This window comes from Pinus tabuliformis, chromosome 1_2 (assembly GCF_031772625.1).
Source record: "Pinus tabuliformis cultivar Carrire ecotype Pingquan chromosome 1_2, CPIR1, whole genome shotgun sequence".
In the NCBI taxonomy this organism is placed as follows: Eukaryota; Viridiplantae; Streptophyta; class Pinopsida; order Pinales; family Pinaceae; genus Pinus; species Pinus tabuliformis.
Window position 1 is genome coordinate 830700274 of NC_142298.1, and position 72089 is coordinate 830772362.

Below are 72089 nucleotides of genomic sequence, written 5' to 3' on the forward strand. Positions count from 1 at the left end.
TTAGGTGAAATTCCTAGAAGTTTTGCTTGTTGGGTTTGTTTTTCATTTTGGTCTTGTAGTAGCTCTGAGCTTAGAAGCTGTAGGAACCTCAGATCACCTTGGATTCTACCAGCCTTCTTATGAGTCTGACCATTTATGAAATCTACCCTTGTTGAGGAATCCGCTTTGTGTTTTCTCTTTACAAAACTTCGAAAAGCTTGTGTTTAAAAGTTTGGATTTTCATTTTTAAAAAGAAAACAAAATTGGTTGTTTTTTACTGATTTGTGATTCTGCATAAATTGGTCCTTAGTTTACATCTAGCTAAGTAAAACATCCTTAAAAAGACATCTTGTAAGCTTTGACTTCAAATAGGTTTTTATAATTTATAGATCTCAAAGTTAGTCATTTCCATAGTTTTGAGTGTTTTATAAAAAATAAAAAATCTCTTTTGGAAAAAGTTTGTTTTTGTAGTGGTTGAGTGCTTTGAAAAGAAAAGGGAAATTTTTGTGAAAATAACTAGTTGTCTCGTTTTGAGTGCATTGGAAAGGACAAAAGCTCTTCTTTTAATTTGTTTGTTAAGAAAGATTTGTGTTTACAAAGTATTTGCATTCTCAAACTCTTTCCTAGCTAGAAGTTCATCGAAGGGAAAAGATTGTTTAATCATCTTAAGTGCATTTTTAGTGATTTTGAGTCGATTCTTCATACCATGAGTTTCATCTCTGCACCTTTTGACTTAAACAAAAACCAATAAAAATAACGCTTAAAGTAAAATTCATCTAGTAATATTTTTATTTCTAGGGCTCTGATACACCAACAGAGCTTAGGCTAGTGTCTTGGAGTAGGAGAGTAATTAACTCTCCAAGACAGTAAAAACAAACAAGTAGCTGTATCTTGTGGTAGGGAAGAAATCCAATTGTTGCATTTATGCTCTGGGAAAGCTCCTATTAAAGGAGAAGCACGAGATCGTGTCCGAACCAGTGTGGGAATCAATCCTTCCTCATTGGGAACGACGCCAAATATTCACGTATTAAAAACGGTAAACCTCGGATTAACCATTGTCGAGGAGCTTGGGGTCACTTGTTGGTAAACCTTGGATTATGTCAAGGAGCCTTCAAGGGGATTGAGCTTGCTACTCTGCCCTTGCGTGCATATCGGATCGTAGACTTTTCCCCCAGGTATATTTATTTCAGTTGGTAACCTTAGTGGCCATATTCTTTAGGATTCTTCCTAAGGTGGCAGTGGTGGGAAGATCCCACTGTACCTGGAGCAGACATTGGCTAGACTCACTTGGATTTTCCGGGGGGTTCTCTTCACTCGAGATGGTTAAGTGGAGGAACTTGTGCCAGTCTATTCATTAAGCAGGTTGCCGGGGTAACTGTTCCAACCGCCATTTCTGTATTGAATTCTGCGACGTTGGATTTCATTACCAAATAGTGTTTTTAGTATGGAAAGTTACTGTTTGTGTGTGTTTGATCTCCTAGATTCTTTAGGTGTATGATTCAAATTTGTTTGGTTCTTTAGAGGCTTTAGGTGGTTTTCATTGAGATTTTACTTTGTTTGCGTGTGAAGTAGTTAAAAATTTTTAACTGTGGCTGAATTACCGAGGAAGTCCCGTAGACTTTGAGGCCAACCTCCTGAGTTTTCACCGAGCCGGCCTGAAGGGTTGCGAGTCCTCGTAACTCCTAGAGACAGTAGAGTTGGGTCACCTGAAGAAGGAGAGTCTTCTTTGGTGGTACATCCTGATTTTCAAGCTTTAGTAGCAGATTATAATCCACAATCAGTGTCTGTTTCTGAAGTTACTGGTAGCTTTTCATCTACTAGTGATATAGGTGAGGAACCTGAAATATCTGAACCTAAAAGTGAATTTGCTGCTACTCCGACATCGGGGTTTGCTTCTCCAACTTCTAGTGGTCCTGGTTCACCTAGAGTAGAAAGAATAATTACCCAAAATCTTCCTTCTGGACTTACAGCTATTGAAGAACTTGCTCCGGAAGAAGAAGTAGGCATCCCTATCCCTGAAAATCAACCTGCTATTGAGCTAAGGGAGCGTGAATCAATTTTTTATAGTCCACCTAGGAGCAGTGCTTGGTATCTTTCTTTGACTAATTTCTTAGAAAACCCAGGGTTAAGTTTTTCACCACCTCGTGTTCCTTATCACCCAACACCTAGAGGTTACTATCCTCCGTTAAATATGTCAAGATAGTGGTCCATGTTTACTCAATCACCCGAATCCTTTTTGTACGGCGGTCCTTCTGTTCCCTCGGGGTATCAGTCACTTCCTGGTACTTTTTCGGGAGCGTCTCCTCAACCCATTGAACAAGGGTTATTAACTGGAAGAAATGGTACTAAGCTATTGAGCGTAGAAGATATTCTCATGATGCCTGGGGGGCAGCCTCAAAATCCTCAATTATCGCCTGGGGGGCAACCTCAAGGTATCCAATTTGCGCCTCGGGGACAACCTCAAGGACAGTACATACCTATGGGACAGTACGTTCCTCAAGGTCAACCCCAGACTCAATATGTACCCCAAGGTCAACCTCAGTATCAATTTATACCTCAAGGTCAACCCCAGTATCAGTACGTGCCTCAAGGGTATCAACCCCAAGGTCAGTACTCGAACCAAGGTTTCCAACCACCCTCCGGTCAATCATATGTTCAAGGAACGGGAAATGTACCTTTGAATTATCAATCCTACCCTCAACCCAGTTATGGTCCTCAATATTCTCAACCTGTTATGGGTCCATACCCCAGAATGAATCTAGTGTGGGATCCATCGCAAACTCAACAGGTGTTGCAGCCAAATGTACAGTTGTCATCTAAAACTGGACAACCCTTAGTTTCTGGTACACCCCAACAACCTGTCCAGTCTTCTATTCAAACTTCTGTACCTTCGGTAGTTTCTCAGCCTGGGCCTAGTACACCTCGTACTCCACCTCAAACGGCTGCTGCAACTGCTGCAACATCTGTTCAATCTACCCCACCTACTTCTGGAGTATCGACAGCTCTGGTTTCTACTGTTCCTGTATCTACTCCTCAGACATCTTTACCTCCGTCTGGATCCACGATTCAAACTTCGGTTCAGATGCCTGTAGGACAACCTGGTTCAAGTACGGTTGTCACAAGTCAACCACAATTTACTTATCAACCGTACCAGGGACAGTGCCAATTCGGTCCTCCTGTGCAGGATCCAATCTATCAGTATCAACCGTACCCTGGGTACACATATCAACAATCTCAACAACCCTAGTACAGTCCGGTTAATCCTGGTTTTCCAGGAGGATACAATATCCCAAATTCAATCCCTATTCCTAGTTATCTTAGATATCCTCCTCTTAGGGTTGGTCTCATGACCCATAGTTTTAGGGACCCTAATCGTCAGTTACCGTTTATCGCAACTTTTCACTTGCCTGACTTGTCGCGCCTAACGAACGATCCCATTAATTATCTTCCGTTTTGGCCGCCAATGCCGAATAAGTTGCCTAGTGATATTCCTAAGTTCAAAGGCAAATCAGGAGAGGACCCATCGAACCATGTGATGACTTATCACCTCTGGTGTGCGTGTAACTCCATTTCAGATGATTCAATCCGTCTAAGGCTTTTCCAATGCACTCTAATTGGTCTCGCAGCCAAGTGGTACATTGAGTTACCACAAGGCACTTTTTATAATTTTAGTCAGTTAGCTACCTCGTTTTTAACTCATTTTCAGTTGCCAGTCAGATATGAGAATGGCACAGAGTTACTAACTTCATTAAAGCAATCGACGTCCACTTATATTTCAGATCATATTCATGAATGGAGACGTCGACGGCGTTTAGTGAAGGTTTTTATTCCGGATCAGATCTTGGCTGAATGGTTTGTAAAATATTTGTTGCCAAAGATCACTGAAGATGTAGCTAAGGCCGGAGTTGTTACTGAGGAGAAAGTAATTGCTCAAGCACAGTACCTTGACTTGGTTTATCTCAGTCAGGTACGTTACACGAGAAAATCCTCGATCTTCCCAAGCAAAATCAAATCCCTGCAGCTCCTTCGGGATCTCATGCCGCCGATGGTATGATTGGTACGGTTAACACTAAAAGTAAGAAGAAGTCTTCCAAGAATTCTTCTCCTATCATAACCTTGCCTGATTCCCCGACAGGAGATTCTTCCGTGGAGATTTCCGCCGATATTCATGTTGTAGAGTCATCTACAGCCAAATCAAAATCCGGTGGCAAGAAGAAAGGGAAGAAGAAAAATAAAACGGACAAAAATTCAAAAGAGAAACCTGAAAAAGTGGAATCCAATGATGAAAAGCACAAACCTCATTATCCTTATCTCATTTGTGATGAAGAACATTTTACAAGAGACTGCCCTCATCATGCAGAGGTTGCGAAGATTGTCAAAGGTTCCCAAACACCTGCTATTTTGAAGGATCCTTTTCCAAGTCAAGACAGTAAGATGATAGGTTCTTCCTCGAGTGCCAATGAAGAACCCATACTGATGATGTCCCATGTTAGGATTGTGACTCGATCGCATGATTATGGTAGTAAAAGTCCCGTTGATGGTAAAGAAGCAGAATCTTCTCATTCTAACCCATCAACCTCAGCTCCCGGTTCCGATCCACTACAGATCGAGAAACCTAATCTAGACTTGGTAATCAAACCACCCACCAAGGGTATACTTCGAAAGTTAGCTTTCAATCCACATGCGAGAGTGGCTCAGAACTATAACATTGTTGAGGATTTAGCTGTTTCACCCTCAGCAATGTCGGCTTTGGAAGTGCTGCAATCATGTCCAGCACAACGTAAATTACTTTTGTCGGCTATAGGAGCTGTTGATGTTCAGGACTCGAACCTAATAATTTTCGATCTAGAAAATAGTACACCGCGCTTACCTCATCAAATGGCTTTCCAGATTCCAGTGATAGTAAAAAACATGCCTATTCATCGGACTGTGATTGATGAGGGAGCCTCAACGTGTATTATGTCGATACAGTGTTGGAGATCGCTTGGTTCTCCTTCGCTAAATCAATCCTCGACGATTCTAAAGGCCTTTGATGGCTGTGGGTTTCATCCTTTTGGCATTCTATAGGACTTGCCTATAGGGGTTGAAGGAAAAACCGTTAATCTAGATGTGGAGGTGGTTGATGCTCCTCTAGATTACAACCTTCTCTTGGGTCGTAGTTGGTCTTACGCTATGACAGCTGTCGTTTCATCGGTCTTTCGGGTTATAAAGTTTCCTCATAATGGAAAGATCGTAACAATAGACCAGCTGGCTTACTTTTCATCCGACCCAGCCTCTTCTGAAAGTATTCAGCATGTCGGTAAAACGACTATCCCATATAAGGATGTTGGAGTAGGACTAGTTAAAGATGCCGGTTTACTGGGAACTTTTCCTTTTCCTCCGATCAACACATCGTCTTCATTTGCAACCATTCATATGATTTCATCAGACACCATTGTTTATGATGATCCTTGGATCGTTCCTTCTGAATCTGAGATAGACTCATTTGGTGATGTCATGCCTTTGAGTCCATATGAAATTGCGTATGAGGCTGTGCAATCATTTACCGACCCATCTTCAACCGAAATTGACTTAATGAATGTGGTCCATGAAGAATCACTTTTCACATCAAGCTCGGATTCAATCACGTTTTCTGAACTTGTTCACTCTGATGAGAAAATTTGTGAAATCCTATGTGTAGATGATTTGCCATGGGAAGATCTCCATCACAGATCTTCGTTTTTACCCGAGAATGATCGTTTTGAAAATGATTTTTCATCAATTTTTACGACTGAATATGTCAAGGAACCTCAGAATCCAATGAAACACCCTGATTTAGAGTTAAATTTGGGAAACATCTCTCGAACTATTCCTATTGACATTTCGGTTAAGCCTGGAATTGTTGAGAACATTCACGTAGGTGCCTCATGTACAGAAAACGAAATTCAAATATATAAGGCCCTATTTCAAGAATTCCGCGACGTGTTTGCCTGGTCCTATGAGGAAATGCCAGGGATTGATCCCACGATTGTTGTTCATGAAATTAAGACTTACTTGGACGCTAAACCCGTCCATCAACGTTTGCGTCAGATTCACCCAAGAAAAACTGCTGCTATTAAAGCAGAAGTTGAAAATTTACTCAAAGTAGGTTTCATTTATCCGATCCCGTTAACGGATTGGGGATCGAATATTGTTCTGGTTAACAAAAAGCAAGGGACAATAAGAATATGTATCGATTATAGGGACATTAATCGAGCTTGTCCAAAGGAAAATTACCCAACTCCCTATATCGATCAAATCATTGATGATTGTGCTAGTAGCGAAATATTCTCCTTCATGGATGGTTTTTTCGGATACAATCAAATCAATATTCTACCTGCCAGTCAACCAAAAATGGCTTTCATTTGTCTATGGGGGACATTTGCTTATTGAAAATTGCCTTTTGGGCTCAAGAATGTGGGAGAAACTTTTCAAAGGGCCATGTCTTATGCGTTTCATGACATCAAGCACATTGTGCAACCCTATCTCGATGACTTGCCTGCTCATTCGTTACATCGAGCTGATCACCTCATCCATTTACGAGAAATATTTATGAGGTGTAGGCATTGTCGGATTCGGTTGAATCCACACAAGTGTGTTTTCTGTATAGAAACGGGTCGATTGCTGGGGTTTGTTGTTTCGAAAGCCGACATTTGCGTCAATCCCTCGAAGGTCGAAGCTATTGTCAAATTGCCTCCTCCTTCGAGTCTTCGCCAACTCCAAAGTTTGCAAGGGAAAGAAAACTTTTTACGATGATTCATTCCTAACTACGCCGAGGTTACAAAGGGTTTTACCCGGTTGTTGAAACAGAATACTCCATTCTATTGGGATGAGATAGCTTAGAAATCTTTTGATGCACTAAAACACGCATTGACCCATGCACCGTTATTGCATCCTCCCAACTACAACCAGGATTACTTCTTGTATCTCGTCACTTCTCATTCCACCATTGGAATGGTCTTAGTTCAGGAAGATGAATTCGGTACTGAACATGTGATATATTACCTTAGTCGAAATTTAAATCCAATTGAGCTAAAATACTCACATGTGGAGAAATTGGCATTGGCAGCTGTTCAAGCTATCCAACGTTTTCGTCACTACATTTTACTACGTAAAACTACAATAATTTCGGATTGCAACCCTATGATCTACATTTTGACCAAGCAATTGCTAGGGGGCAAGTACTCTAAATGGATCGCTATCCTGCAGGAGTTCGACTTGGAATTTGAAAAATCTAAGTCTAAGAAATCTTTAGTTTTTGCGGAGTTGATGTGTGACTTCCCGCGTGCTGACACGGAAACTGTGGCGAAGGAGCCCATTGCGGACGAATCCTTGTTTCTCATCAGCACTTTAGATCCGTGGTATGGGGATATCATCGTTTATCTCCAGACCCAATCCTTTTGGCCAGAAATTTCAACGTCAAAACGTCGGAAAATACGATTCCAGTCCCAACAATTTAGGATTATTGGAGATACTCTTTATCGCCGTGGGGCGGACTCTATTTTTCGACGTTGTTTAACTCACGAGGAAGCTGAAAGGGTTCTCAATGACTGTCACTTTGGAGCGTGTGGCGGTCATATGTCTGGGTATGCCACAGCCCAAAAGATATTGCGCACTGGCTACTTCTGGCCATCTTTGTTTAAAGATTGTATTATCGCGGTCCGAAAATGCCACAACTGCCAAATTTTTGATCAAAAGATGTGCGCTCCTCCTGCTCCTCTCCACCCTATAATTGCCGTTGGTCCTTTTGCCAAATGGGGTATCGATTTTATTACATGTAACCCTCACTCGGCCGAGGGGCATGCGTATATCATCCTTGCGGTAGATTATTTTACCAAGTGGGCCGAGGCGATGCCTACATTTGAGGCAGACGGCAAGATAACTGCAATTTTAATGTTCAATCATATAATTGCTAGGTTTGGTGTCCCACAAGCGATTATCACTGATCATGGGCGTCATTTTCGAAACATTATGATGACCGAACTTACAGGCCAGCTTGGTTTGCGTCATGATAGTTTAACCCCTTATTATCCACAAGCTAATGGTCTGGTTGAATCCATCAACAAAGTTTTAGTCATCATGATCCAACGAATCATTGGGATTCATCGGTCGAATTGGCATAACATGCTATTTTCAGCGCTTTGGGCGTATCGTACCTCAGTAAAAACATCAACAGGGTTCACTCCTTTCCAACTAGTTTATGGTCTGGAAGCTGTGGTACCCATTGAATGCGAAATCCTGTCATTGCAAATGGCCATCGAGTTACTTCCAGCCACTTCTGAAGAGGAAAAACGTTTGTTATACTTGGCTCAATTAGATGAGAATCGATGTGATGCTGCATTGGCAATCGAGACTCACGCAAAACGTATGAAATCTCAGTATGATCGAAATGTGACCCCTCGAAATTTTTCGGAAGGAGATCTAGTCTTAGTTTACGATCAAGCTAATGATAAATTAGGCGCTGGAAAATTCGTTCCTATGTGACATGGTCCATATGTTGTCAAGTGAAAGCTAGCAAAAGGGGCCTATGAATTGGTAGACTTTGACGGGGACTCTTTAGGTAAACCCAGAAATGGTCTTTACCTGAAGAGGTATTATGCTTAAAGAATGGGTATGGAGATTTTTAGTTAGGATAGTTTTTCTTTCTAGCTGGTGTGTTTTAGTTTAAAAAGTGTGCTTAGCTTAGAGAGTGTTTTTCGTCATTATTCCCGCTTATCTTGGTTTTACTCTTGATATTGCAGATGTCGATGCCTCTCCAAACATACATTGGTTTCGCTGATGGTGCTTGTCGTAATACACGGAACATTTCTTCCGCAACTTGGGTTATCTATTCGCCCTCTGACGAGTTGGTATCTATGCATGGGGTAAGCCTCGGTCAAACAATGAACAACATTGCCGAGTATAGTGCAGTGATTGAGTTATTATCTGAATCTATTTCATTTAGGATTCGGAGTTTGATAGTGAGGTTAGATTCTGAACTCGTTGTATTACAGCTTAATAGAGTGTATGCCATTAGAAATCCAGTGTTATTGAGATTATTTTTGAGAGTGCGTCTCTTGGAACATGAATTTGATTATATTGAATATCAGCATATTCCAAGATCTTTAAATACATTAGCAGATGCAATTGCTTCTCGAATGTTAAGTTGACATTTGCAATAATCATACATGTAAATTTAAAACCATTCCATAATATGATTTACAAGATAAGCCGGTAATAATGATATATATATAGAAGTGTGTCAAAAAATACATCGTCCTCGATCATAGGTTGAAAAACACCTTATGATCGGCAAAAATGATAAGTACAAAAATAAAAAATGTCATATGTGCCCACAATAGGCGATCATCCTATCACTGGTGATGATCTCGATAAGAAACCACTGCACGGGCCACCTTGCAAAGGAACCTCCTAAAAGGTTTTGGGATCCCGATCACATAGCGCTGAAGTCGACGAGGAATGTCATCTATGGTGGTCTCCGGAATATCTCCTGTCAAGCGCTCTAGATGACTCTCCAACTCGGCCAAAACCTCTACTGATTCATCCTGTGGGGCTGGCGCGGCTGCAACTGGTTGTTTCCTCTTGTAAGGCCAGAGAGCGGTTGGTCACTGTGGACCCACATCTGCATTTGAAACTTTTACTATCAGTTTTGCGACGATAGAAAAATAATAAAAATTAAAATAGGAAAATGTTGAAAATAATTTTACCTGAGTCATCCCATTGCTCTCCTGGTGGAAGAGCCATGTCTGGGTCACCACGAAAATCTACCCCAGCGTAAGGGAAGTCCTGAATAGAAAAAACTTGGTTTTCCAACCATTGGAAATACTCAGGTTTGAATCGAACAACCTCTGTCCCCTCGTCCGGATGACGGGCCATAACCGTGACCCATCGCATCAGTTTGGGCTCTCGAGGAAGCCCAGCTCCAACAGTAAGGTGTTGCGGGATCAACATGGGAACCCTCTCCAGACCAAAGCTCACAACCAAAGCCCCATAACCAAAGGTCTTTAGTTGTCCGTTCTTGGCTCTGGTTAGTTGGCCTTTTACATTGGCCAACACAGCATCGCACCAGTTGAAGATGGTGCCTCAAAAGCAGTCAACTACCATCCGCATCTGGGATCTGATGGCAATATGTAACGCGACACTCCCGCAAAGCCTGGTGACAGTAAATGTGATCACCATGAGTTTAGGAAGGGATATGGTTTTTATGTCTATCCCTTTGTCTCTAGCTTGGCTGTTGCAGAACTCTAGTCGGAGGCTATCGACAGACTAGCCACTTGGCCTAGTCCCGAATAGAGTCAAGTCTTCGCCTCTCTTAGGCAAACCGGTCAAGAAATATATGTCTGCCGGCTCGATTTCGAGCTGGTGGCCACCAATGAAGAAGCACTGGTCTTGTATGCTCCATCTGTCAACCAGCCACTGTAAGAAATCCACCTGGGCCCTCATGCCAGGTATGGCCCAGAATTTGTACAAGCCGCATGCCTTCAATGCATCGATCGAAGGTTGGTGATTCAACGCGGCTAGATCCACGTCCTCATGCTCTCGTTCATGCCAATCTAGCATGATGTACTCTCTGCATCCAATAAAAAGACAAATTAGAATGCTAGAAATTAATTTGTTTGGGCCAAATTTGAGAATTTTTGGGTTTAAAACCCTTGCTGCGAGGACCGCACCCTCTGAGTTAGACATAGTGCATGGGTCCACACCTTGCCTACATGGAAGGTGTGGACCCCTGACTTTTTCCCCATTGAGAAAAATTCGAGGTCCGCGGGCTGCCAGTGTTACGCCTGCGGGCCCCCGCGCGTGGGTTTTAAGCCTAAAAACCCTCCAAAAAATGAAATAAAAGCCTAAAACAAAAAATGAAATGGTTAAAAATGAAGAGCGGGATGATGTGGATTACCTGGAGAAGACGGCGTTCGATTCTGATGGTTGGATTTTCCGCAATCTTCACGGGAAGTTTTCTGAACAAAAGCACTATTTTCTCACCCAAAACTCAAACGGTAAAAATGAATTGACAAAAGCCCTTTTTATAAGTTTTTTGAGTAAATAAATTGCAAATTTGATTATGTTTCACTTTGGAAAGGTATTTTTGCAGCATTTTTATCCATTTCAAACAGGTATGAGTAATGTTTGCGTTTTTGTTCAGGGTAACAGATTATTCAGGTGAAATCTATCATTTTTGACGAAAAAAAATTTAGAGTCACCTTTAAGCTCTTTTCTGACTCCTAAAACATGAAAAGATCGCCGAGTTTTTCTTTTAAACTTGTTAAAACGGAACTAAAAGACGGTCCACTTATAGCTCTTTCCTAACCGTAAAAACATGAAAAGGTTGCCGGATTTTGGTTGTTTCAAATTCGATATTGGTTATAAAACAACGTATCGTTGATCGCTTTTTTACTTTTTCGGATCAAGGGCACTAATTACGAAAAGTACTCCTTGGTCGTAAAGATCAAGCAGTTCTCTCAAGTATTATTTTATACTTTTTCGGGCTTGGGAGACACAAATTTACGAAAAAGGTCAACCCTGGAGTCTTCTTAAGTTTTTTCAGACTCTCTAAAATTGAAAAACGTCGAGTTTCTCCTATACTAGACTCATTAAAATTTCACAGTAAAGGACCTGTTCAATTACAAACAGGAATGAACCACTCCTTCTTAGGGTTCGAATTTAAACTAAGTTGGACTCATCCGAAGGATGAGCTTATAATCAAGCAAATGTTATCCTCCTCAAGCTTGTCAAAAATAAAGAGGTACTTGCCAAAAATGGTGGGGGAAAAGAGAGAAAAATGAGCCTGTTTGTCATACTTTGTAACCACTCTTGAACACGACACTTTTATTCACCCGGGTTGGGAAATACTTTGCCTAATAGTTGATCAAACCACATTGAAAGTCTTCAGTTGGTTTCTGGGTATTAACTTTGGGTCATTTTTCACCAAACCATCTGTTGTGTCGTTATGTGTTCAAGAGGTCACTGCCAATAAGCCATTCATCTGCAAAATATCTGTCATCCATCTTGACCATCCCTGAGTCAGTCCTTGCAACTAAATTTCTTCAACTTGATCTATGATTTCGTGTTGTGGGCTTGCCTACGACAGATCGCTTTCTATCGACTTCAGCTCATTATCTAGAAAGATGATTTAGAAATCATTAGTACCTTGGGATCTGCATGCCTCAATGGCAGGTTTCTCGCTTTTGACGACAGGTTGCATCATTGACCTTCGATCAAAGGATTCCGTGACATGTTCGACATCAACACATTTATTCACATCTCATGGATTGTACTGGGTACTTTGAGAGCCATTGACATCACTGGTGGTTTCTCTCACACTTGTTAACAGTTTACATCATTGACTGGTAATCAAGTGGTTTCTACCATGCTCGACTTCAACACATTCATTCGCATGGATAGAATCGTACTGTTTCGGGAAGTAGAAATGAAGACCTTGGATCTAGTTTCCACAATCGAGGCTGCGAGGAATTTTGTATTCATTATATAATGGACTATTCATAAACAGATGGTTGCGTCCATACTGTGTCCACATGAGTCTATACTTGTGATGTCTTACAAGATCATTCCTGTATCAGAGTAGTAGTTAGTTTTCTAAGTCAGTTTTGATCTGAGTATGGGAATGCCTACCTCAGCGATGATATGATCTCATATATATATCTTGCATTGAATGTTTTTACAGGTTCCGACCGGGCTCCCCACAAGATGATCCTCGAAATGATAAAGTACTTCACTCTTCCTAAATGATAAATGAAATCCTCATCTATTACAAACTTCGCACTTTAGGGGGCAATCTGTTACACAAAAATATCGTCACCTGGATTATTTGAAGTCAATATGGGTGTATCATCACTTGTACTGTCCTCCTAAGCAAGTCTCGGACCTCAGCTCTTCAAGTCAAGATTTGAAAATGAGAGAAAGACATTGAAATTCAATAAAGCTCTGGTTCCGCACTTTCTCTCACTGTTGCCTGCGGTCCCGCACCTTCTGTTTACAAAAACTGCGGACCTGCCCGCTCTGTCCCTAAAGGTGTGGGTGCGGACCCCTGTGAAAGTCAAAAAGGTGCAAGTTTATTCTAAAAAACTCACTTTGGGTTAATTCTAGATGATTCTAGAAGGAATTTTGACGTGGATTGGTCGCTCTTAGGTGGTTCATGCATCCCAAAAGAAAAGGAGCTAATCCCTTGATGAGAGGATCTATCCCTTTGAAGGAGGGCTTTATCCCTTTGAAGGAGGACCTAGTAACTTCCCTCCATTGCACTATAAATTCAGGCATTGGGCTGGTTGCTGGGGAGGTTAGAAGCTGAACATTTTTAAGGGTAAATGCTGGTGGAATTAAGACTTCCTAGTTAAGCTTGAGAGGAGAGATCACATACCTTTTTGGCTTCATTGGGAAGAGAGTGAAACTTGTCAAAGTAGAGGAGACTTCTTGCTGGACCCTGGGAGGAGCTTGTACAGCGTCAAGGCACAGGTTGTAAAGTTCTTCTTTGATTTGAATTAATACAATCAGATTCATTTTTCTCAACAAATTGTCTCATGTCATTTGTTTCATGAATTCCTTGACTTTCATGTTAAATATGTTTTATAATATTGGCTTTTCAGGTGCTATTTAATTTGTTTGCTTGTTTGTGTTTGCAGATTCGCGACAAGGGAGCTCATTTGGATCAAAGGAGAGAGGCTTCCACAAACTTGCGTTGGACCCAAGGTAGGCCTAAAACACTTGTTTGCCTTTGTTTATAAATGCATATTTAAAGAAAGATAGTTTGTGATTGGTTTGCTTGTCATTAGGTCTTCTTTAGATTCTAGGAAGGTCTATCTTGTCCGCAAGATCGACTCATTCCGTGTGACACCACTGGGCAGGTTGAGGCCACCTAACCACTTGAATTATGATTGTACCCTGTTTTCTTTTAAGAAAATAAATGAACACAGTCCGACCAATCTTATAAACAAACAAAATAATAATAACAAAGAAGTAAAAATAAAGGAAATTTTATTATTATTATTATTATATTAATTGAAAAATTAAATGTGTAATAGTATAATGATATAATTAACTAAGATATATATATATATATATATATATATATATATATATATATATATATATATATATATATATATATATATATATATATATATATATATATATATATATATATATATATCTATATCTGATAATGATCACATTTATACAAATAAAATAATACAAATGTTATATTTAGTATGGTTGTTTAATTAATAAAAAAATTAATATTTAATAGTAAACTTTATAGTTATTATAGAAATTTAATTAATTATTCTCTTCCTTACTGTTATTTTCTTTGGAAAAACTTGTTTAACAATGTCATCATCATTGTCATCACAGGGGGATGGACAAGTTCCCTCCTAGAGCTAACCTCGAGAAACCCTTGGAAGATCTGAGTCATGAATATACTATGTATCTCATTAGAGAATTATATTTTGTATTAAATATAAATAAATAATTAAAATTACTTTAAGTTATTTTTTTCCTAATATTTAATAAATATTAATTTAAATAAAATAAATTTATATTATATTAATTTATAAATTAATTAAAATATGAATCATTAACATAATTAATTTTAATTTTAGTATAACATAATAATTATATAAAAATATTATAAACATTTTAATCTTTACCTTTTATATATTGAAGTGTGTTTTAGATTTACTTACAAGTTTAAGGTGTGAGGTATTCAAATCAAAATTATGTAATCCATAAAGCTTTAAAGTTTCCAAGATAGCTTATTTTAAACTTGAAATGAATTATTGGTTGTTTAAAATAACAATAGCCAAGTGGTGGAAATGTCGTTGTATTTGTATTTTCTGCATGTGCTTCCAAAAAATAGATCTATTCAAAAAAGAAAAGTGGTGACATTACCACTACATGACTCCTGTTAAAATTATTGTTTTATGAAATATGTTTAAATATTTTTAAATTTATTTAAATAAAATTTATTCAAAGTGGAAATATGAAATATATATATATATATATATATATATGTGCAAAAATAAATAATTTGCATAGATTCATATTAATTGTAAGTCTATAAATTATAGGGGATAGATCAAACCTCTAGAGATATAAACATTTGAGTTATTAGGCTTCTAGGACTAGTAACTTAAGCCAAGTTGTTACAAGGCTTCAAGAGTGTTTGTCCAGCCAAGGCTCCAGGAACTAATAACTCAACCCACAACTGTAAGGAACATGAGCACTAATCATAAAAAAAAAATGGAAAGCCCACACTCTATGGCTATTTAGGAAATGGCAAGGCTAGACAAAACCATTGTCAATCTAGGAATTTCCCCATGCCAATGACAAGTCATAATGAAAGAACCAAATGCATACACCATGCATGCCAAAACTAGCAAGGAAATCATACATGTAACTCAGTGCTTGTAGAGAAAACCCACTGCAGTGGTTGATCATGTTGTTCCCCTGCTCTTTCCTAATTTTCCTTTGCCTTCTTGCTCTGAATCCAAGAGTGCTCCAAGAAAACTCTAACTATGCAAGAGTATGAGAGAGAGGTCTCCAAAACTGAACTGACAAAAGTTATGAACTGATCCTCAAAAGCCTTTTTATCATTGAGGCCTCTATTTTCTTCATTTTCCATTATTTTCCTTCATTTTCCTCCTCACATGCAACCTGTGACCTTTCACATTCCTTTTCCGTTATTTTCATAAATAAAATGCCAATTGATGCCACTTTTCCTTTTCCATTGTCTTTGCCAATTTCCATATCCATTAATTAATCATAATTGATTCTCATCACTATGTTTTTTGCCAACATTTAGCTTTGAATACATGTCCCATAAGCTTGGTTATTATTTTTTCCTTTATTAACTTTATTACATGGATTTTTAACCAAGGTTGTTACAGAACCCTTCCTCTTGGGGGAACACTGTCCTTGGTGTTCAATGACACCTATAAACCAACAAATCACATGTTTCCCACTGAGATTTATAACACAATTCGATGTAGAATTTACATCATATCCACCTGATAAAACATAACCAACACATCATGAACACCATACCGCTTATTGGAGCTTTATAACATATCTCGATCCATTATTTACATACATATGCATATATAAACATAACCAAAACACCACACCAAAAACATATACCAAAATACATCCACTCAACTAGTGAATAGAGAAGGATACATTTTTGTATCTGATCATCCATCTCCCATGTAGCTTCATCAGGCCTAAAGTGCTTCCACTGCACTTTAACTTGCTTGATTTCTCAATTCCAGTGCATGAACATCTTTCGCTGCAAAATGCACTGAGGTTCCGGCTGGAAATATCCTTTGGGTACCACCTGCAATACAGACCAAGCAATCACATGATAAACATATTTCACATACTTCTTAAGCAATGATACATGGAAAACATCATGGAATTTCACTTTTGGAGGAAGTACAAGTCGGTAATCCATTGGTCCAATCCTCTCAAGAATATTGAAATTCCTGTAATAGCAAGCTTCGCACATGACCCAATCCTCAAGGATATATTCTTGTGCTTGATACACAATTACACATGTTCCACAACCTAAGACTCCTTAAACATCTTCTATTGATCTTCATAAATCTTTTTCCTCTCCTATGTTGCCTTTAGATTATTCTTGAGAACATGCATTTCTTGTTCCATTTCTGCCAACATGTCTGGTCCTATAAGTACCTTGTTCATTGGATCACTCCAACTGATAGGATTATTACAACTCCGCCCATATAGTGCCTCAAATAGACTCATCCTTAAATATTCCTGATACCAATTGTTGTAAGCAAACTCAACCAATGGTAGCTACTATTCCCACTTCTGCTACTGATACCTAACATACATTCTCAACATGTCCTCTAAAATCTTGTTGACCCTCTATGTCTTTCCATTTGTTTGTGAATGATAAGATGTAATGAAGGCCAACTCTATACCCAAACATGCAAATAAATCTTTCTAGAACCTATAAGTGAACTTAGCATCCCTATCTGATACAATATTCTTTGGTACACCATGCAACCTCACTATATCTCTGATGAAGACATGTGCTAACTCACTAGCTGAATTCATAGACTTTACTAGAATGAATTGAGATAGTTTGGTCAACCTATCAACCACAACCATAATAAAATTGTGTTATCTAGATTCCCTTGGAAAACTTGTAATGAAGTCCATGGAAATGACCTCTCATTCCACTCTGGAATCAAAATCAGCTTTAGTAATCCACCTGGATGCGTACGCTCTAATTTTACCTATTGAAAATCCAATCATCTAGCCACAAACTCTGCCATTTCCTTCTTCAAATTCGGCCAATGGTAGAACTTCTTCACAATTGTCAATGTCATATGATATCCCAGGTAACCTCAATATGACTTAGCATGAGCTTCCCTTAGGATATGCTTCTTGAGTTCATTATTGTCAGGCACATATATCCTATCCCTAAATCTGACTAAACCATCTGTGTGAGATGATAATCCACATTTTTTTCACCTATTAGCTATTGAAACTTGTGACTAAGCTCCCTATACCTGTCATCTTCCTGTCCTACCTACAAGATTCAATCATGTAAGTTTGTCACATATGAGCTCATAGTCACTATTTGATTTAGCTGGACACTTCTACTAAGAGCATCTGCAACCATGTTCTCTTTTCCCTTAATGTACATGATCTCGAGGTCAAACTCACTGATCATCTACAACCATCTAGCTTGCCTCGCATTCATACTAGGTTGGTCAAAAATGTATCGCAATCCACTTTGATCGCTCATCAATACAAACCTACTGCCAAGAAGATAGTGTCTCTACATCTTCAATGTGTGGACCATCGTTGCCAACTCAAGATCATGCATAACATAATTATTATCGTGCTCATTCAACTTCCTTGATTCATAGCATACTACCTATCCTTCCTGCATCATAACCCCACCAAGTCATATCTTGCAAGCATCTGTACACACCGCTAACTCTTTTTCTGGATATGTGATCTTTAGAACTAGATCATTTGTAAGAAATTGTCTCAGCAACTCAAAACATGTTGCACATTCCTCTGTCCACTCAAATTTATTTCCTTTCCTCTGCAATGATGTAATAAGATGGGAAATCCGTGAGAAGTTCCTGATGAAGCTCCTGTAATAACCTGCTAGTCCCGTAAATGATATGACCTCTTCCCCACTCCTATGGGTTGCCCATTCCATGATAGCTCTTATCTTTTCTAGATTCGTTATTATTCCTTCCTTTGAAACAACATGTCCCAAGTAATGTACCTATGTCTGAAAGAAACTGCATTTCCTAAGCTTGGCATACAACTGATGCTCTCTTAGCAATCTCAATATTGTTGGTAAGTGTTTGGCATGCTATATGTCATTCTTAGACTAAAACAATATATCATCAATAAATACAATAAAAAACTTGTCCAGATAAGGAAGCAATACACTATTCATCAAGCACATGAAAGTAGCTAGAGCATTAGTCAAACCAAGAGGAACTACAACAAACTCATAATTCCCATACCTGGTTCGGAAAGTAGTCTTGTAGATGTCCTCTTATTTTATGCATATTTGATGGTAACTTGATCTCAAATCGATCTTTGAGAACACCATTGCGCCCTTCAACTAGTTAAACAAGTCATCAATCCTCAGCAATGAATACCTATTCTTGATGGTCATCTTGTTTAACTGCATGTAATCAATGCATAACCTGAGAGTTCCATCCTTATTCTTCACAAACAATGTCGGTGCACCCCAAGGATATACACTTGGTCTAATGTATCCCTTTTCAAGAATTTCCTTCAATTGTAACTTCAGTTCCACTAACTATGGAGTGCTCATCTTGTACGGCATCTTTGATGCTAGTGCTACCCTTGGTACCAACTCAATAGATATTTCCACTTCCCTATGAGGCGGAAAATATGAAATCTCTTCTGGGAATACATCCTGAAACTGCTGCAAAACTAGATACTTCTTCAAGACATCTGCATCCTCAACTTTCTTACCTTTTTCACTAGAAATATGTAGTGCAAACAATACACGTCCTTTTCTACAAATACACTTGGCCTGCATAGCTATAACCATCCTAACTGATGTTTCTTTCTTCTTACCTTGCAAGATTCTTTGTTCCCCATTGTCCTCCAAGCACTCAATAGACTTGTCATAGAAATATACTTTGGTCCTGTGGATATACAACCAATCCATACCCAAAAGCATACTTTATGATCCCAATTGAAGTACATTCAGATGCGCTAATGTAGGCATACCATTTAAGTCAAATGCACAAGATCTGACCCAGTGATGAACTATTTTCTTAGTACCTATAGCCAATTTCACTAACCAAGACTCTACATGCACTTCTATATTCAAACCAAAATTATCCACCAGGTCAGTATTAATATAACTATAATTAGGTCCAAGTTCAATCAAATAGAAACAAATTGATCACAAAGATTACCCTCCATACCAATAATAGATGCTTGGTGATCCGCCTGCCTATTATCCAATTCTGCATAAATCTGAGGAAATTTCTGTTCAACATCCCCCATGGTCTGTGCATCTTGAGCACTATATATATGCGGTCTGCCATCCTAATGTTGTGAACAGTCTCTCATGCTATGATCTCCACCACAAGTCCAACACTGTAAAGGCTTCCTACCATCACCCTTGTTATGCTCCTAAGATTGAAATCCTTGTCCACTATTAGATGCATTGAACTTCTTAGGTGGTTATGCATTCTCTTTTTTACCTATATCCTGAGGTCTTGTTTGCTTCTTATCCCATTTTCATTTATTCTTATCATTACCTTTCCAATCTTTCTTAGTCTTAGACCTGCACTTTGATTGCTCATAACAATGCTTCAACTTTATGATGGCTTCCTCCAACAATCTAGGCTCATTGAACTCATTCCAGTCTTTGAACAAAAATTGAAACCCAGTAATGAATCTCTGAATCTTTGCTTTCTCCTCCTTAATAGAAGGCACATATCTCAACAACTCCAAGAATCTGCGAGTGTATTCCTCATCAGTCATAGATCCCATATTTAGCTCATATAAATCCTTTACCTTGTCATCATAGTATCTCTCAGATAGATACTTCTTCTTGAAAAGTCTCTCAAACTCACTCCAAGTCAAATCCTCTTCCCGAATGCCTCTGAAATTCTATACATGTTCCCACCAAATGTTTGCTTTCCATTTAAGAATGAACATAACTATTCTAGCATTCATGTTATCTATGTAATCATGCAACCAAAATAAATTATTCATTCCAAGAAACCATGCTTCTTCATCCTATAACTTCTTCATTTCCCCATCAAATGTAGGTGCCTTTTCTTTCTTGAACTCATCTGGAAAATATCCCTTGTCCCTGATCCTATAAGGATGATAACGATTACGACCATGATACCTATCGAAACATGAACTAGAGTAAAGCCCATGACCACTACCTCGTATATCAGGTGTATCCAAGAATCTACCGTCTATGAACGTGTCATCACTATTCGACCTTTCCCTACCATGAGACCTGCTACCATATGTTCCATTAGTCATGTCCTCCTGTTCATGGCTGATGCTAGGTGGTCTCTATCTCTGCATGTCTAAAAAATTTTGTAGGATGACTTCATTGACATCTGATTGTTTCTCATGTGCCCTAGAAAACCTATCTTGTGAATGAATGATCCTGTGATTATCTTCTTTGCAACTTCTTATTTGTACCTTTAGACTTCTCAATGTGTCTTCTATGTGGGGGAGTATTCATCACCATGTTTCTCATATGATCTATAGGGAGAATCTCGAGAACTACAGTCCACCATTTTTCTTGTCATCATTAATCTTCTTCCTGCAAATATACCATGTCAGCTAAACAAAAATATAAACATCATCAAAAAATCTCAATGAAGTTCAGGGGAGGCTATCTCATTTGCAAGATCAATCCATATTAGCATACCATACATATATACTCAATGATATCATCATATTCATCATTTCAATATCAACTTATGCATGGCAACAAAATTGCAACAATGACCTCAAGCCTGACAATCATAGCCATAACCATACGTGAATAACAACCATATAGGAATTGGCATGCATAATGAATCACATATATAACCAACACGTATGCATGACAAAGACATTTGAACAAAAACATCATCAACTTCTCAATGACAACATAAATGTAACAATGACCACCACCATGCATACATGACAAGCACATATACAACCTACATGCATGCAAGACAAACACATTCTACCCATCCAGTCCAAGTGTTGAACTAAGAAGCTTTGATACCACTCTGTAACACCCTCCTCCCACACTTACCCAGGCTTATCGGTCCACTGGCGTAAATATTTAATGAAGACTTAGTATGATTAGACTCAACCTCCCAGATCACCTTAAGGAAGTGGAAATGACAAAGCCAAACCATACTTACTTCCCTTAGGTGCTACATGAACCCCAAGGGCTAAACCACTCTTCTAGGTACCCAAAACCTAAGTTAAGTCTCTTTCTCACTGATATGGACCCTTGGACACTAGCATAGCACTACCTGATTTTGAGTGCAACTCTCCAGTTGCATGCACAAGCCTACAAGGGAGCGATTGCAGTATTTGCGGTATTTTTTACTTAGTTTTGTGCTAGCGACCATGAGATCTAAGCCAATGTTTTAGGGCTAGGATCCATACCTCTACCCAAAACTTCATGAAACTCATGGAAATGATAAATGACACAAGGACAAGGCCTTCCATACAAAACTTGGATAAGAACTTCACCAAACCAGGCCTAACCATGACATACATTCTATCAAACACATGATTAACATGTAATCTACAGGTCATAAATACACATATGAACATAGGAGTCTCATATTTATCTGGGAATCTTCAATAAGTTATGATTCTCTCTCATAATAGCTAAAATATCATCTATTAGGTCATGCATTCATTAACATTTAATTTACTAACTAAAACATGATGAGAGATATAACTCAAGTCTATCATAAACCATGCATATAACCAACATATAACCAGAGAAATATCGATGAAAGAAAAACCATTGAATCCACATAATAGGAATAAAATTTACTCATAAAATACAAGAGGAAAAGATCTCTTATTAACATATGCAAATCCAACCAAGTCGGGGACTTCCACTTACCACCCAACCATACATTGGGTTGAACCAAATCTCTCTTTCAGCCAATCATCGTCACGTCATATTCCGAACATGAATGTGGGATTTCATGAAATAAACAAAGCAAAACCACACCAAGGCTTCCAGAGGCCAAACCACCTCAACCCTCCACTAATTATTCCACCTCATGTTTGGAAATCATTAACCATCACCATATGGGTCTCTACACATGCTGTCTAGGGCTCTAGAGCATTTGTTCCAACCTGGCTTCTAAGACTAGTAGCTTAACCCACAATTGTTGTCGGGCTCTAGAGAATTTTTCCAACCAATACTTCCAAGACTAGTAACTCAACCCACAAAGGGATACATAGCATTTTCCGAACCAAGGCTTCTAGGACTAGTAACTCAACCCAAGCTGTTACAAGGCTTCCAAAGCATTTGTCCCACCAAGGCTCTAGAAACTAATAAATCTATCCACAACCTTAAGGAACATGAGCACCAATCATAAAAGAAAGGGGAACCCACAACACCATGGCTATCTAGGAAATAACAAGGCTAGGAAAAACCAATGTCAATCTAGGTAATTCATGATGTCAATGATAGATCATAACCAAAAATCCACATGCATACAATATGCATGCCAAAACTAGAAAGGAAATCATACATGCAACTCTGTACCTGCAAAGAAAACTTATTGTAGTTGTTTATCACATTGTTCCCTTGTGCTTTCCCGATTTTCCTTTGCCTTCTTGCTCCAAATCTAAGTGTGTACAATGTAACAACTCTAGTGAAAAATCCATGTAATAAAAGTTAAAAACAATAAGCACAGATGAATGGGACACTTATTCCAAGCTGAATGTTGGGTAGGACATCTTAGGGGGTGTTCATTTGGTTATTTATGGCTAAGGAAATTGGCAAAGGCAATGGCTAAGGCTTTGGAAAGGAAAACTGGAATTTTTGGCACATTTATTTATGAAAATAATGGAAATTAGGAGAAAAGGAAGGTGAAAGGTCACAGGGTGCATGTGAGGAGGAAATTGAAAGAAAATAATGGAAAAGGAAGAAAATAAAGGCCTCATTCGTAAAAAGGCTTATGAGGATCAGTTGGTAACCTTTTGTCAGTTTAGATTTGGAGTTATTTCATTATTCTCTCTCTCTCTCATACTCTTGGACACTTAGAGTTTTCTTGGAGCACTTTGGCATTGGAGCAAGAAAGGAAAAGAAGGCAAGAGGAAGAAAAGATCAAGCAGGGAAAGGCAGGATCAAGCAGCTACAACAGGCTTCATTGTAGGTATCGACTTGCATGTGTATTTTCCTTGCTATATTTTGCATGCATGGGATTGCATGTGTTTCTTTTCTACCATGGCATGGGTTTTTCCAGGTGTGACAGTATTTTCAGCCTAGCCTTGTCATTTCCTGATAGCTTTGATGAGATGGGTTCTCTCATTCGGTTTGTGTGGGATGGCCAGATTGGATTCGAAGCTAAGTGGGGTGGATCTCTGAATTGACAAACACATGGTGTAGTGGTCCCTGAATCAGACTGAGGATGCATGAAGACACTATCCTAGTAACCCCTACGCTAGACTATGGGTTGTGGTAAAGCTAGATTGTGTGCCTCGGTGGGCCTAGGAATCCTTACTGGTGAATGGAGGGATATATGGTAAATCCAAGAGGTGGATTTTCTCTCTGTTCGGCCTAGTGATTTCGGGATGGAATGCATGGTAAATAATAGAGATTATATCTCGGTGTAGGGCCTAGTGATCCCTGGATTGGACTGTAGATGCATGGTAAGGCCTAAGAAACTAGGAGGCACTCAAATTCCTCACGGTGTAGGAGGAGAACTCTGATGGAATCCATATTGATTGGTGTTTTTTTAATGTGTTCTATGAGTCCCACATTCATGCTTGGAATATGGAACAGGGGTGATTGCTTGAAGAGAGACTTGGCTCAACCAATCTATGGTTAGGTGGAATGTGGTAGTCCCATCACTGGTTGGTTCATTGCATTGCGTAATGAGAAATTAATTCCATTTATTTTCATGTGTAAATGTACTGATATATATATATTGATTTTGACAGCTGATATGTTCACCGTAATTTTGTTCCTATTATGCTGGTTAGATGTATATTTTGTGACAACAACTATGTATGGTTCTCATCATTTTTTTACTTTTAGTTGAATGAATATGATATCTATGACCTAATAAGTGATAAGACAACAAATGATATGAGGAAACAATGGTTCATGGTGATTCTCATATAAGTATGTGATACCTACACTTAATTCTATTGTTTACACCTGTAGGTTACATGTTGAAAATATGTTTGATGAAATACATGTCATGGCTAGTGGGGGTATGGTTAAGGTCCTGATCAACTATTTACTTTTGCATTATTGTTTCCTTGTACTTTACTTGATCCTGAGCTTTCATTCCATTCTGGGCACTGACCTGGGCTTTAGACCTGAAAAAGTGGCTTAAACCCCGGGGTGGTTGGCACATAACTGGAAACTTTAGTCCACACTCACTGGTAGGCAGGCCCATGAGAGTGACTTTGGGTTTTTGGTCACTCCCTTGCCCATAACATGAGAACGACTGTGGACTCAGAGGTCTAGAACAATAGTGGGAACAAGGGACAGGTTTTCTGAGTGGCTGACTTATCTCCTAGGGAATCTATTGATGATGTTGGATGATTGTGTGTGATGTTTTGCCAATTCCACTTTCTTAAAGTCACCTAAGAGGTCAAATCTAATCATAGTAGCCTCTCATCTCATGTTTCCCCCTGTTGACATGGTTACTTGGGTGGATTAGAAGGATGGTTTTACACAGTGGTATCAGAGCATGGTTCAAATCTCGGAATGGATGGGTTGAATGTGTTAGTCATGCATGCATATTAGTTGCATGTGCATCTCTTACACTTATATACTTGTTGCAATTGAGAATTTGATGTTGATTTCGTGAAGAGTATTTGACATGAGTATGTGATTGAATGTATACAGTTATTTGTCGCTTACATGTTTATTTTATGTCACCTACTTACATCCTTATATGATAGGTTACATTTTGAATATTTTGATTATGTGTATCAGTCTTGTAGGTTGATTTCAAGGACTAATCGATTATGTTTGACTACATGCGTTTATGTGCATTTGCAGTTTGCTTGGCATTGCTTATGCATATTGTCAGTTGCATGTACAAATTTGAATAATGGAGTAATGGTTGTTGTCATGCATGAGGTCATAGCATGCATTGTTGACATGGCCTTACATTGATGATTGGATCCTAGTTAGAGTGATGATTATGTGTTGATATAGTTACTTGCGAATGTCTATATACTATTATGTCTATGCTATACATGTATCACATTATTTGGTGATCTTGCATACAAGGCATCCTCCCCGAGCTATACTGAGGTACATTGATTTATTGTGATTTGGTTTATCTAACATATTATGCATTGCAAAAAGAGAAAGAACAAATGGCTAGCAAGGTGGTAGACTACATATAATCTCCCTATGCGTTAGATGAGAAATGTGGAGTGGGCATACTTTTGATTTATCTGATCCATTGAGAAGCTTGAAGGAAGAGATAAGGAGTTGTAAGGTAGATAATGATCGGATCATGCAGGCACAAGAGAAGCAAGCAGAGGTCAATGCTATATTTCTTCAAAATTTGTCATAACTGCAATGATAAGGGTTGCTTTGGATCATCCATGGACATGAGGATGGGACTAATGGGGCATATGGTAGTAGATCTCCTGGTAAACACAGATCGGATAGATCTGACACGGTGAGAGACAACAGGTGGTTGGACACTCTAGAAAGGAGGGGTGATGAGTAAAGATATTATTCTAGTTCTAGTTTTGATATACATCATGATTGTCATTTCTATCATCCTTATGGGAGGAATGATAGGGGATACTTACCAGATGAATTCAAGAAATAAAAACCACCTACTTTTGATGGATATGTGAAGAAGCCAGAAGATGCAGAGGCTTGGATACTTGGCATCAACACGTTCTTTGAGCTGCATGAGTACACAGATAACATGAAGGCTAGAATAGCTATCTTCAGCTTGAAAGGTAAAGAAAACATCTCGTGGGAAGATGTTAAGTGGGTTAGAGACATTAGGACAGATGACTTAAGTTGGCGAGAATTCAAGAGGCTTTTTAGGAAGAAGTACTTGTCAGAAAGGTACTACGACAATAAGGATAAAGAATTCTATGAGTTAAAGATGGGATCAATGACAGACGAAGAGTACACGACCAAGTTTCTCGAACTATTGAGGTATATACTGTATCTTACTGATGAAAAGGATAAAGTTCAAATATTTTTTAGTGGTTTTCCATTAGTATTTAGAGATCGAATTGAGTATGATGAGCCTCAGTCACTTGAGGGAGTTATTGAGAAATTGAAGCATTGATTTGAGAAATCCAAGCATAAGAATGAATCTTAGCATGGATGGAAAGGAAAGGACAAAGGTAAAGGTAAATGGAAGTCTAAGAGGACAAGGCCTCAACATTCATATGGGAAAGAAAATGTGGCTCTGCAAAAGAGATTTCATGCAGCTAGACAAGGACATGGGTCACAACAACAACAACAACATAGAGGTGAGAGCACTGGTCAATTGGAGTGTTGCATATGTGGTGAGGAACACCTTAGGAGAGATTGTCCGCAGTATCAGGTTGGAAGGCCTAAGATATACAATGCACATGCGGCGCAGAATTTTGGGGATTTTGGTCAGAGTATTCCATGTATCTATGCAGTAGTGGAGAACAGGCAGGCCAGGCATCTATCATTGAGATGGGTGGTAAGCTTTGTTATCAAGTTATTTCTATTTTGATTGACCTTAGATCTAATTATAGCTATGTTAGTCCTGACTTGGTGGAAGTGTGGTTTGAATAAGGAATTACATGCAGCGTCTTGGTTAGTGCAGTTTGCTACAGGTACAAAGAAGCGAGTTCATCATTGGGTAAGATCTTGTGCATTTGATTTAAATGGTATGCCAACAACAACACCTTTGAATGTGTTATCGGTTGGATCATACAATATTTTTTTGGGCATGAATTTTTGTGTCTACATAGAACCAAGGTTGAATACTATGAAAAATCTATTGAGTATGTTGATGAAAATGGAGAACCAAGAGTCTTGCAAGGTAAGAAGAAAGCCAAATCAGTCAGGATGGTGATGTCTATGCAAGCAAAGCGTAGCCGTGGGAAAGGGTGCAAACTATTTCCAGTACACATTTCTAGTGATAAGGGTAAGGAGGTTGAGGATGCAGATGTGTTGAACAAATATCTAGTGTTGTAGTAGTTTCAAGATGTATTCCCTGATGACATTACAAATTTTCCACCTCACAGGGAGGTATACTTTTCTATTGAGTTAGTGCCAAGGGCAGCTCCAACATTGAAAGAACCTTACAGAATAAGCACACCTGATTTGGTTGAGTTAAAGTTGCAGCTGAAGGAAATGTTGGACAAGGGATACATTAGACCAAGTGTATCACCTTGGGGCACAACGGTCTTGTTTGTGAGGAAGAAAGATGGTACTCCCAGATTATGCATTAATTATAGGCAGTTGAACAAAGTGACTATTAGGAACATGTACCCTTTTCCGAGGATTGATTACTTGTTTGATCAGTTGAAGGAAGAAACAATGTTCTCGAAGATTGACTTGAGATCTGGATACCATCAGGTATGAATCAAAGAGGAGGACATTTGCAAGACTCCGTTCGGCACCAGGTATGGGCATTATGAGTTTGTTTTTGTTCCATTTGGCTTAACTAAACCTCCAGCTACATTCATGTGTTTGATGTATAGTGTGTTGCGTCCGTATTTGGATAATTTTTTTATTGTGTTCATTGATGATATATTGGTATATTCCAAAAATGAGGAAGAGTGTTTCGAGCACTTAGCAGTAGTATTGAGGTTGTTGAGAGAGCATCAGTTGTATTCTAAGCTTAGCAATTGTAGCTTGTTTTAAACTAAGGTGCACTACTTGGGACATGTTGTCTCCAAGGAGGGTAGTGCAGTAGATGCAGAGAAGATAAGGGCCATCATGGAGTGGCTAGCTCCTAAGAATGTGGATCATTTGAGATCTTTCATGGCTCTGGCAAGATATTATAGGAGGTTCATCAGGAACTTCTTGCAGATTGCTTATCCTATTACACAATTGCAAAGGAAAGGTAAGAATTTTGAATGGACAAATGAGTGTGAAGGTAGCTTTGAGCAACTTAAGCAGTTGTTGACACATGCATCAGTACTACAGATTGTAAATCTAGACAAAGAGTTTTTGTATGAACAAATTCTTGCAAGAGAGGGCTTGGTGGAATCCTTATGCAATATGTATAGGTGGTATGTTACGAGTCCTAGAAACTGAACAAGCATGAGCAGAACTACCCAACAAATGATCTTGAGTTAGTAGTGATTACACATGCATTGAAGATGTGGAGACACTATCTTCTTGGCAAGAGGGTTGTGCTTATGAGTGATCACGTTGGGTTGAGGTATTTTTTTATCAGACGAATCTAAATGCTAGGCAGGCTAGATTGTTGGCCACAATCAGCAAGCTTGATTTCGAGATCAGGTACATCAAAGGTAAAGAGAATAGGGTGGCAGATGCTCTCAGTAGATGGGTATAGGTACATCACTTGGAATCTATGAGCTCCTATGGGACGGACTTACAGGATAGGATCTTGCAGGCAGGACAACAAGATGTTAGGTATATGGAGATTATGCATAGGTTGTAGCAGGGTGATAGTATAGGTATAGGTATGGGTGTAGGTACAAGTGAAGGTACATGTACATATAGTGGTACAGGTACAGGTGGTGGTATAGGTACAAGTGCAGGTGTAGATGCATAGGGCATGGACTATCGTCTTACAACAGATGGATTGGTCACCTGGGTTATCAGAAGACACTGAAAATGGTGAAGATATTACTATTGGTCGAATTTGAAGAGGGATGTAGCATAGTTTGTGGCTAGATGCTTTGATTGTCAACGAGTGAAGATAGAGTGTAAACATCTAGGTGGACTACTATAGTCGATTGTGATTTCAGAATGGAAATGGGAGCTCATCTCCATGAAAATGGTGAAGATATTACTATTGGTCGAATTTGAAGAGGGATGTAGCATAGTTTGTGGCTAGATGCTTTGATTGTCAACGAGTGAAGATAGAGTGTAAACATCTAGGTGGACTACTATAGTCGATTGTGATTTCAGAATGGAAATGGGAGCTCATCTCCATGGACTTCATCACAGGGTTGCTAAAGATAGTGAAGCAGTATGATTCCATCATGATCATTGTGGACAGGTTGACAAAGGTTGCACACTACATTTCGGTGAATTCTACATGGTCAGTTAGCGATGTGGCACATGTGCTCATAAGAGATGTGGTTAGACTACATGGTGTTCTGAAGAATATTGTGTCAGACAGGGATGCGATGTTCACTTCCAAGTTCTAGAAGGATTTATTTGTAGGTTTGGGCACAGAGTTGACCTTTATCACATCTTATGATTCGCAGAAAGATGGACAGATAGAGAGGGTCAACAAGATATTAGAGGATATGTTGAGGATGTATGTGATGCATCAGTAGAGGAAGTGGGAAGAGTATATTCTACTAGTAGATTTCACATACAACAACAGTTATCAGGATTCACTTAGGATGAATCCTTTTGAGGAATTGTATGGGCAAAGTTGTAACACTCCTATCAGTTGGAGTGATCTAGTTAACAGAGTATTGATTGGACCAGATACGTTAGCAAACATGGAACAGGAAATCCAGCGAAAAATATTAAGGCAACACAGGATAGTAAGAAGAACTATCTTGATAGGAATAGGTTGTCCAAGGAGTTTTAGGTTGGGGAATAGGTGTACTTGCACATCAAACTGAAGAAGATCTCCTTATAGATTGGATCATGTGCCAAGCTGGAACCCCTATTTTGTGGACCCTTCAGTATCATTGAGAGGACTGGGCCAGTATCTTATCGACTTGCACTACCTCTGACAGTGAAAGTCCATGATGTTTTCCATGTCTCATTTCTTAAGAAGTATGCTAAATATGTTGATAATGTAATTGACTGGTCTGTATTGCAGGAAACCAGATGGATAATTCCAGCTGGAGCCTCAGTGTATATTACAGAAAAAGGTTCTCATGCTATGGAACCAAGTAATCAATCAAGTTAAAGTGAAATGAAAACACTTTGGGCCCAATGAAGCTACATGGGAGATGAAGGATCAGATGCAGGCCATGTATCCTTCCTTATTTTCCAGTTGAGGCAAAGAAGCTAAACATGGTGGTTTGGTATTTTCTTATGATGGTTTGGTATTTGGTTATGGTGGTTTGGTATTTTCTTATGGTGGTTTAGTATTTCTTATGGTGGTTTGGTATATGCTTTATGGTGCTTCAATATATGCTTTATGATGGTTTGATAAATGCTATATGATGTTTTGTTATGTGCTTAGATATGATACCTAGTGTATATTTGATATATGTTTTGGTATATGATTTGGCATATGTTTTGGTATCTATATTTATGGTGATGTTTCTTTATGTACCCATGTGTATGGATGTAAATACTGTAACGACTTGTGTTATAAAGCTCCACTATGCGGTATGGGTGTCATGTCATTATGGTTATGTTAAAATTTTATTATGCTATCATGTGGTTATATTATCATGATGTTATGTTGTCATGTGGATTGGCACTAAGCAAGATGATCATTGTAAATATCATAATGAATTGTGTTATAAATCTCCACTATGCGGTATGTTGTCATCCTGTCATGATGCTTTTCTCTTAAGAAGATATTTCATTGTAAATACTTTATCGAGTTGTGTTATAAAGCTCCATGAGAAATATGTCTACTTTTAGCAGGTCGTTGAGGTATATGTGTGATTGAACACCGAGGACGGTGTCCCCCAAGGGGGGAGGGTTCTGTAATAGCCTTCGTGAAAATTCTAGGTAATAAAAGTTAAAAACAATAACCACGGATGAAGGGGACACTTATTCCAAGCTGAATGTTGGGTAGGACATCCTAGGGAGTGTTCATTTGGTTGTTTATGGCTAAGGAAATTGGAAAAGGAAATGACTAAGGCTTTGGGAAGGTAAAATGGCATTTTTGGCATATTTAATTATGAAAATAATGGAAATTAGGAGAAAAGGAAGGTGAAATGTTAGAGGTTTCATGTGAGGAGGAAATTGAAGGAAAATGATGGAAAATGAAGAAAATAGAGGCCTCAATCATAAAAAGGATTATGAGGATCAATTGGTAACCTTTTGTTAGTATAGCTTTGGAGTTCTTTCATTATTCTCTCTCTCTCTCTCTCATACTCTTGGACACTTTGAGTTTTCTTGGAGAACTTTGGCATTGGAGCAAGAAAATAAAAGAAGGCAAGAGGAAGTAAAGATCAAGTAAGGAAAGGTAGGATCAAGTAGCTACAACTGGCTTCATTGCATGTATCGACTTGCATGTGTATTTTCCTTGCTAGATTTGGCATGCATGGGATTGCATGTGTTTCTTTTATACCATGGCATGGGTTTTTCCAGGTGTGACAATATTCTCAGCCTAGTCTTGTCATTTCTTGATAGCTTTGATGAGATGGGTTCTCTCATTCGGTTTGTTTGGGATAACCAGATTGGATTCGAAGCTGAATGGGGTGGATCTCCCAATTGAAAAACACATGGTTTAGTGGTCCATGAACTGGACTGGGGATGAACGAATCCACTGGCCTAGTAACACTAGAACTAGATTTTGGGATGTGGTAAAGCCATATTGTGTGCCTCGGTGGGCCTAGGATTCCTTGCCAATGAATGGCGGGATATACAGTAAAGCTAAGAGGTGGATTTTCTCTCCATTGGCCCTAGTGATTATGGGATGGAATGCATGGTAAAGCCTATAAATTATGTCTTGCTGTAGGGCCTATTGATCCCTGGATCAGATTTCGGATGCATGGTAAAGCCTGAGATACTGGGAGGCACTCAAATTCCTCAAGGTGTAGGTGGAGAACTCTGGTAGCATCCACATTGATTGGTTTTTTTTGATGTGTTCTATGAGTCCCACATTCATGCTTGGAATATGGCACGGGGGTGATTCGCTGAAGAGAGACTTGGCTTAGCCAATCTATGGTCGAGTGGAGCATGGTAGTCCCATCACCGGTTGGTTCATTGCATTGATTAATGAGAAATTCATTTCATAAATTTTCATGTGTAAATGTATTGATATATATATATATATATATATATATATATATATATATATATATATATATATAGATATATATATATATGGATTTTGATGGCTGATATGTTCATTGTAATTATGTTCCTATTATGTTGGTTAGATGTATATTTTGTGACAGCAACTATGTATGGATCTCAACATGTTTTTACTTGTATTTGAATGGATATGGTATCTATGACCTAATAAGTGATAAGGCAGCAAATGACATGAGGAAACAATCATTCATGGCAATTCTCAGATAAGTATGAGATCCATACACTTAATTATGTTGATTACACCTATAGATTACATGTTGAAAATATGTTTGATGAAATGCCTGTCATGGCTAGTAGGGGTTTGGTTAAGGTCTTGATCAAATATTTACTTTTGCATCATTGTTTCTCTGTACTTTACTTAATTCTGAGCCTTCATTCCATTCTACGCAGTGGCCTGGGCTCTGAACTTGAAAAAGTGGCTTAAATCCTCGGGTCACTGGCACAGAACTGACAAATTTAGTCCACAGTCACTGGAAGGCAAGCCTATGAGAGCGAGTTTGGGTTTCTAGTGGTTCCCTTTCCCATAACATGAGAGATATTATGGCCTCAGAGGTCCAGAACAACAGTGGGACCGAGGAACAGGTTGTCTAAGTGGATGCCTTGTCTCTCTTGAGCATTATGTTGATGATGTTGGATGATTGTGTGTGATGTTCTGTCGATTCCCCTTCCTTAAGCTCACCTAGAAGGTCTAATCTAATAATAGTATCCTCTCATCTCATGTTTACCCCGGTTGGCATGGTTACTTGGGTGGATGTGGGAGGAGGGTGTTACACACAAAATCCTCCAAGAGTGCTCCAAGAAAACTATACGTGTGCAAGAGTATGAGAGAGAGAGAGAGAGCTCCAAAACTAAAATAACAAAAGCTACGAATTGATCCTCATAAGATTTTTTATCATTGAGGCATTTATTTTCTTCATTTTCCATTATTTTCCTTCATTTTCTTCTTCACATGCAACCTATGACCTTTCACCTTCCTTTTATCTTATTTTCCATTATTTTCATAAATAAAATGCTAATTGATGCCACTTTCCTTTGCCATTGCCTTTGCCAATTTCCATAGTCATTAACTAATCGCAAGTGATTCCAATCACTATGTTTTTGCACAACATTAAGCTTGGAATACATGTCCCATGACCTTGATTATTATTTTTTCCTTTATTAACTTTATTACATGGATTTTTAACAAGGGTTGTTACACTTCTCGATGCCTGAGTTACGTGGTGCTCTTCCTGATTTTCTAAAGCCTTGCTTCTTTTCCATCTCTTTCTCGGACCTTCTTTATCCTTTGACTCCCCTTCCACCTCATCAACAAGCTCAAGTTCGCAGAGGCACTCGATACTACCAAGAGTGGATCCACAAGGGTAGTACACATATGCATCATCATTTGGAGGAAGCCACCTCCCGGTCTCATGACTTCAATGGGGCCCATTAAGGAAGATCTAACCTATGTTGAGGGATAAACTTCCATTCATAGGCTTCTCTTTTGAGATACATAGTTTCCTACTGAGTTAGCATATTGGATTCTAAACACATGGCATACTAGATGCTAATTTAATCAATATATGCACATAGTTGATCTCTACTTACACATGAAGTTCCTCCAAGGGCACACTGACTTGGATCAACATGAGCATCCAGTAGATATTCTTCATTTTCTTGAACATTTTCATCAACATATGAAGGACTTATTCAGAGGATGAAGTATATTGATAAAAAAAATTGTATCCCCTCCACGTCTGCGGGAACCTCCGCAGGCAGTGAAGAGAATATCTAAGTCATTGCCAAAGACTTTAACCCTTATGCCTATTTATTTTATGTCTACATTCTATAACTCTTTTGTTTCTACTAATTTTCTACATCGCCGCTTAGGCTAGATTCCCAATTTTCATATGATAAATTTTGTTTCTCTGAGCACTTCATTACCCCCCACCTCTTTATGGAGTGTCAATTTTTTGATTTGGTCTTGTCTCCCTTGTGAGAGATTGACTTAGGCTTTCAATTTTATTTTGTAATTTTCAGTTTTGAAGGCAATACAATTTACCCCACTAAAAAAATGATATATATATATATATATATATATATATATATATATATATATATGAGTATGAATAATCTCTATTTAATTTTTTTAATGTAATATGTATATTATTACTTAAAAAGAAAAAAAGTTTGTAATTTTCTTAATAAAAACAAAGTTTGTAATATAATAAATTGAATTATATTATGAATTTAATATATATGTGTGTGTGTGTGTGTGTGTGTGTTTTTGTAATTTTTTAGTAAAAATAAAATTGTAGTATAACAAATTGAATTGTTCTTTTTATTATTTTAATTTTTATTGTGTTGGTGTATTACATAACTGAGTATGGAGGAGATGTGTAATTCCTTCTGTGATCAACCTAGAGTTAACACATGTTACTTTTAAAATAAAAAAAATAAAATATTCTCGAAATAAATAAAAATAATATCAGCTATAATAAAATACAAAAATGAATATACAAATTTCATTAGATTTAATTAAAAATATATAAAACCTCAATTCTCTAGCCTTTGACATTATAACTAATTGTGAAGGAGTTGTGGTAAAAAAACTTGACTCTTATTCTAGGACACAAGTAAAATATTTCGATGTCCATATGAACTAACATAATTTTACACTAAATTCAGAGAAATAAATTAATTAAAAAAAAACACACACACTTATATTATCACTTTATGAGTGCAAGGAAGATCGATCATAATACTTCAAAAAAATATTTAGGACTGAAATAAATTATTCCATGTTAGGAAATTGTTGTTGGTATAGGAAAAATATTTCATGAATATACATTTATGCATTATTGTTGCAATTATGGAAATAAAATAATAAGAAAGGGGATTGGCCTTTCTTATGGTAGCAACACTACTAATCAATTTCAAGAGAGAAAAGTAGACTGACAAGTGAATTGTAGATATGTTTGTTGAAACAATAAATTGTGTAGACTGTTATTCTCTAAATTATGAGATATTTGTGTAAAACTAGATACCTAATGGTCTCATAATAGCTACGGTAGGCCACTGTGTACACAGATATGTATATATATACATAGTGATATTCTGTGATAGAAATAAGAATTGCTTAGTTTTCTAAAAAGAAGAACTATGGGTTAGGACTTAAGCCCAACAAATAGAGCTTGACAACTTAAGCTTAGTGCCAACCGTTTATTGTATTTCAAAATTCCTTCCGAATAAACATTTGCATGTAAATTGAAAACGTAAATGCTCAAAACTTCTAAGACATTGTTCAGGGTGATTGGATGGAATTCGTGTTTAAATGATAAGCGTCATAAGAAGGTCTCGACCAAAGTTTAACCCGACCCAAAATTTCTAGAAGATGAATTGAATGGTATTTAAACTTATTACGAACATATGCTCTTCGACCATTATTGTAACAGAAATACATTGCAAGAATTTTAGGAGGTAGTAGTTACAGAACCTTTCTGAAAATGCTCGAATTTTTCATATCAATAATAATATTACATGGCAAGAAAAATAGTAGAACCAAAAACCTAAACTGCAATTAAGAGGGGTATTATAATTTCGCCCCACGAAGGGAATGCCAGGAACCTTTAAAATAATTAACAGGAAGAGTGTTGGGCGAGTAGTATCCAACATGACCAAATGGGACTCATGCAACAGAAATAAGAAAACTATCAAAGTAGAACTATCATTTAGGAGATAAATAATCTTTTTGTGCAATATGGTTATCTTGAAGGATTTGAGGTTGTATGCAGTGGACAGAAGTACCCTTCACTCTAAAACTATACATAGTATTGACACTTAACATTTCAACAAATCTTTGAACAGATAAATTACATTTTAAAACAAGAATTGAAACCCATGTCTAAGGAATCCAAGGGTTTCAATGTTACGGTGAATCTATAGAGACTATTGCCAAGAACAACACAAATACCTTGTAGGGTAAAAACCTTTGGACCTATAATTATGTAAAAGAACAATTCAGCACACAATTGTTAGAATGAAACCTAGAGAGTAAACTTTGGTTGATTATCTTGAATTGGTGAATATAAACCATGTACTTGTCAAAGAAAAAAAGTATGAAAACCCAAATTTAGTAGAGAACTCTTCATGGAAGAAAATTGCTACAAAAGAAAAAATAGGAAATAACGAGTAAGAAACCTGAAAAATTGATATTGAGTCACCATACGTCCACCTTGTCGGCCATAGAGGCAGAGAGTTTGGAGTTGAGTGTAAGAATGAAATACAGGGAGATGTTAAGGTTAGAAAACGACCAGGAGAGTTTTTACCTTGCTAATAACCGGAGGCTACATGTATGCCAAAGTTATGAGTGCCTCGCAAATAAGGAGAAACACCCACTTGGAGGAGGCATTAAAGCATCATTAAATGGGTAGCTGAAAAATCAATCCAACAAAGATTACGGTCAAGGTAGCAGAGAGAATTTCTAGGTGGTAAGAAAAAGAGTACACCAGTGTAGAGTTTTACATGGTATGACAAACCACACCAAGAGAGGTATTGTGGATGGTGTTGTCCCTTAGGGTCGCAGAGACCAGAAGACGAATGCGCAGAGTGAGCGTCAGGCAAGAGAGGGGTTAGTTACTTAGTAATTGTTACCGCCTCAACCCATCGTTCAATCAATCTGAGTCACTCTTTGTAGTAGATCCTCTCCGACATATCTAGGAAAAGATCAATCTAGGTTGTGGGAATCTGCATACTACATAGTCTCTGGAAGGTTCCAAGCAAGAGGTGACAATACTATTATACGGTGGCTAACGTTACTAGTGGGCAATATGAAGTTAGTATTTCGTATTAAGTTCAATCAAGCAAAAATATCTTCTTATGACACTAGAAGAATAATTACCCAGGAATACATGAGCAACCAATAACGTGTATTCTAAGTATATGACTAATTATGAGATTAAAACACTTTCCTTTGATTTTAACTTTGTTGAGATGTATAGAGGGGTAAAGAGGGTTGTGACCAGTTATAAAAAAAAAAATTGACATAGGAATTAAATGTATATATTTTTTAAAAAACAATAGAGGTTTAACCTTACTTTTCCATGAAAATTCCTAACTTGTATATAACATTTTGTTACAATATTATGATTTATCAATATTACGTACTCAATATGACACATATTGATATGATATTTCTTTTAATTAATTAATTTAAGATAAAATAATTAAAAAGAAATAACTAACTTAGAGTTGATCTATTACTAATATTAAAAATATTTTGATATATTTTATGGAGGTTAAATATCTAACAAAAATACAAACTTAAAAAACATATTCTAAAATAAAAGCTTTACAAAAATTCCAAAAATATAATTTATAACTTTTTAAATAAATAATAAAATTAAATAAGAGGAAAAAAATATTAAAAAATATATAAATAATTAAATTTACAAAAAATTGTTAATAGTTGTGTTTATCATTGAATCGAGAGGCTCATTCTACAACCTAGTGTGAAGGCGATATGTAGATATGTTCATTCGTCTTAAAATTGAAATAAAAATAAAATATTCTCTAAATAGAAAAACAATGTTGGCTATAATAAAAAAGAAAAAAAAATGCTATGAATATTTAATTAGTTGTCCATATGACCTAATATAATTTCATCTAAAGTAATTAGAAGTAAAAAAAATGTGAGTAAGATGTTTAAACCTTATGCTTTTTAAAAATATATTAACACGTGATAACAACTTCATATATATCTATATGCAAAAACAAAAAAGTTCAAATAATATATTTTAATTCTGTATAGAATAAATTATCCAATCTGAGTTATGAATTAAAAAACAAGTTTAATGTGCAATGATAAAATGGTTTAATGGACATGTTATGTAATCTCTATAACATCCAAAAATATAATTTCAACAATAAAAAAGTACACATTGTTTTTTGCACTCTAAAATATGTTCGCACATAAAGAAATTTGATCCCTCTTCGCTCATGTTAGATCCGTGCTTAAGATGGATCTATGCTGGTAAGTAATCTGTCCATGATCATGCATAATTAATGCCCATGACATTCCCTTGTCTTGCTAGAACTTCACAATACAGTTGCTTTATGGAGTGAGTTGGTCGTGGGCATATCCATGAGACACTTTTTTTTCTTTTTTATTATAGTTGGGATTGATTTTCTATTTAGAGAATATTTTATTTTTACGTCGTAAGATATTTATCTAGGAAGAACTCCCATGTCGTGGCACTCTGTAGCTTCCTAAACTGTTTATTTGGTAGTGGACGATGGAATTAATATTCCCCATTTGATCATGGTTACAAGTGTTGGGTGGACATAAGTTGAGCAGTCTCTTAAACAGTTTGACGGCTTCTTAAACGATGGTTTCCCCTCTTCTCTGAGTCATTTCACCAACGTGACATAGTCCCCATGGATATTCATAGATAAAACACTAGGAAAAGCATGTAAGGGATGAAGACCACATTGTTTCATACATTTGTTCAATCATCGTGTCTTCCTTTATTTATATTGCTTCTGGATGAAAGGCATGTCATTGTAATCTGAATCATTTTTTGGAATTTACAACTCCAACAGTTCCTCTTCAATATCTACTTCAGGTACTTGTTGTGAAACCCTATTGTGATTATGGTTGTTGTTCTTTCATTCTCTTTTCATTAGTTAATATGAATAATTCTTGGTTTCATAGACATTCATGAAAGGATGGAGGGATTCTTAAGTTGAATCCATGCCTTCTTCAATCTTGTAATTAAGAAAATGATCATATCAATCCATGTTGACATAAAAAAAGTATATTAAGGCCAACAAAAGAAAAATCGAGGGATTTCCAAACTATGTGAAGAGATTTTCACTTTGTTCTAGGCATATGAAAGAACTTAAACGAATTTGGGGAAGATTGCATGTTTTCTTGATCAGTCGAATATCTCTAGAATTGAAAAACATAAGGATAATTCTTTGAAGCACATATAACAAGCCACATACCCTTTGTTTCCCCTGCAAAAGATCAACGTACGAGCCCAAGACAATCAAGTCGTTGTAATTGATGAAAGTTGAATCTTATGAAGGTTGAATGACCTTCCTCTAAAAATCGCAAAATATTATAGGCGCAACTGAATTCGGCTTGATATTGACAAGGGTTTTAAGGAGTAATGGAACCATCTGAAGTCATATGTCATTATGTCAAAAGTAGAATTTACTTTACATTATAACAATGTTATACGCGTAAATCGTTATAGTTTGTTGAGTGTTGGGTGTGGAGCCTGATTATCTTCTTGATTGTTCATTTTTGTTTCGGTCGTGTTAGATACGTGTTCTTAACGGGGTGAAAACTTCTCTTGTTTAATCATCATCAGGGGAGTCTAACGGGGGGTGACAAAAAATTTTATGAGACCCCCCTCAAAAGGGGTTTGGCGGAAATGCCCACGCAGCTAAAAATAAATGAAATTTTCCTTGTAAAATATTGTAATTTTGTAGTCAATCCAGGATGTTCATTAGGTGGATGATCTGACAATAGAAGCTATGTTAATTTAGGGTCTTTTTTTCCCTAGAAGGAAACCCTCGGTTTATATGATGGAATTGTATTACGACTATGTATGATTATTCTGAGTGAGAGAGAGAGAGGGAGGAGGTTGTGTGAGAGAAAAGGAAATCACAACAGATCTATTGTACGTTGTATCTATTCGTTTTGTTGGATAATATAAAAGGAAGGACTGGTGGTTTCTCCGTGGACATAGCCCAAATTGGGTGAACCACGTTTATCTGTGTCTCTTTTGTTTTATGCAATTCTATATTTGTGTTTTTGAAATATTTTGTGTATTTCATTGATATGTTAATTAATTTATAACAACTGGTATAAGACTCGAAGGTCTATTTGGCTGATAAAAGCGTAGGATAGAAGGGTTCCTGGTTCAAGTGGGAGCAATAGAAGAAGATGGTAGGTTTAGGATTGAGAAATTTAATGGCATTAACTATTTGTTGTGGAAAATGCAGATGTAAGATTATTTGTATAAAAAATATTTGTACCTACCATTGAGCATAAAAACCAAGAAGTCAACAACGATATGACGAACACAGAATGGGAAATACTGGGAAAAAAGTCACTAGGAACAATATGGCTATGTCTACCAGTGTTGGTGCCATTTAATATTTCAAAGGAAACGAAAACATAATGTTTAATGAAGGAATTCGAAAAACTCTATGAAAACACTTCGGTCTCAAATAAGGTATTTCTTATGAACTGTATATTTAATATGAAGGTGTCAGAAAGTGGATTTGTTGTTGATCATTTCAATGAATATAACACGGTTACCAGTGAGTTAAGTTCTGTAGGGGTAAATTTTGATGATGAAGTTAGGGCTATGTTGTTTATGTACTCATTTCCAGAAAGTTGGAATGACTTAGTTATGGCTATCAGTAACTCTGTCTTTGGATCTAGTACTTTAAAGTTTAATGATGTTTTCAGCGCTATCCTTAGTGAGTAAATGTGATGGAAAAGCTCAAGTGAGACATCAAGTAATTCTTTGGCTGCAAATACTAGGGAGAGAAAAATGGAAAGAGGAAGGAGCCCAGGAAATTGCAGTAACTCAAGAAAAGGTAGATCCCAATCCATATCAGTGATAGTGTGCTAGAAATGTGGGAAGAAAGGACACCTGAAGAAATATTTTAAAACTCATAAAGGGAAAGAAGGAGATGGAAAACAAGAGAACAATCATGAAGATAATGTGATAGAAGATGCGTTGCAAGATGCTTTGATTATTTCATTAGAGAATATTATTGATGTCTGGGTGGTAAATTCAGGGGCCTCATTCCATGCCACACCTGATAGGAAACATTTTCATGACTATGCTGAAGGATATTTTGGACAGGTTCGTCTAGGTGATGATAAACCTTGTAAAATTATTAAAATGGGTAAGGTTTTTATAAAGAAAAAATGGAACCTATTGGCTATTGAAGTAGGTAAGGCACGTTCCAAAATTGAATAAAAATATAATTTCAATAGGGCAAGTAGGTGGTGAAGGTTATGTAACTACATCATAGAAAAAGCTTGGAACACTGAACTGACAAAAGGTTACGAACTGATCCTCAGAAGCCTTTTTATGAATGAGGCCTCTATTTTCTTCATTTTCCATTATTTTCCTTCATTTTCCTCCTGACATGCAACATATGACCTTTCACCTCCTTTTTCTCCTAATTTCCATTCTTTTCATAAATAAATGTGTTACAATGCCTTTTAATGCCTTATGCATTGCCTTTGCCAATTTCCTTAGCCATAAACAACCCAATGAACACTCCCTAGGATGTCTTGCCCACCATTTAGCTTGGAACACGTGTCCCATCATCGTGCCCTTATATATTTTTACATCGAATTTTCACCAGGGCTGTTATAGAACCCTCCCCTTTGGGGGAACACTTTCCTCAGTGTAGAATGACACCTATAACCAACAAAGCTGTTGAAAACAAAACATGCTACCCATGGATCTTTATAACATATCTCATTGCAATATTTACAATGACCATTGTTTTAACATGACAAATATATCGTTTACTAGAGCTTTGTAACAAATCTCATTAGGAAATTTACAATCCACACATACACTTACACATTTGATTCAACCAACAAATAACCATATTGTTTATGGAGCTTTATAAATCTAGCTCGATACAATATTTACAATAATATATGCATATACACATTTTCTCAACCAGCAAGTAAAAATATATGATGCCTACACCCACAACAAGGGAATTCAGAGGCTCACGCCTCTGCCCTCAAGTAATACCAGGATTCACCTCCTTCCCAGGAAGTCCATAATCCACTAGAAAAGTCAAATCTACATCCAATGTCCAGCGCTATAATCATGCACCACTTGTCCTCTCAGTGAATTGTTATCGGCTCATTGTTCCCGAGCGCACTCCCAATGTGCATCTAATTCTATCTGGCAATGCTCATGAACAAAACAAATCCATGCCTGGTCTTCCCTTCTCTGCTACATAGTCTCTTGGGCAGTCTGGTCAACCCTTTTGTGTAGTCACTCACCTTCCAAGTTCCGCTAGCACCCCCATCCCGGGAAGTCCCTCCCTTGGAAAGGCTTCCTCGCATCAGAAGATACAAAAACCAAGGCATATAACTACCTCAAAACCCCCATATTGGTCATAGCATGCTCCTGCCAATCAATGGACACAATTGGGTACCAGAGTCCCTCAATGGCCCTATTCCTGAAGTGCTTTACCAACATACTATTGCATGTTCCAAATTATTTGATTATTGTTGTTGATTCGTGTAATTTATTTTAACCACCCAATAAGGTGTTTCAGTGCTTCCTATACCAAGCACATACCTTCCATTTGATTCAAAATAAATTGAAATAAATTCAAATCATACCTCATTGGTAGCTCGTCAATAAGGTACACTTGCAATCATGTTTACTTCCTATCACGACAAGTCAAACTAGCATCATGTATAAAAACATCACATCAGGTTAGCTCAAAACATAACCATCATAGATCAAAATCATAAATCACATGTAACCATCATAAACTAGAATCATAGATCACATGTAATCATCATAGACCAGAATCATAAATCATATGCATAGTAAAACTAAAATACAATACCGATACTTATCCTTTAATCAATCCTTAGCTTCCACCTTCGTTCTTTTGTACACACACCTGATAGGTTGCCACACCCAGCAAACACCCAGTGCCTTCTCCTCCACTAGGTGCACATACGCATAGTGTTCATCACACACATGCAACCACACATGTCATAAAACACCATGCAACACATGCACCTATACCTGACATACAACACATACACCTACACCCAGTGTACATACTACGTGCACCATGTAAATAAGAAGACATTCATCCACACAAAGCATGTGACATCACAAAATGCATACCCATACATTTTTCATACAACACAACTCATGCACCTATACCCGATGTACAACATAACACAAATACATTTCTAGAGTACAACACAATGAATGCATATGTCACGATACCATGACTACACAATGCACATACATAGTACCTCATGCCCACAACATAGCATATACCACATGTACTCAATCCCACACGTACATCAGTACCATATGTACCAAGCACCACCTGCACAATGTGTGCACGACCTCACATGTACACGACACCACCTACAGAACGTGTACACAACACCACATGTACACCACACCACCTGTACAAAGTGCACACAATACCTCATGTACACAATACCACATACACGACACGACATGTACACAATGCCACATGCATGACATGTACACAACACCACCTGCACATAATGCCACTTGTACAACATGTACACAACACCACATGCACACAACACCACTTATAAAATCATGCACACCACACCATATGTACATAGTACCACATGTACAACATGCACACAACACCACTTGTACATTGCATTGCATAACCAACATGTACATAACATCATCTATACATAGCACCACATATCCAACATGTGCAGAGCACCATATGCACACAATAGTGCATATGCATCATGCACATAGTACAATATGTACACAACACTGTATATCAAACATGTACATAGCACCATCTATACCCAACACTGAATATGCAACATTCGCACCACACTATCTATACTAACATCCTATACATAATATTGCATAATCAACATGTACACACACTACATATGCACAATACTACATGCACACAATCATCACAGATGCAACATGTACAACATGTATGACATATGCACAACAGTAATATGACACATCCGAAACCAGACTACCTCTACCAAGTAACCTTGCTTCCAATGTCTTATCCTTGCTTATCCTAGCATGTCGCATATCGCACTGCTTTCATTTCGCTGATGTATCCCTTGGTATAGCATGTCCATACCATAGACATCATATAATCACATAATATCAACTCATAACTACATGATACTAACCTCGTAGATGTGTCTGATTACTCTTCCCACTTGATTCCTCATATCCAAGAACCTCTTCATGTCATTTTCTTGTGTAAGCAATCATTCCTCCACAAGAATGATTCCTAATTACCCTGTCGGATAGTGACATAGATACATAGATACATATACATAAACATTTAGAATAAAAAAATCATGATCTTGTCATACAACGACATACATACATACATACATATATACATATAAAACATCAGCATAGGCATGATCAAAACATAATTACCAGATAACATAAGGTCTAGGTTAAGAGAACTTCCTTATTGTACACAACATGCACAACATTGAGAACCATCGTTCCCAACATAGCCAAGGAAACTGACACCTCAGATATATTTACTTTACCTTTTCTGGTTACCTTTCTCATGATTGTATTGCCACCATCCATTTACCACAATGGAGCCAACCATTCCAACTGATTGTCATAGTCTTACCTTCTGTTGCGCTTACTCATGCACCGAGCTTCATCCATGGCTTACATTACCTGTTGAGTATGACACAACACTCCCCGAGCTCCATTAATTTTCATCATTCCCAAACAATTTCCAAGATACTCAAAACATGAAAGGCAAGACAAGAAACAACCAATAAGGAAATCATGAAACCAATAATGACACCACAACCCAAGTGGCATGTCCATGCACAAGAAGCAAACAAAACCACAATAAATAACAACAAAGCACAAAAATACCAAAATCACAAGACTAGCATAAACACCATGACTCAATTCCCATGGTTCCCAAGGCAAACCCAACCCGAGCCTTCTTCAAGATTCCGTGGCAATCTCTTCGCCATGCAATCCCATGCATCATACTGCCATCAACACATAATTTTCAGTGCATAAATAAACATAAAAATACACCAGTTACCTCATCTTGTTGTGCAAAAAATGTTTCTTGTAACTGAACACATCCACTCCATCTCTCAAGGGACTCCAATTCCCTTGATAGATCCACTTGCAACTAGAGACTAGTTAATATACCTGTCAATTACACATTCATGACTGTAGCACATATCTACATAATGTCAGACAAAATCAAGGTTAAGAAGACTCCTTGTATGCAAGGCACTCATTCGTTTGGAATTAGGGTTTCCAAACATAACCAAAGGAATTCTTACCTGATTCCTTTCTTTTATGTTTACGCTGTTGCAACTAAGGCTTACTATGCGCTATCGCATCACCCAACTGTTAGTGATATAAACACATCAACTATTACCTTGTCAGGCTAATACCAGTATGTTTCCTACAACTGCTCACACATGTCAACCACATGTTCCAAATATCAAGACAGTCATATATATCAATTGAAATCAACCTTTACCAAGACTAACAATCATGTCATAATTCATAGTCAACTCATAGTCCTTAGACACAATGCTACAGCTGTCGCTTACTATACTGAAGTACATATCAACTGTCTCAACACATATGTGTTAGTACAATCCTCTTAAAACAAGATCATTTCGGTAAGAATCCTTATAAACACATACTCATATTATGCAATTCATCAAACATCCAACCAACTTCCAAACATACCATGTTAAATAAATCAACTAGACGACATAATAGACACCAAACACTCAACATCAAATTGACAAAATCATCAATAATAAAGTACCAAGTATACTACATAAGTAGACTCATACCTTAGTGTACCTCAGGGGAGGCCATCTTGTTTGCACAATCAATCTAGTTAGCAAGATATAACTTTACAGCATGTCAACTCAAACATAAATAAGATCATGATAACCATAACACTAACTAACTAAAATGTTTACATCATAAACTCATAAGAATTTATCATTTATGCATAGTAGGCACACATGTAGATTAGCCTAGATTACTAACACACAATGCTACACAATAAGTCAACTCATACTTGAATGTCATAACCCTGACCATTTGCATAGGTCAAACTGAGTTAACACAATACATATAACATCGAGATATTAAATACAATGAACATAACCATCACTCATATGACCAATCCAAATTACAAAATCAATATCTCAATGAAATAAGCCTAATAGCACATAACAACAATAACTTATATATCATGCTCATCAACAACATAAAACCTAATCTTCAAGCTAATTGTCATATAGAAACAACAAGTTAACCTATAACATGCTCATCAACAACATATCATATAGTATAATCATCAAGTTATCTAACCTAACCAACAATAGCAATGCTTACAACCACATGTTATTATCATCCTTGACTATCTGACTCATGTGCATGTGACTATACTAATCAAATATCATCTATCATGAATGTAACCATAACATCAAAAACATGTACATAAACCTCATTTATATAAACCTAGTGTATACAAAAATCCTTAACTTACATACCTACATGCCAATCATACAATACCTGTATGACAATCTTCTCTTATCCCAAAGTCTAATGTTGCAACCTCATTATGATGATTTGCATCTCCTGCTTTACCTCATTCAACACATTAGCATCATAACATACCAATAGCACCATGATGACCTAAATTGCATACAATGACTTCACAAGGCATGTTTGACCTATTATTCAAATTATAACCAAGACCATACATGCATAAAAATTGCATATAGATGTAGAACACATGAGTACAAAACCATATACACATCATTCTAGCCATATTCCATTCATCAATGCATGACCCTATCAACTACACAAACCATGACTTCATGCATGACAAAAACAACCACCTCACATGCATTTGATAACATGTGAACAATGACGAGAATAAAAATGCATAATCAACCATACACACATGAATACATACTCCATGACAACACCTTCAACCTTCACTAGCGACATCACTACAACCATGATCAACACCATGCAAATAAAACAAGCACATGGACTACATGCATAAGGAACACATATGCAACCAACATGAAAGCGTGGTCAACGCACAGCCCAAGGAGAGCACAACCATGCTTTGATACCACTCTGTAATGTTGGGTTGTGTTATTCTTTCCACAACTAGCCCACGTAGTAAACTAGGGGGTTAGAGGGGGTTCGAAGCCCCCCCCCCCCCCCTTGTTGTGTCGATTGCGCAGCGGGGGGGTGGTAGCCCCCCTTGTCCGGGGGGTTTGAGGGAGCTGGGTAATCCCCCTCTATGGGATCTGGGACAACGCCCCGTGAAAATGTTTTTTGGACCCTATATTAGGTTGGGCAGACCTACCTATGGTTTTATGCATGATTTTCACACATGCTTTTGAACACGATGGTTTTCGGTCCATGGTTTTGGATGTGATTGTTTTCGATCCATGGTATTGGCTGCTTTGGCATGTATAAATATGTATTGTAACATTGAAAGAAACATAATGGAAAATCAAGCTAGTAGTCCGGTTTTGGGATCCAGGGGAAAATCTCTGTGTGTATGTATTATATGTGTTATGCTCTCGCATTGTTTATTTTCTGTGTTTTAGAATTTGTATGCAAGTAATTTCTGTACGGGGTTAAAACCTACATATAATACCCTCCTTCCACATCTACCCAAGAAACCGGCCAACCGGGGTAAACATGCGATGAGAGGCCACTATGATTTGATTCAACCTCCTAACTCACATTAATGAAGTGGAACCGACACAAACACACCATACAGACATCCAACATCATCAGCAGAACCGTCACAAGACAAGTCAGCCACTCAGAGAGCCTATCCCTAGGTCTCAATATTGTTTTAGGTCTCCTAGTCCATAGTCTCTCCATGCTATGGGCAAGGGAGTGACCAACAACCTAAAGTTTCTCTCATAGGCCTACCTACCAACGACGTTGGACCAAAATTGTCAGTGTTGTGCCAATGACCCCAGGATTTAACCCACTTTTTCAGGCTTAGAGCCTAAGACACTGCCCAGAACTGAATCGTCTCTTCAAATCAGTAAAGTAACATGGAAATGAAAGTATTAAATAAAAGACTTGTTCAAGACCTTGACTAGATCCCTACTAGCCATGATAGTCATTTCATCAAACATATCATTGACATGTAACCTACAGGTGTAAACAATAGAATTAAGTGTATGGATCTCATACTTATATGAGAATCACTATGAACCCTTGTTCCTTCATGCCATTTTTTGTATTATCATCTATTAGGTCATAGGCACATTATCCATTCACATACACGTAAAAACATGTTGAGAGCCATACATAGCTTCTGTCATAAAATGTGCATATAACCATCATAATAGGAACAATAATACAATAAACATATCAGCCATCAAATCCATAAATACATCAGTACCTTTAACACATGAAAATCAAGGGAATGGATTAATTAATGAATGTAATGAACCAACCGGAGATGGGACTGCCACATTCCAACCGACCATAGAATGGTTGAACTAGATATCTCTTCAGCCATTCACCCCCATGCCGTATTCCAAGCATGAATGTGGGATCTCATAGAACACATCAATCAAAAGTCATCCAAGACTTCCAAAGGCCATCCACCTCAACCCATCAAGAAATGATTCCACCTCATGGTCATATATCACCAAAACCATTATCAAATTGATCTCTATCCCATCCATCCAGGGCTTGAGAGCATTTGTCCAACCCAGCTACGGGACTAGTAACTCAAACCACAGATTTTACGAGGCTCTAGAGCGTTTTCCCAACCAAGGCTACGGGACTACTAACTCAACCCACCAAGGGCTCTAGAGCATTTGTCCAACCCAGGCTATGGGACTAATAACTCAACTTAAGTTGTTCCATGGCTCCAGAGCATTTGTCCAACCAAGGCTACAAGACTAATAACTCAACCCAAGCTAAGGAAACATGAGACCCAATCAAAAAAATAAGGAAATAAACCCACAATCACCATGGTTATCCAGGAAATTGCAAGGTTAGGCAATCAACTGTCAATCCCAACCATCCTCCATGCCTAATGACATATCACAACCAACAAACCACATGAATATGCCATGCATGCCAAAACTAGTGAAGAAACCATACATGCAACTCAATACTTGCAAGCAAATATGATGTAGCTACTAACGCCAATGCATTCTTGTGCTTTCCTGCTCTTTCATTTTCCTTCTCTCTCCAAGAATCCAAGTATGCCACACCCTCTAAGAGTGCTCAAAGAAAACTCTAAGTATCTAAGAGTATGAGAGAGAGAGAGACAAAAATGAGAGAGCTCAAACACTGAACTGACAAAAGGTTACCAACTAATCCTCATAAGCCTTTTTATGAATGGGGTCTCTATTTTCTTCATTTTCCATTATTTTCCTTCATTTTTCTCCTCACATGCAACATTTGACCTTTCACCTCCTTTTTCACGTAATTTCCATTATTTTCATAAATAAATGTGCCAAAATGCCTTTTAATGCCTTATCCATTTCCTTTGCCAATTTTCTTATCCATAAACAACCAAATGAACACACCCTAGGATGTCTTGCCCACCATTCAGCTTGGAATACATGTCCCACCCATCATGGCCTTATATATTTTTACATGGAATTTTCACCAGGGTTGTTACACCTTCAAGTAAAATATTGCAAGTCAGAGAAAATTTGATTCAGATCCATGTAAAATAGTAGCTAGATTACTAAAGGTAGTTGAAGGGCCACAAGAAGAAGCATTCCATGAAAAATGAACGAGTTTCACATAGTTGTGATAATACCAAACCAACTTGAAATTTTTGGAAGAAGATGACGCTCACAATTTGAATTTTATATACCATCTATGGTTATTTTGAATGGCTCCAGTATTCAGTAATTGGTGATTTAAATAACAAATAAGGTTGTTAATACAAATATGTAGGTGATCCAAATTCTATTACTTTCCCTGCATCCAAGACAAGAACCTTGTCACAACCCATTTTTCTTGGTATTTTAGGGGCAATACTTATAAATGTATAGTCCGCAAACAAAAAATGCTCTTGTTCATTAACTATAACGCATGTTGAAATTAGACTCTTTTCTGGTTTTGGTACTAGTCTATGGTTCTTTTCAATGACACCAATATTTAGTAACTGGTGATTTAAATAAAAAAAATCACACAAATATGTAGATGATCCAAATTCCATGACTTTCCCTGCATTCAAGACAAGAACCTTGTCGTAGTCCATTATGCTTGGTATTTTATGTGAAATACTTATAAATGTATAATCTACAAACTCAGATTTAATTATATTATGTAACATTAGATTTGTGTGGGTACCAAATGACATAGTTGGCTCATCAAGAATGATGATTTGACATCATCTTAAAATAACTCAACCAAAACAAATATGTTTCTTTTGTCCCATGCTCCAATTCTCTCCCTTTTTAGCAACAAGGGTATCAAGCTTTTCTTCCTTTTGAGGAATCACATCAGCTAGAAGGAATTTCTCCAATGACACTCCCATATCTCCTTATCTATGTGTATATGAAGAGGATCCAAGTTATCTATGATTGTTCCTTCAAAAAAGAGTTAGAACTAGCATATGAAACTATCAATAACTTCATCCATTAAGCAAAATAACCCAAAATTATATCATTAGTCGTTATCATGTTTCATTCACGAACATTGATTGGCCAGAGGAATTTACCATTGCAAGGTCATACATTCAATCCCACATACAAGTAAAAAATGGTCCCTCTTAAAACGATGTAAATTGAGTATCACATTCAGTTCAGCAACACCCTTGCAATTACTCACAAAGATGTTAAGTTTTCCAATATCTTGTTCGATCAAATCTATGATGCCAAAATTGTTGATTTAAGTGTTGTAAAAGTTCTTAAAGCTTGCAACCGAGGTGGCATTCAACCACAAATTTTGCAGGAACTCATGGTTACGCTACTCCTGGTAAATTTCTTACTATGTTTCATCGCATATGTATTCCATTTTATTTCTTGATGTTTACACACAATGTTTTTTCTCTCAAATGGTGTGTTTTTAATAGGTTTTACAGTCCTTGATCTTCAAATTCATTAACATGCATTCTGTTGATATTTTTTGAAACCCTGAATTGTGCCATGTTTATATATTTTTTATAATATTCACACTCCTTGAAGGTTACCAAAAAGAGCGATGTTTACAATTTTGGTGTGGTTCTGCTGGAGCTTATTACTGGCAGGTGGCCCATTGAGATAAAAACCCTTATCATGTTTCGTTCATGGACGTTGATTATTCAGAGGCATTTATCATGGGAAGGCCATACATTCGATCCCGCAGACAAATAAAGAATGGTTCCTCTTAACACAATGTATATTGAGTATCTTGTTCAATTCGATGACACCCATGCAATTAGAGAAGAGAAATCGAGGAAAACAGAAAACGAAAGTTGTAGAGAGGCCTCGTATTTGAGCACGAGCAATTTTAGTGTCACTGAACTTTTTATATTTCTGGATTGATCCATGAAATCCTAATATGTTGCATCATAGAGACAAGAATACCCACTTAGGAAGGGATTTGGTGATCAAAAATTGGCTCAAAAATGAAAGTGCTCTGGATCTTCCGAGATTGGCACAAGATCATAGCGTTCATCATCCTGATTCCAATGTCATTTAAATCACCTCAATTTGATGTCATTTGAAGAATTTATTGCGTTGTGAATTTTTGGCCAAACAACTAAACTGTCAAACAACAGGGTTGACGGGGTTGCTAACTAGGTAGACCGTATTGCTGACATTAGTATGCTGATTGAGCATAGGGAAGACAGGAGGACCAATCTCGACTTGACATGTGGTAGTGTCATACAGGTTTAGTTGGAAATATTTGATTGGTTGGTTTGGTTTGAGGCACCATGTGACCCAATCAAAGGGCACAACATGGCCCTCAGTGGTTGGTTAAAAAATTTATAGGCTGGACGAAAGGCCTCGGCAGGGTTCGACCCCTAGACCTCCTAAAAAAACACTCTAATGCCTTACCGCCACACCATGCCTTTAGTTCTTAACATGGTATGGTTGTCGTTTATATTTGAATTAACGTGGTTTCATTGTTTGGGGGAGGGGCAGGGGCACATGGCACTAGCCCTGGTTACATTACACACCATTGAACCATGGAAGAGGTGTAAGAACAGTGGGAGCGGGATGTTAGCCTACCCCCTGGGGCATATCACAACCCACATGACCACAACGAGGAGCCAACGAAGGGGGCGGTGATCCAGGTGGATGTTTGTGGTCACCCGCCTATCCCACTTGGACCCCTAAAACTGTCTCTTTCATTTTTTCAGTTTCCTTAATTATAACAAAATTTACTATTTTTGGAAGGTTTTTCGAGTCTTAAACTTTCAGAGCTGTTTTGAGGCCCTAAACGAAGTTTTTTGGGAAAACTGGGAGAAACATGGATGAATCAATTGATGTTTCTCACTCAAAAGTGGTAGTCCTCGGATAGAACTTTCTCACAAGGTATTGTGGGCATCAAACGGAGATCGTATGCCAAAGTTACGACCCCGGGAAGTTGATGTACCAATTTACCCAAACGGGGCCCATCGTTTGGTGCTCCGAGGGTTAGGCTTTTGGATGGTTAGGGTTTTCCATTGTTTCTCAACAATAAATAGGCCTTCGAGCCTCATTGTAACAAACTTTAGAGGCATGTAGCCGCCACATCTCTTCTCAGAGATAAGCTACCATCGCTCGAGCTAGTTTATTTGCATTTCTGTTTGTAAGCATATTTCAGTATTTTACATTAATGAAATGAAGTATTATTTCTATTGCATCTCTGTATTTATGGACATATCTGTAATTTGTTGCATTCCTGTTTAAATCTGGATCAGTGGTATTAGAGTGGTCTGCTCTTTCTTTTTTGTTCTTTTCATGTCCCCAACGAGGTCGGGATATAAGGAGTTAGGGCTTGAATTGGTCGAACTTTGCAAGACCAACCTCGCAAATCCCGATAGCCTCCCATGGCAGATGAAAATAAATACAAGGGGCCAGGAGATCCTATCAAAATATTGCTCGAAGAGGCCCTCGAGTGACAAGGGAACGCAATGATGGACAATTTTTCCCAGATCCTTCAGTGGTTACCCAGGGCTGATACATCTACTTCCAGCAGCTTCTCTGGAAGCGCCACAATCTTTAAGGTACAAGTTAACTTTGGTATTCCCATATTTGAGGGCCCAATAGATGGAGACGCTGTAGATAAATGGTTAAATCTGCTAGAAGGGTATTCTTTTTGTTCATGATTTTTCTGGTTGGGAAAAGATTACTTTCTCTCTTCCCAAAACCGCCCCCCACGTCAAGGACTAGTGGGAAACCTACTACGATCACAAGGATGAAAGTGCGACCTCACTGTCTTCAGTTACACCCACTTGGAATTCATTCCGAAATGCCATCACGGAGAAATACTACATTGTCAAAAGATATGAGGATAACTACATAAAGTGGACCACGTTGTGGCAGGTAAGGGACCAAGACATGCCAGAGTTTACCAATATTTTTCATACCCTTCGCACAAAGTTGGGTATCAAGGATTATGAGTTGCATTTGGTACTCAAATGCCGTGGATGCCTACACAGGTACATCCAAGATGATATGGAGTTCCCAGACATCTCCTCGCTCAGCATGGCATACCGATACACTGTCAAGATCGAGCAGAAGTTTAAACAAAAGAAGCGAGACTTTGGATTTGTGAAATCGAAGAACAAAGGACAAAGGCAAGACAATGTGACCCAAGAAAACTCGTTGAAGTTTTAAGAAAAGAACAACACCACGAAGTCAAAGAAGGACATAGGAAAGTGGTGTGAGTTCCATAAGAGCCCCACTCACGACACAAGTGAGTGTCGAACCAAGAAGTCACTGGTGGCCGAGTTGAAGGCTTTAGAATTAGATGCATGTTCTGACACTGAGTCAAAACTCGACAAGGGGAATGACAAAGGGAAGCAAATCATTGAAATGGAGCCCAGGGCCACTGTTTCCACCGCTAAGGTCTAGAAGAATGAGCCTGAAGATCCAGAGGAGGGGGAGCGCCTTTTCCACTCACAAGTGTCGGTGAAGGGTTCACCACTACAATTCATTGTCGACAATGGTAGCCAAAAGAACCTCATTTCAACACAGGTCATGAAGCAGCTGGGCCTGCCGACCACACCACACCCACAACCATATAACATTGGGTGGCTTCACCAAGGGCGAGATCTCTGAGTCTGCCAGTAGTGCAGCCTTCCCCGTAGCATCGAACCCTTCACAGAGGAGGTATTGTGTGATGTTGCTTATGAGCCCTAGAAATGGGTAATTATATGGGCTCATTTTGCCTCTTAATTCGACTTAATCCACCATTCTCATTATTTTATTGCATGTTTTTGAATATATTTATGCTAATAGAGTGAATTGGGTTAGTCATTTTGCCATGTAGTCTAATGTGTGCTTTATGCAGATTTTTTGGTCAATTTTGGACAAAGTCAAGGGATTTATGAGCAAATGGTAGCAAATACTTGAGGGAAACAAGGAAGAGGATTTGTAGGGGGGTGTCTCCTTCATTTATGACCCCTTTTCTCGATTCCTCCATCAGCAACTCGAAGCACAAAGGTCCACATTCCAAGGGGTAGTCGAGCAAGTAAAGGACTATTGTTTATCTCTAGTTCTAGGAATCCGAGCTCCTTGAATTTATGAGGAATATTGGAGGACTCCATTTGTATAAATAAATGGGCTTAGAGCCTCAGTAGGTTAGCCAGTCATTAGTATAATTTTCGCACTATTGTGCAGCACTTGTTCAACTCATTTTCGAGCTTCCTTTTTTAGAACAGTTCATGTAATGTGACTATTATTTTTGATAATGAAGATGAAACAATTTTTGAGCTAGTACTAATCTCTTTCAGAGAGCTGAAGCTCTTGGGTTAGGTCCCAACCCAAGCTGCCTAACACCTCCTACTTTGTACTTATATGTTTTTGCTTCAGTTCATGAGTTAATTTTTGTTACATAGATTCATTTTACTTTATTTAGATTAGGTTACCTTTGATGGTTTGCATAGTTGTTTTTGTTTTAGTTGCTTAAGTACTACAATGACAGAATAAGGTTCAAAAAGGCCAACAACAAGCCTTGATCTCCTTTCTCCCTTCCTGAGATTATGATTTGAGGTCAAGGCACTACTGCTGCCACCAAAAACACAGTTTTGCTCTTCCATGCAATTTCTAGTGTGATGACTTGATTTGGAATGATTGATATATTGATTCAGATTCAGTTGCCTAGATCATTTCTTGTTCTTTTACAATAGATCTCTCTGCATGCTTTTATGTTCAACGGTTACTGTTCAACATTTTCTGTTTGTAGGTCAAAAATTAGGTCAAGCTAGAGAAATTTTTGTTTTCATAGTATAGTTAGTCCTTTCTTTGATAAGTTTTTGTAAGTAGATTTGTAGATCTCTTGCAGGACACCTCAGCTCACCATACATCCATAAAATAGCTAGCACCAGCACCATTCTCATAGATTTCCCAAGTCATTCGCAACATTTCACCAATCTGCCCTAATTTCTGTGTTTTTCTCCATAAGATTTCCTCCCGTCATTTGAACAAATCCAAACATCATGTTCATTCTTAATCTTCCTTGACAAGCTCCAGACACCTCAACGCCTTCTTCTAGCCTTCAGTTACCCTTTCCCATCATTTTTCCACCTTCAAAACTCCAAAAATAGCTCTCAGCCTCCTCCTGTAGATCCTCCTGTAGATCCCTTGCAGCCTCCTGTAGAATTCCCTATAAGTGGTTTTTAGAAATCCAATTACAATGGAAGTCTTCAGAAGGGTACTAGGGGCTTCTTAGGACCTCTCCACACCTTCCTCCACCTCTCCAAAAGCCAACTCCATCTTCCTTCGCCACCAAACCTTTGCACAATCACAACTAGATAAATCACAAGCATAATAACTCCACATAAAAACACCCAAAAGCACAAAATGATGTTTTCTTCTCATTTCTTTTCAGAAGTAGCTTGAATAAATGAAATTTACCTTTTTAGTAGTCAATGGCACTCATTTCATCATTTTTCATCTCTTTCCTGCAAAAGTAAGGTTAGTAGGTAAATTAGGGTTTGCGTTACATTTTAGTTTTCCTTCTCTTTCTGCAAGTAGAATAGCCTCTTTAGAGTTATCTTTCTATCATCACAGTTAAAATCTTCTTCGGAGAAATCATAGAAGTTGGCTTAAGCTCCTAGTGATATTGCACCAGCTAACCAAGCGACAGTCTACAGTAATAGCTAGTACTTGTGCACACAACACCGTTGCTTCCAAGTTTGTTACGAATTACCGAGTTGATAAAAGTAAAGTAGGAAGCCCAAGAGTTGTAGCATTATTTCTATAATACTGGTGCTCACCACTTTTTGGCGCCATTGCTAGGGAAGTGTCAGAGTATTTTGTGATTACAACTTTCTTCTATTTTCTACTGCAACATTCTGCTAAGTAGTTTATTTCAACAAAAGTAGAGTAGTTGTTTCATTTCAATTCTGCAAAAGTAGATTAGGCATTTCCTGCTTTCATTTCAATTCTGCAATTTCCATTTCTGCAAAGTAGATTAGGAATTTCCTACTTTCATTTCAATTCTGCAATTTCCATTTCAGCAAAGTAGATTAGGCATTTCCCGCTTTCATTTCAATTCTGCAATTTTCATTTCAGCAAAAGCATATTAGCCGTTTCAATTCTACAATTTCCATTTCAACAAAGTATATTAGGCGTTTCCTACTTTCATTTCAATTCTGCAATTTCTATTTCAGTAAAAGTATATTAGTCATTTCCTTTCTTTCATTTCAGTTCTGCAATTTCATTTCAGCAAGTTCATTTCAGTTAGTTGCAATTTGTTGTTCAATCCATTTCAGTTTTGCAGGTACAAGAAAAAACAAAAATAACCCAAAAAGAGATTTCCTTTCATGCCTTGTAGGAACAGAGATAATTCAAGAAAATTCCTACCCAACACCCCCACCACATCACAAAGTCATCCTTCTCTCTTCTTCGGTGGCAGTGATCCAGAAGAACCTATAGGTGAACCACTAGAGATATACGAAGGTCCTATAGTAGAAGAAGACAAGAAACCATTCCTCCTGAGACCATAGCTGAAAACAGAAACGTTAGAGGGAATGGGGAAAGAGTAGAGGGTACCTTTCCCATCCGAGAGACTAATGGGGACACTAAAATGAAGAACATAAGTCCTTCAGCGTTACCTCACTTCCATGGGTTGACTACCGAAGATCCTGATACCTTCTTGTTTGAATTTGTTGTTATCTGTCGAACCTACGATTATGCAGAAGATGAGAAGAAGTTAAAACTGTTTCCTTATACCCTCAAGGATGCAGCATTACGCTGGTTCATGGGATTACCTGGCAATATCATCACAACTTGGGCTCAAATGCAGCAAGCCTTTAATAACAAATACCTGGACTACTGTAGGTTAAAGGATACCAAGGAAGAAATCTTTTGAATGACCATGGGAAGTGATGAATCCTTGGAAGATTATGAAGAGAGGTTTCAACTCAGTTATAAAAGGGCCAGGTGCACAGTTGACCCTGAATCTTTGAAGTTGGTCCTACTCAGAGGGGTCTCGGAAGGCCTTCTAGATACCCTCCATTTTCTGGATGGGGGGTACATCTACCAACTACCTTATGAAGACATAAAGACTGTGTTTAGAAACCATTATAGGGCAGCCAGAAAGAGAGGTAGGGAGGTCAACCCTTCGCTAGTACATCCTCATCCAGTTCATCCCTTAGAGGTGAATTTTCAAATGGATACCTTGCATATCAAAAGAAAGAAAGAGGAAGCAGAGAGGGCTTTGGCCATTTTTTTTCCTAGGTGAACCAGAAGGCATCCTAGGAATGAATGTCCATTGAACTCTATAGAAGTGTGTTCAGTTTGTGAAGAATATCATTCTACAAATCAATGCCCTTCCTTGCCTATACTTAAAGCTGCATACCAGGGGGCCGAAGGAGACATTGAACCACTCTATTTCATGAAACAAAGGAGGCCACATGGGCCCAGACCTTACCAGCAGGGAATGCAAGGGAAATCCTAGACATATTACAACTCCAATCAAGCCACTTCCATGCCTTCTTGGGGTCCCCTTGAGCATCCTTCCTAGTCCACACCCCCTCCTTGGTCATATCCATCTCAATACCATGCTCAACCAGCTGTTCATTCATTTCACTCTTATGCTCAGCCACAGCCTTAGTGGAATGCACCTCATCATGGGTGGAGGCCCCAATACAACTCTCCTCCCGCTCTTTTGCCTCCACCACCTACTCAACCACAACCATTGCCTCCTACTCCACCAAGGAAACCCCAAATACCTGCTCAACCGGACAAGAACCTGAATAATAGACAGGCCCAACAGGTATATAGTGGGGAAACATCATGCCCGACCTATGCTGTGGAGATTCAGGAGATTAACCTACGATCTGGGAAGGTTCTCCCTAATAACCATCCTCCCCCTAAGGAGGATGAGGAAGAAAAAAGGGAAGTGAACCAAAAGCCACTCCACCCTTTCCTGAGAGACTATCTAGAACAACACAATCTACCCTAGAGGAAACTGAACTTCTGGGAGAATTGAAACAATTATGTGTAAAGATACCACTTCTCCAAGCCATAAAGGATGTGCCTATATACAACAAGATGATCAAGGAGAAGTGCTTCAGGCACCCAGGCAGGCACAGGAGAGATGCTCCAACTATCAATGTCATAGGACAACTGTCCAACCTAATGTTGGGGCAGGTAATCTGTCCGAAATATCTAGACCCTGGAAGCCCTGTAGTCGATGTCCACATCAATGGCACCATAATCCCCCATACCCTGATTGATCTAGGGGCTGCCATTAATGTGATGACCAAGGACACTATGCTCAAGCTCAACCTTCAGGGCTCCCTGAGAAAGACCACAACAGTACTACAGTTAGCAGACTGCTCCACCGTGACCCCTGAAGGGATTGTGGAAGATGTAATGGTCTCCATCGATTCTTGGGAGTACCCTACTAATTTCCTGGTTCTCCAACCAAAGGCAAATCTCACTGGGTATCCTCTCATCTTGGGAAGACCCTGGTTGGCTACTGCAGATGCCTACATCAATTATCGAGCTGGGAACATGATAATCAATAATGGGCATATGTCCAAGCAGCTAGTCATATATCCTCCTGCCCAACCTTTGTTAGAACATGATTTACCTCTCTGGTTGGAGGAGGAAGATGAGGATGAAGTCTATTCTGCACCACTGCGTGTAGTGGAAGCTACCGTTGGGGGGGGGGGGGGGTTGGGCCACAATCCGAGGATGATCTTATTAAAAACTTGATCCAGAATCCATCCCCCAGTGTGTTGCCATTATAAGAGCTAGTGGAAGAAACCCACTCCTCTCTCCGAGTTAATAATGTGGAATTCGGCCCAGAAAGAACCTTGAAGATCAACTCATCCCTATCCACCTCTCAGGAGAAAGAACTGTGTAGCTTATTAAGAAACCACTTGGATGCTTTTGCTTGGAGCTATAAGGAGATGAAGGGAGTGCACCCTTCAATCTGTACTCATCACATTTACATTAAGGAAGATTGCAAACCAATCAGGCAGCCTCAAAGGAGGATGAATCCAGCCCTTAAGGACATTTTCAAAGAAGAACTGCAAAAGTTACTGGATGCAGGATTCATCTACCCTATCTCTGACAGCGAATGGGTCTCTCCTTTGGTGTTAGTGCCAAAGAAAAATGGGAAGTGGAGGATCTGTGTCGATTATCAAGAATTAAATAAGGCCACCAAGAAGGACCATTTTCCTTTGCCTTTCATAGATCAAGTATTAGATGGCCTGGCAGGGAAGAAGTTCTTCTCCTTCCTAGATGGGTTTAGTGGGTATAACCAGATCCAAATCAACCCAAAAGACCAAGAGAAGACCACTTTCACTTTCCGTGGGGTACCTTTGCATACCACGTCCTTCCTTTTGGATTGTGCAATGCTCCCACCACTTTCCAAAGAGCAGTATTGAGTATATTTGCTAAACTGGCTCATGATGCAGTGGAAATCTATATGGATGACTTTACCCCTTATGGTTCTAACTTCCAGGAAGCTTTGTCTAACCTGGGAAAATTTTTGGACAAGTGTATTGAAATGAACATGTCCCTCAGTCTTGAAAAATGTGAATTCCTGATGACTGAAGGGACTGTGCTAGGTCATGCAATCTCTTAGCAAAGATTATAGGTGGACCCCAACAAAATTTCCATCATCCAAAGGGTCCCACCTTTTCAAAAGGTAAGAGATGTTCAAAGTTTCCTAGGGTTAGCAGAATATTATAAAAGATTCATTAAGGATTTCAGTAAGCTAGCCTCTACATTGTTTGGTCTTTTGGGAAAAGATGTTGAGTTCATATGGACTGACAACTGTCAAGAGGCTCTGGATACCTTGAAAAGTAAACTGGTGACTCCCCAATTTTGAGAGGTCCAAACTGGGCCCTACCTTTCCACATTCATACAAATGTCTCGAACAAAGCGATAGGAGCAACCTTAGGGAAAATTGATGAGAAGTTGCTTTATGCCATATATTTTGTCAGTAAAAACTTGTCAAAGGCAGAATTAAACTACACTGTAACCGAAAAGGAGCTCCCAGCTATAGTCTATTCCCTAAATAAATTCAGACACTACATCACCGGCTGTCAAACATTTGTACACACTGATCATGCTTCAATTAGGTATTTAATGAACAAACCATATGTAAATGCTCGCATTATTAAATGGTTTCTTTTATTGCACCAATTTGATTTAACCATTATTGATAAGTCGGGTAAGGAAAATGTTGTTGTTGATTTTTTGTCTAGAATAGATCTGCCTATAGGTGAAGAAGGAATGGTGGATGATCAAATGCCAGATGAACACCTATTTTCTATCTCAGTACTCTCTCCATGGTTTGCTGATATAGAAAATTACTTGGTCTCCACACAGTTCCCGCCACACCAAGGATAATTTTAGGGGCGAATGTTCGCCCTTTGGCGAAATTAAGGGGTTTTAAATTTTTAGTGGGCGAATATTTTGTATCGTAGTACATTTTTACAAATCACCTCAAATAGCCCACCTTATTTTAAGGGAGAGGGTAAAAAAGGTAAATTTAGCCCTTGAAATTAGGACTTACAACCTTCCATTCGCCCATTTTCAAGAATAGGTTTTATTTAAGTGAATCCATTCGCCCATTTTCAAGAATAGGTTTTATTTAAGTGAATCCTATGGGCCAAATACAATATTTATAAAAGAGGTTTGGTAAATTAATAAAAATATAAATAAATGAGAGGTATGGTAAATAAATAAAACATTTTTTATATTTACTCCATAAGTCACCTTATATACATGTAAGGGTGTAAACAAATAAAAATATAAGTAAAGTGGAGGTATGGTAAATAAATAAAACGTCTTTTTATACTTACTCAAAAGGTATGGTAAATAAATAAAAATATAAATAAACTAGACGTATCGTAAATAAATAAAAGCTCTTTTTATATTTAGTCCATAACCCTCGTTCTATTTATGAAGGCTCAAGAAAGAGGTTTTATTTAAGTGAATCCTATGGGCCAAATACCATATTTGTAAAAGAGGTATGGTAAATTAATAAAAATATAAATAAATGAGAGGTATGGTAAACAAATAAAACATTTTTTTGTATTTACTCCATAAGTCACCTTATATTTACGAACACTCAAAAAATGGGTTATATTTAGGTGAAACCTATGGCCAAAATACTATGGGACAAATACCATGGACTAGATTGTTATTAATACCATGCAAAAAACCATTATTAACCCTAATATTAGAATTAATAAAAATAAAAATGGCACATGGTATTGACCCATGGTATTCACCAAAATGGCACATGCTATTGGCCCATGGTATTCACCTGGAATGTAGCCTATTTAAATGGGGGAATTAAACCAGCATGTAGCCTATGCTAAGATTCACTAGGACTTTACAAAGTTTTATTATTTAGTGAAAGACTCGCCAAGATCTTACAAGATTTTATAATTGAGTAAAATATTCGCCATGCCTGGTGAGAGATTCGCCAAAAAATTATATATACATATTATATTATTGATAAAATCGCCTTCCATTTTTCCTATATACCATGGAGATTCGCCCATTTATTATATTTATAAATTTAGGGGGGGTTCTTAAAATTTTCCCTGTGCCACAACTGTACTCAAAAGAGAAGAGCATGGAAAATTTTAGGGTCGAATGTTCGCCCTTTGGCGAAATTAAGGGGTTTTAAATTTTTAGTGAGCAAATATTTTGTATCATAGTACATTTTTACAAATCACCTCAAATAGCCCACCTTATTTTAAGGGAGAGAGTAAAAAAAGTAAATTTAGCGCTTGAAATTAGGAGTTACAACCTTTTCAAGAATAGGTTTTATTTAAGTGAATCCTATAGGCCAAATACCATATTTATAAAAGAGGTATGGTAAATTAATAAAAAAATAAATATATGAGAGGTATGGTAAATAAATAAAACATTTTTTATATTTACTCCATAAGTCACCTTATATACATGCAATGGTGTAAACAAATAAAAATATAAATAAAGTGGAGGTATGGTAAATAAATAAAACCTCTTTTTATACTTACTTAAAAGGTATGGTAAATAAATAAAAATATAAATAAACTAGACGTATGGTAAATAAATAAAGCCTCTTTTTATATTTAGTCCATAACCCTCTTTCTATTTATGAAGGCTCAAAAAAGAGGTTTTATTTAAGTGAATCCTATGGGCCAAATACCATATTTGTAAAAGAGGTATGATAAATTAATAAAAATATAAATAAATGAGAGGTATGGTAAACAAATAAAACATTTTTTTATATTTACTCCATAAGTCACCTTATATTCACGAACACTTAAAAAATGCGTTATATATAGGTGAAACCTATGGGCAAAATACTATGGACCCAATACCATGGGCTAGATTATTATTAATACCATGCAAAAAAACAATATTAACCCTAATATTAGTATTAATAAAAATAAAAATGGCACATGGTATTGACTCATGGTATTCACGTGGAATGTAACCTATTTAAATGGGGGAATTAAACCAACGTAGATCCATCTTTACTCTGGATCTACTAAGCCCCGAGAGGTATCAAATATCGTGATATGCAAAATAGCATAGAGTGAAAAGATATTTGATCCCTCTGGGGGCTTGGTGGATCAAGAGTAAAAGTGGATGTTGTAATTTAATGTATGTTAAACATTTTAACTTGGTTAAAATAAAAAATAAAATAAAAATCAATTATTAATTTTATTAATTTTTATAAATTACTAATAGTAATTTTTAAGCTCCAGGTTTATGATAACCCATGGTATTGACCCATGGTAATACCATGGTATTCATGTGAGCATAGACTATTTAAAGGGGAAATTCTATCATCTTAGATCCATCTTAATTCTGGGTCTACCAAGTGCTCAAAGGGATAAATAGATTTCATCCCCTTAAGAGTGGTAGATGTGGAGTTAAGATGGATATAGGTTGGTTTTTATGAGAATGAAGATATTAAATAAACTTCAGAAATTATATTGTAAAAACATCTTAAGGTGAATGGTTAAAGCTACATTTAGTCACTTCACAAAATTTAGTAAAAAATACCAATATCTCCATTAATATTGGTTTTTAACTTTTTCTAATTTAACAAAAAAATTCAAAACAATGAAACCTTATCACTCTTTCCACATCACCCTCGCAGAAGATTTCTCACCATTTTCAAACATTCTCAATATGATATCTTCATGAAAAAGTTTAGGTACTGACATTGGATTAGTTGTTTGAAAAATAAGTTGGTTTGTACAACCTTTCATCTTCTGTGCTATTCTTAGTTTGTCCTAATGATCTGTAGGGGTTGGAGCCACTGCACCATATTTTCCTAAAAGGTGGATATTTTTCACCAAAAAAGAAATTAATCTACATATTACAATGCTGTTAAAAAATGTGAGACCTATGAGGGTAGTGAATTATGCTAATAAGCAATTTAGATTGGGAGAGACGTAATTAAATTTTATTATTTAATTGAAGATTTCCAATTAAAATAATAATAAATCTACATTTATATATTCATATATTGATTGGAAGGATTCTCACAATGGTCACTTCTTTCAATTAGATCCCCTTCAAGCCCTTGGGATACCTAATACTTATTTGGGGCTTGCTACTTGTTGGCTTGTTGGGGTAAACAAACTTGATGTGTTTTTTTTAATCTCGTAGTTGGAGTCTATGGAATAAGAAATAAATTTTATAACTTGACAAAAGTGGTAGCTTGACAAAAGTTGTAAAGAAATGATTAATCTCTCCTACCTTGACAGATCTCGTTGTCAATATCAACACCTACAAGAACTTTGTTGTGGAATATTATCAAAACTAATAGAAGGATACGAAAGAGTGTATTGTAAGAACCTTGACAGACACGGCCACTGAAACTTGGAACATTGTTTGTAGGAAGAGAAAATTATGTTTCTTTTTCCAAACATGTATGTTAGTATATTACAGTTTAATGAATATGTTTTCTTATTATCATATATGGTTTCATACTTTAACAAAACATTCGCCAAGGCTTCACAATGTTTTATTATTCAGTGAAAGATTTGCCAAGATCTTACAAGATTTTATAATTCAGTGAAATATTCTCCATCACTGTACAAGATAATATAATCTAGTGAGATATTCGCCAAAAAATTTATATATATATATATATATATATATATATATATTGTATTATTGATAAAATCACCTCCCATTTTTCCAATGTATCATGGGGATTAGCCCATTTATTATACATATAAATTTAGGGTGGTTCTTAAAATTTTCCCTGGAGAAGAGCAAGATCATGAGGAAAAGTGCCCCATTCACCTAGATTGGGGGCAATCTCTTCAAACTTGGCCAAGATTAGGTTTTAAGGCGATGTGTCAGGGAGGAGGAAGTTTTTGACATTCTCCTAACCTGTCATGATGGGCCTTGTGGGGGCCATTTTGCAACAAAGAGGACTGCCTTCAAAATCCTGCAAGCAGGTTACTATTGGCCCACTCTTCATCAAGATGTAAGGAGATATATCAGCCAATATGACTTGTGTCAAAGGATGGGGAAACCTACTCCAAGGGATGAGATGCCCTTGCAACCTCAAGTGACTTTCGAGCCATTTGAGAAATGGGGCATGAAATTTGTGGGTCCTGTCAACCCTCCTTCAAAGCAGAAATCTTACATCATCGTGTGCACTGATCATCTGACAAAATGGGCAGAAACAAAGGCGATCAAGGCAACAACATAAGAAAAAGTAGCTAAGTTTTTCAGAGAAAATATATTCTACAAGTTTAGATATCTAAGGGAATTAGTCACAGATCAAGGGAGTCAGTTTACCTCCAATTCGATTGAAGACTTGCTCACACATCACAAAATTAAGAATAGAACTTCCACCCCTTATCATCCGCAAGAAAATGGACAGGTGGAAGTCACTAACAGAGCTTTGGAAGGGATTTTGACCAAGGTAGTGAGCAGCAGTAGAAAAGATTGGGCAGATCGATTGGTTGAGGCCACCTGGGCCTATAACACCACCTGGAAGACCACCACAGGGTTCACACCCTATGAGCTGGTCTATGGGAAGAAGGCTTTGCTGTCAATAGAATTTGAATATTGCAGACTAAGGATGGTAGCTCAGCTCGACCTAGATCTCAGCCATGCACAAAAGGAAAGGTTACTTCAGCTAAATGGATTGGATGAACAAAGATTGCAAGCCCTTCTCCACTTAGAGGTAGTCCAGCTTCAAAGGAAAATATGGCATGACAAACACCTCAAAGAGAAACAATTCTAGGAAGGAGATTGGGCGCTGCTATATGATTCAAGGTATAAAGATTTCAAGGGAAAACTGAGGACAAGATGGCTGGGACCATACACAGTAGAAAGGTGCAATGTCAATGGTTCAGTTTTGATCAGGACCATCAATGAAGAAGCCATCCCCATGCTTGTCAATGGGCATAGGTTGAAAATCTATAGGAAGCCCCTCTCCAAGCAAGAATTCATTGAGAATCTGAGTAAAACAGTGTTGGTAGTGGAGCAAGTCTCTGCCTCCACTCCACCCACACCCTAAAAAAAAGAACAACAACAACAAAGAAAAAAAGAGGAGAATAAAAGATCCCTGGGTGAAAACCTCCCCTTGGAGGCACCCAGGGCAGGTAGTGAGGGTGAAAACCTCCTGTAGGCGCCCTAATTGTCTCATAAAAAAAAAGGAAAAAAGAAAACAAAGAAAAAGGAAAAAACAGGAACAGAAAAATTAACTTCTTTTGAATGCATTGCAGATTGCAAAAGGGCCACAAAAGAAAAAGGGACATGGCCAAGCTGAATACACCCTTGATAGACCATCTCTCCATCGCTAATTTCGTTTCCGAGTCCCTAGTCTCACTTGTTTTGGAAAATTATGCATCCTACAGAAGGCTCTGTGCATTCTACAATAAGCTCCTGTAGAAATCACAAAGGGCTCAAAATCAAGTCCAGAAAAGGATCAGAGGGCTAGAAACTTGTCTAGAAGACCTGTGGACCCCCATACCACCATTCATCCTCCTAACTCTTCATTCCATCCTTACACCCCTGCATTTCCACTCGCTTCTTTCCTCCTTGCACAGAAAATACAGAATCCTGTTTCTTTTGTTTTTTTTTTTTTAAATGAAGAAAAAACCAACAGCACCCTTAACTTAACTCTTACTTAGTGCATACCAGATGCTTTTCCTTGACCAAAAAAACCTTCCTCAGCTATCTCTCCAGTCCCTACTCAAGCCTCAACCAAAATTTTTAGAGGGAGAAGCAGTTACAGGAAATCCTGCAGGATTCCTGTAACAGCTGATCCCCTTAAAAATCGAGCTCCAGAGGCAGGGTTAGTGCAACCACAGATGTATAAAACACGCAAGGAGACGGACCTAATTAAAGATCACCAGTACAAGGTAGCCAAGCCACTAATTCAGAAGCCACAGGCACCAACAACAACAATCCATGAATAGAATGCCAAAGTCTGAGCATGCAACAACACGATAACGACTAACATGTAAGTGACTAAACTTGTTCCTCTGTTGCATGAGTATAATTTAAAAACTGCATGGACAAGTGAGATGGTTTCAATTAAATGAGATCGGTGGCCAGCTAACTGGCCACCCTTGTCCAGTTCAAACATCGCCTCATCCAGTTTAAACAACGCTCAGTGGGTGCAATCAGCACGTGTGTTCAGTCAACTCGGGAAAAAACTCAAAACAGGTAGTGGTGGCGTATAACGGGAATGATGGAAGTGATTGCGGGCAGGCGGCATGAAGTTTCATAATGGCACTGAAGTAGGGACCAACGGTCTGGATGAGGGTAACGTACCCTTCCTGCCACCTCACCTCGTCACCACAGAACACTCCCGTAAGCTTAAGTACGCTGCAGTCGACTACCTCCACCACCTTTGTTTTCATTGTATCGATGAGCTCTCGGCTGTAGCAACCTACCTACCACCTCCAGAGCCTCGAAACAGTTTCTCTTTGTCAGTTTCAGAACCCTTCTGCTTATCGGTCTCTACAGGAGCGGAAACATAGTCCTACAGGAGCCTTTCTACAAGAGGGCCAGTGAGCAGCATCGCAGAGGAAAATTTGGGATTTTATGGCAAATTCAAGCTCGAAGAGGTAGGCTTTGTGTAGACCCTCTCTGCATTTCCGTCTCTACAAAGGGTGGTGTGATTTCAAGCGGGGTATTGAGTTGAAAAGAAGGGAAAAGTGAGAACAGAGTCTGCCTGTGTTTTTTAAAAATATATATACAATTTCTCCATTTGCTCTTTGCACTGAAATACTGTCTCTTTCTCCTCCATGGTATTCTCCTGTGTAAAGAGATGATGCAACTCTAGAAAATTAAGCCTGTAAAAAAGTGAATTTGCATTGGGTAGTCTGCTTATTTTGTGAAGGGGAAAAAACACTGTCCTATATACTCTCTGTCTTTTTAAGATATTATTTCCCTCAAACAGACTGAGAAGTAAATTAAGTTTAAGAATAGAGTTTGGAAGGAAGGAAAGTTGCAATTTGTTTTTGTTAAAAAGGAAGAACACGAAAAATTCTCTCTGGTTCCAAAAAGGAAACCTCAGTTGTTCCTCTGTTTCCGGGTTTGAAATTTGCTGCCTTCCTCCTCACCTGAGACATTCCAGCAATCTTTGAACATCATGACAGGGGGTTTTATGAGGAAGGAGCCTCTGAATTCAACTAAACTGCATGAACATCTAGAAGTGGTAGCCCTCTTTACCAGGGAAAATTGGATGCCTTTCTTTGAAAAATTTCATGGGTATGATGAGGAAGTCACAGAGGAATTTTTATTGTCTTTAAAACCTCACTCAAAAACCCATGCCACTGTCAGTTTCAGGGGTCTAACCATAGAACTCACATCGGAATTCATCAGTAGGGTCACCGATCTCCCACTTGGGCTACCCTGGAGCAAAGAAGAAAAACCACTGGGGCAGGTTGCTAAGAAGACCTCTTTCCAACCTAATGAACATCCTGCGGAGGATAAGAATGGCATCAGAAGGACAAGTATACCTTATCCATGGGGTGAGGTCAGTTATCAGATCATGAAATATATCTCCTGTGAAGGAAGATACAACATAGTTTATGGGTATCATTTCAGACTGTTACATGAACTAAGATATGGCATGGACCTTCTTGCATACAAAAAACTCAGTATTCCATATTTTCTCCTCCAATCCTTGATAGAGTCTAGAACCAAATTGAAGGCAAGGGTTCCAGACCAATTGGCTCACCATGGGCTAATTTAATTGCTGGTGGAGGATGCCCTCCACACTTACACAATCCCCATAGCCTGGGATATTTTCAGGAACATGACTAAAGAGGATGATATAAAAACTCACTGATGACCTTAGTCCATCTGGAAGTGAAGAGGAGGAAAAAAAAGGGGAATATGAGAAGGAAATCCATGAAGAAGAAAAGAACACTCAATTGGAAGAAGAGGAACCCCACACAGAAAAAGAGGAAGAACAGAACAGTGGGAAGAGGTGGATAGAAAGGCAGGATTCCATGATAAAGAGGAAGAGATCACATTAGAAGCAAGGGATGTTAGGGAATCTGTCAGAGCCATCAAGGATGAAGAGTTAGAATAGTTGCTCAGAGGATGAGCAACCCATTCAGTAGGGGGGTTATGATGAGCCCAGAAATGGGTAATTATATGGGCTCATTTTGCCTCTTAATTCGACTTAATCCACCATTCTCATTAGTTTATTGCATGTTTTTTAATATATTTGTTCTAATAGAGTGAATTGGGTTAGTCATTTTGCCATGTAGTCTAATGTGTGCTTTATGCAAATTTTTTGGTCAATTTTGGACAAAGTCAAGGGATTTATGAGAAAATGGCAGAAAATACTTAAGGGAAACAGGGAAGAGGATTTGTATGGGGGTGTCTCCTTCATTTATGACCCTTTTCCTCAAATCCTCCATCAGCAACTCGGAGCACAAAGGTCCACATTCCAAGGGGCAGCCGAGCAAGTAAAGAAGGACTGTTGTTTATCTCCAGATCTAGGAAACCAAGCTCCTTGATTTTAGGAGGATTTTTGGAGGACTCCATTTGTATAAATAAGGGGGCTTAGAGCCTCAGTAGGTTAGCCAGTCATTAGTATAATTTTTTCACTATTGTGCAGCACTTGTTCAGCTCATTTTTGAGCTTCCTTTTTTAGAACAGTTCATGTAATGTGACTATTATTTTTTACAATGAACATGAAACAGTTTTTGAGCCAGCATTGATCTCTTTCAAAGGGCTGAAGCTCTTGGGTTAGGGCCCAACCCAAGCTGCCCAACACCTCCTACTTTGTACTTATATGTTTTTGATTTATTTCATGAGTTAATTTATCTTACATAGATTCACTTTACTTTGTTTAGATTAGGTTGCTTTTGATGGTTTGCATAGCTATTTTTGTTTTAGTTGCTCAAGTAGGTTACTGTAATGACAAAATAAGGTTCAAAAAGGCCAACAGTAGACCCTGATCTCCTTTCTCCCTTCTTGGAACTATGATTTGAGGTCAAGGCACTACTGCTGCCACCAAAAACACAGTTTTGCTCTTCCATGCAATTTCTAGTGTGATGACTTGATTTGGAAAGATTGATATATTGGTTCAGATTCAATTGCCTAGATCATTTCTTGTTCTTTTACAATAGATCTCTTTGCATGCTTTTCTATTCAAAGGTTATTGTTCAACATTTTCTGTTTGTAGGTCAGAAATTAGGTCAAGCTAGAGAAATTTATGTTTTCATAGTATAGTTAGTCCTTTCTTTGATCATTTTTTGTAAGTAGATGTGTAGATCTCTTGCAGGACACCTCAGCTCACCATACATCCATAAAACAGCCAGCACTAGCTCACTTCTCATATATTTTCCAAGTCATTCGCAACATTTTGCCAATCTACCCTAATTTCTGCGTTTTTCTCCATAAGCTTTCCTCTCGTCATTTGAACAAATCCAACCATCATGTTCATTCTTGATCTTCCTTAACAAGCTCCAGACACCTCAACACCTTCATCTAACCTTCAGTTACCCTTTCCCATCATTTTTCCAACTTCAAAACTCCAAAAATAGCTCTCAGCCTCCTCCTGTAGGTCCCCTGCAGCTTCTTATAGAATTCCCTGTAAGTGGTTTTTCGAAATCTGATTGCAATGGAAGTCTTCAGAAGGGTACTAGGGGCTTCTTAGGACCTCTCTACACCTTCCTCCACCTCTGCAAAAGCCAACTCCATCTTCCTTCACCACCAAAACTCTGCGCAATCACAACTAGATAAATAACAAGCATAATAATTCCACATAAAAACATTCGAAAGCACAAAAAGATGTTTTCTTCTCGTTTCTTTTCAGAAGTAGCTTGAATAAATTCAATTTACCTTTTCAGTAGTCAAGGGCACTCATTTCATCATTATTCATCTCTTTTCCTACAAAAGTAGGTTAGTAGGTAAATTAGGGTTTGCTAGGGTTTGCTAAGGTTTGTGTTACATTTCAGTTTTCCTTCTCTTTCTGCAAGTAGAGTAGCCTCTTTAGAGTTAGCTTTCTTTCATCACAGTTAAAAGCTTCTTCTGAGAAATCATAGAAGTTGGCTTAAGCTCCTAGTGATCTTGCGCCAACTGACCAAGTGACAACCTGCAGTAAGAGCTAGTACTTGTGCATACAACACCGTTGCTTCCAAGTTTGTTACGAACTACCGGGTTGATAAAAGTAAAGTAGGAAGCCCCAGGAGTTGCAGCATTATTGCTGCAATACTGGTGCTCACCAGTTGCACCTCTTGATGTTTGTGATGTATTATTAGGCCAACCATACATGTGGAAGCGACATATTGCGTATGAGTCAAGGCCACGCACTGTTATTATTTCTTTGGGTAATTCATACTGGAGGTAGCCCCACCTACCGCCACCTCTTTGATCTCTACTAAGAAATGCAACAAGATCATCTCCTAGACTAGGAAATTCATTTTCTATCTGGTTCACTCCCAAAGTAAGGGGAAGATCGTCGCCACATCCATGACCCCCATGAAGGGTTCCTCCATGCACCAGCAGCAACACCAAATAGATACAGTCATGAAAGAATACAGGAAAATCTTCTCTTCACCCACAGGGGTACCGTTGGACTTTCAGGTCAAGCATTCATTCGATCTGAATCCTAGAGCACCTCTACACAACGGGTCGATATATTTCCGCTCCATTCTAGAAAATGCCAAGTAAAAGCAGCGACATGATCAACATTAGGTACCGCACAAGTTTCAAGTGGGCGAAAAATTCTGGTTGCATCTGTAGAAAGAACGCCTTACAAGAGTCCATAAG